The 72,089-nt window shown below is 39.2% G+C and overlaps 1 long non-coding RNA gene across 2 annotated transcripts; it reads right to left on the bottom strand.

The window, feature by feature from the left end:
• Positions 1-31,189: 31,189 nt before the first annotated feature.
• Positions 31,190-34,719, bottom strand: LOC132618520 (uncharacterized). 2 transcript variants are annotated; one of them, XR_009574156.1, is made up of 5 exons: positions 34,390-34,719; positions 34,164-34,298; positions 32,868-32,920; positions 32,251-32,312; positions 31,190-31,477 (listed from the first exon to the last, which is right to left on the bottom strand). It is a non-coding gene; the product is annotated as an uncharacterized LOC132618520 (long non-coding RNA). The 2 variants fall into 2 exon arrangements; XR_009574155.1 differs by lacking the exons at positions 34,164-34,298; positions 34,390-34,719 and having other exon boundaries at positions 32,868-34,157.
• Positions 34,720-72,089: the final 37,370 nt, after the last annotated feature.

A 72,089-nucleotide genomic window follows, 5' to 3' on the forward strand; every position in this document is an offset into this window, starting at 1 on the left:
AACGCCTGCTCCTTTCCATACCCCATATACATATAATACTTGAGTATATAACGCCTTCTGGTCACCAGTCAACATACATATATATATAAATGAATGTAATGCATGAAAAACTGTATACATAAAATTGGACCCATGAACAGAAGGAATAATCGTAAAGGGGGTACATGAACATCAGGGACTGAAATACTCATATACTTCTAAGAGTAGAGTAATATGAAATCTCGCTTACTCGCTTGTTGGATCACATCATAGGATCATGCCAAAAGAAGGTAAGGATAGCCTTAACATACCTTGACGTATCAAATCGACCAACTCCTACTTCTTGACTTGTAAATCTACAATTAAGACAACATAGACCTTCATTAGACTAGGTACTTCACTTGCTAACCTACTTTAGATGCATAGAGAGCTTAACGAATCATGAACAACATTTCTCTCATACGCTTAACAACTCTTCAACTTCTCGCTCACTTTAATACCAACCATAACAACAATAACAACACTTATATATAAAAATATATTCCAATCCATTCCCAATCATCTCTTAAAATAACCCTAAGTTACTATTTTGTCTTTCGTCACTTATCACTTTCACAACTACCCCCTCTTGACTTAGAATCACTAAAACTCTTGATACTCAACTTAAATACAAAGGTAGACATCATTTACATACCTTGAGGGGTCAAGAATCCCAAGAATCACTTCACTTTAATTCCCTAAGCTCCACAACTTGAAAAAACCCTAGAAGTAACCTTTCTTCTTCACCATCTCAGGTTTACGGGGTCCGGGTCTTGTCAAATCTTCACTAATGTGATGGGAAATATTGGGAGAGAATGTATTAGGGTTTTTCTAATTTTTGGAAGGAGGAAAATATGAAATGAAGTCGTGACCCACATATTTATACTTGGATAATTAACTGCTTCAGTGGTCCGATTCGACGAGCGGGTCGACAACCCGTCGATGTGTCGACGGTCCGTCGACGTGCTCGTCGACCTGCGCCTGCAGAAAGCAGGGCTACGGAACCCTGTCGACGCTGCACAACGACGGCCCGTCGACAGGTTCGACGAGCCATCGATCGTGATTGGTGTCTGCAGACTTTTCCAATTCAGTTCAGATCGCGTTGATTCGATTCGTTCAACTTCTAATCCTTTAAATCACCAGGAATACCTGCTGGTACCATTGCACACGGGGTAGGATACTTTCTATCTCCAAAACTTGGGCTCGGGTCTCAATTCCCAAGGCCTACCCAACTAGGAAATCATAAGTTCTACCACTACGAAAACGAGGGGTGTAACAATATACAAGTCTGAAAATATAATAATACATCAATCTGTATATGTCTCTGAAAGAAAAAGTAAGACATAACTAAGAAGAGTCTTCAAGGCAGCGGACATCTCGTGCTCACCCTGTAGACTCAAAGCAGTCCTTCTAGCGACTATCAGCCACGAGAGACGGAAGAAGATCCAACCTGGAACTCTACACTCATAAAAGAATGCAGCAAGTGCAGTTCAGTACAAAACCATAGTCCTGGTTGGTATCATAGGCTGACTAAGTATAGCTAACATAATTCAGACAATAAAGTAAGATAAGCAGATAAATCAAAAAGCATAAGTCAATCACAAGCCAGAAACAATACGCGTCACCGCCTAGATTCTAGTATCTAAACCCAAGTGTGCTAAGTCATAATATATCAAATCTGAATCCAATTAAAACAAGTAAATCATCATATCATCACAAAATACCCATAATTCAATGCAATGCAATAATGTATGAATGCAAATGCAATGATGTGTACACATGTACTCCGAACGAAAACCTCTACGTCTCCGTATCACAACCCAGGTTGACTTGCGAAGTCTAAGTGCTACTCGTCCCGAATATTTTCCCAATAGACAGATGAGACTCCAGATCTTTTCCCACGAAGGATTTGCATCAGCACCACCCAGGGGGACCCGTGGAGTCCATGCACTCACTCAATCCACGATTCCGGGACAAACATCGGATGTCGGACTCTCACGTCACTCTCATAAAAAATGAGCCCAGCTTATCACAGTGTTTCATCAAGTATCAACAATGTATCAACAGTATATCATGAAGGATAAGAATGCGTGCAATGTATATTTTTCAACATCAATAATCAAATCAATATCACAAGTACAAAACACAGGCACGCCAAAAATATCATGGAAGACTACACAAGCCAGATAGAACAATATCCTCGTGTCAAACATCAACAAGTAAGGTACTACAATATCATGATCAAGATATATCAATAGGCCCAATATCTACTATCACCACGCGGCATCAAGCTAACAACAATAGAATAATCAAGTCACCACATAATGGGGTGGCTAGCTCCAATCACACAACAAGGCCCAACCTAAGACAATATCCCACCCAACTTCATACTCAAAGGTTTACATGTTTTCTTCAACAATATCATCTAAATATATGCTTCGGTACACGAAGTATCACCAAGGGTAATCCATAACCTACCCGGATGGCCGAATAGCAATACACCGACAATCACTCCTTAGCCTTGCCCTTCCGCTAAGCCTCAAGATTAAGAAAGTCTAGGCATATTCGAAATCTAAATTAGAAATCGTGAAGATTGATACCTATATTGCTATTATTCAAATTAGGTCAAAAACCAACACTAGAATTTGGGGAAATGGGGCCCACAAGGTCAAAACAGGAAATTTGGGGGTAAAATATCCAATTAAACACTAGGTGATCAAAACCCATCAACCAATTTCTAAATTAACTCAAGGATTCAGCCAAATTCAAAATCCAAGCAAAACCCTAACTCTTTGATTCAAGGATTTAACACTTATAATGGAAGACATATGATTAACAACCTTAGATACATCATAATCTAGCATAAACCCAATCAATTTCACCATTTAAAAGCCTAGGTAGGATATCCATTAAACCCACTTTCAATCCTCCATTACAAATGAACTAACAATAAAAGAGGGATTCTAAGATGATTAGGAATAAGGAATTTAGCAAGGGGATTAGAAGGACTTACCACCAAGAATTTTCGCCAAGAATCCTCTAGAACAGTTCCCAAGAGCTCAATTTTTGTAATGGTAATAAATGATAGACTAAGGGCTTTTAATACACACTTAATGAAAATAACAAGCCCGATACCGTTACGACTGCATCGGGTCCTCCACGACGCTATCGCCCCGATGTCCACTCAGACAGTCGGTAAAGGTCAGGACAAAACAAGCTTGGCTGCCCCAGCGGCCATCCCACCACTACTGCGGTGCCGCTGGGACGGTACTGGTGCTACCCTGGCGGACACCAGGTACCAGAATTCCCAAATATTTTCCAAGTCTTAACCGAAATCCCGACCAACTCCCGAGGACATCTGCTCACAAACCACATACACAACCCCACGTAAAAACACACTACGAATGCACTTGTGGCCTCGAAATTCCCAACGGAGGTCTCGTTGATCGAGTCAACCCCGATACCTCAATTCTAACTTTTCAACCCAAGTCCCAAAATGCATCCGAGTGCATTGGGAACTGAACCAAATATACACACAACTTCTAAAAAACCATCCAGACATCTCGAAATTGACGAATTTTCAAAAAATGTCTGTTTACCCAAAAGTCAACTTTGAGTCAACTCTTTTTCGCTTTATGCCCAAATTTCATAAAAAGTCCACTCAGGTCAAAAGTGAGCTAACTAAGCTCAGAGAGGGGCAAAAGTATTGGAAAGATTATAATGACCAAATTGGTCGTTACATCAGATATCAATTAAACCATCGCTCGTCCTCGAGCGAAGATGGGAAAAGGGCGGGGAAGTACCTGAATCAGTGAACAACTGGGGATATCGGCTGCACATGTTGGACTTAGTCTCCAAAATAGCTTCCTCAACAGGACGGTGCTTCCATTGCACCTTCACAGAAGCAATCTCCTTCGACCTCAACTTTCGAACCTGCCTATCCAAGATCGGAATAGGCTCCTCATCATAGGTCAAATTCTCAACAAGTAATATCGAATACCAACGAACAATGTAAGCACCGTCGGCGTGGTACTTCTTTAGCATAGAAACATGGAAAACCGAATGAACTCCCGCCAAGCCTGGCAGCAAGGCCAACTCATAAGCTATATCACCCACACGGTCAACAATCTCAAATAGGCTAATATATCTAGGGCTCAACTTGCGCCTCTTCCTGAACCTCATAACACCCTTTATGGGTGAAATCTTCAATAGAACCTGGTTACCAACAGCAAATTCTAAATCTCGAACCTTACGGTTCGCACACATCTTCTGCTGACTCTGAACTGCCAAAAGCTTGGCCTGAATAAATATCACTCTATCAAAGGACTCTCTTAATAGATCCATACCCCAAGGTCGAACCTCGAACCCATCAAGCCAGCCAACCGGAGATCTACACCTCCTACCATATAAAGCCTCAAAAGGCGCCATGCCAATACTCGAATGATATATGTTGTTGTATGCAAACTCATCCAATGGTAAGTGTTGATCCTAATGACCGCTAAAGTTAATAACACAAGCTCTCAACATGTCCTCGAGCACCTGAATGGTCCGCTCGAATTGGCGATCGGTCTGGGGGTGAAAAGCTATACTGACATCCAATCGGGTACCCAACTCCTCATGAGAGGCCCTCCAGAATCGGGAAGTGAAGATAGTACCCCGATCAGATGCGACAGAAATAGGAACTCCATGCAACCTCATAATATCCCGAATGTATAACTTGGCTAATTTCTTTACGGTATAAGAAACCTAAACCGGAACAAAGTGATCGGACTTAGTCAACCGATCAACTATCACCCAAATAGAGTCAAACTTACCCAGGGTCTTCAGAAGACCCACAACAAAATCTATGGCAATCAACTCCCACTTTCACTCGGGAATGGGCTCCTCTGAAGTACACCGCCCGGTCGCTGGTGCTCATAATTTACCTACTGACAATTCCCACACTTAGCCATGAAATCCACTATGTCTCTCTGCATCTGACGACACCAATAGTGATATCTCAAATCACAGTACATCATAGTCGCCCCCAGATTAATGGAATAGCGAAAGCTATGAGCTTCAAACAAGATCAACTTAATCAAATCACCAACACGAGGAACGCACATGCGTCCTTTAATCCTCAAAGTTCCCTCAGGGCCAATCACGGCCACCTTGGCCTCACCCCTCAAAACCCTATCTCGAATCTTGCTTAATTGAGTATTCTCAAACTGATGAGTCCTGATCTGATCCAATAAAGATGAACTCGCCTCTACACAAGCCAAGATCCTACTCGGGGCTAAAATATCAAGGCGAACGAAACTATTGGCCAGAGTTTGAACCTCCATGGCCAACGGAGGCTCGACAACAATCAAACGAGCTAAACTCCCCATACTCACAGCCTTGCGACTCAAGGCATTAGCCACCACATTGACATTCCCGGGATGATAAAGGATAGAGATGTTATAGTCCTTCAAGAGCTCCATCTATTGGAGCTGCCTGGAATAAAGATCTCTCTGGGTAAACACATGCTGAAGGCTAAGGTTATTGGTGAAAACCTCACAATGGACACCGTAAAAATAGTGCCTCCAAATCTTTAAAGCAAAGACCACGGCCAACAACTCCAAATCATGAGTGGGGTAATTCTTCTCATGGATCTTCAACTAACGGGAAGCATAAGCTATCACTCTACCCTCTTGCATCAACACAGCACCCAAACCCATACGAGAGGCATCACAATAGACCACGAAATCCTTACCCTCCACGAGTAATGCTAAGATCAGGGCTGAAGTCAAACGAAGCTTGAGCTTTTGAAAGCTCTCCTCACAATCATCTGATCACTGGAAGGGAACATCCTTCTGAGTCAATCTGGTCAAAGATGAAGCAATAGCAGCAAAACCCTTCACAAAGCAACGATAGTAGCCGGCCAAACCCACAAAACTACAAACCTCAGTAACAGTAGTGGGCCTCGCCCAACCCCTCACAACCTCAATATTCTGTGGGTCAACCATAATCCTATCCTTAGACACAACATGGCCCAAGAATGCCCAGACTCCAACCAAAACTCACACTTCGAAAACATAGCACACAAGCTATGCTTCTTCAACAACCCAAGAACAGTATGAAGATGGCTCTCATGCTCCTCTCTACTCTTGGAATACACTAAGATATCATCAATAAACACAATCACGAAGGAGTCAAGGAATGGCCTAAAGATGCCATTCAACAAAGTCATAAATCCAGCCGGGGCATTTGTAAGCAAAAAAGACATCACCAGAAACTTATAGTGTCCGAAAGGCTGTCTTCGGAATATCCTCCGCCCTGATCCTCAATCGGTGGTATCCTGAACGCAAGTCAATCTTCGAAAATACTAAAGCACCCTGAAACTATCCAAATAGATCATCAATACGAAGCATAGGGCACTTGTTCCGAATAGTAACCTTGTTCAGATGGCGATAATTAATGTACATCCTCATGGTCCCATATTTCCTTTTCACAAATAATAGATGAGCACCCCCAAGGGGAGTTACTTGGTCTAATGAACCCCTTGCTCAACAAATCCTGCAACTGCTCCTTAAGCTATCTCAACTCCGCAGGTGCCATCCGATATGGCGGAATTGAAATAGGGCGAGTTCCCGGATCCAAATCAATACAGAATTCAATATGCGATCGGGTGGCATACCCGGCAGATCAGACGGAAATTCCTCTGCGAACTCACTCACAATAGGAATGGACTCAAGGGGTGGAGATGCAACCATCGCGTCATGTACATGAGCCAGATAAGCTAAACACCCCTTGTTGACTAACTTTTTCGCCTAAAAGAAGGAAATGATCTTCTTCGGAGCGGGACTAGGAGTACCCCTCCACTCGAGTCTAGAAATGTCCAGCATGTCTAAAGTAACTATCTTGGCGTGACAGTCCAATATTGCGTGATAAGGAGAAAGTCAAGTAATACCCAAGATAATTTCAAAGTTCACTATATCAAGAATTATCAAATCTACCCAAGTGTCATACCCCATAAAAGTAACCAAACAGGATCGGTAAAATCGAGCAACAACTACATAATCTCCAACCGGAGTAGACACATAAACAGGTATATCTATGCTATCACAAGGTAAATCCCAACCAACGGCATGATATGCAGACACATACGAATAAGTGGATCCAGGATCAAACAACACATATGTTGCTTTATGCCGAACAGAAATGGTACCTGAAATAACAGCAGCTGAGGCCTCTGCCTCGGGCCTACCCGAAAATGAGTAAAATAGGCCCCACCACGTCCAATCTAAAATCCCCCTCTCGAACTCTAGGACCCACCTCTAGCTACTTGGGATCCACCTCTAGAACCTTGAGAACCACCACGGCCTGACTGAGCACCGCCCCTCTGAGAAGCACCACCTCGATCACCAGATAATGTCAGAGTCCTCTGGAGCTGATAATCCCGTTTGGGTCGGGAACATTTCCTAGCAATATGTCTAGCCCCTCCACATGAAAAATGGATCAAAGGGGACGAAGGCTGATAAACTGAAGCTGAGGACCCCGATGAAACAACCCTGTCTACTGGTCGAGAAAACAAACTCTCAGGAGCTCCTTGTCTGGGTAGCTCCTGGAGGACGCCCGCAAAGCTGAGTGCATAGGGCAGACAGAATATGGCTGATACGGACTAGAAGACTGATCGGCGCCCCTCGAACTAGAACCACTATAACTCCCAGTCTGATGATGTCTCTTGTCGCCACTACCTCCAAATGCCCGAGCCTTAACGGCCTCAACCAAAGAAGCATGCTCAACGATGGACTGGAAAGAAGCCCCCATGGCCTCCATCTGAAGGCAAGGAAACTGAATAGGACCGACCAACCCACTAACAAAACTCCTAATCCTGTCAGGCTCAGTAGGAATCAAGGGGGGTGGAATAACGGGCCAGATACAGATAACGAGTCGCATAGGCCTCCACAGTCATACCCCTCTACTAAAGATGTAGAAACGCCTCCCTACGCGCCTCTCTCAAAAATCTAGACACATGCTTCTCAAGGAAGGCTCGGTAGAACTGAGTCCAAGTCAGGGGAGGAGAGCCCTCAGGTCTACCAGCCACATCTGGTTCTAGACAATTCTGCCATATGTGGTGCTCCTGGTACTTATTCATGGACATGGTCGCATCAAGGACCTGAGATATATTAACATGTTAGATAACATTATTTTTATAAGAGTAAAATTTCAGGAAAAAAAAAAAGTCTAAAACTTGTGAAATTGAGTTACCTGTTTAATTGAGATTCCATTGATATTCTGAAGCCTAGATAACTCATTAGGAGCAATTTTGCACATGACTAGTCTCATCCATGATAATTCTTAATTCATTTCTTCATTTTTTTTTTCCATTCAACTCAGTTCTCTCTTGATCTAATTTCTTTACAACGTCATTAGACAAATTCTCATCTACAACATATGCATATGTTTTGAAAACTGGTAAATTCAACAATATATCCATATTATTCAACATTTATTTATGATGATATAAATACTTTTTGGGATCTAGTAAAAGAAATGCTTCATGTCCTCTTAGCACTTCATAAAAATGATAAGCCTTAAGATTTTGTGTGGTCAAAGGCAAAAGATTAGTGGTTATTGTGTGCAATGCTCATGGGTCACAGAGAATGGATACTTTCAGAGTCACTGTGAATGAAAATATTATTATTCATGATTCCATATGAAAAGAAATCGAATTACTACTTCTTCCAATGGTAACATAAAGCAGACAAGACCACTATTTAAGCTCATTTAAGTTGCATCCTAAAAAGATTATCTGGAACTTGAACTCCACCAGTTTAGAAGATTCTGTTTTGTTATTTTGATAGTAAATAGTTGTGCTTATTGTTTATGCAGCCTCTTTTCCTATGTGAAGCAACTATCATTCAGATTACATTAAACATCTTATAAAGAAGAACCTGGTCAAGCTCAAAATGTCATTACAATCACACGAGTATTTATTTTATGTTGATTACCATTTTATTACTTGGCTCAACCTTCAAAAAGAGAGCATACAGTTGCAGCCAGGACAGATAAAGGCCTAAATGCTAGGGCCCCCAAATCGATCAAGTAGACATATACAATGAGAATAGGATGATCAACATATTTTAAAACCTCAACTACTTTTGAAATATATAACCAGCAATATTGCACTTCATTTAGCATAACAAAGTAACAATGTAGACAACCAAGACACCTCCTGCAAATAGAAAGCTATGAAGGAAAAAAATAATCTCATTTCAAGGCATTCTAATATTTTACTGCTCATCCGCATTCAAAGGGAGAAATTCTAATTTTCCATTCCACATCCATAAAGAGAAGACAAGATATTCAGAAAAAGAGATGCTAATCTAGCTTTGCTAGAACTCCGGAAGCAATGCCTTGATTAAGAATCCACTGAAGAACAATAATAAGAGCCAAAAAAAAGGTATATGTTCAGAAATATTATGGAATATCACCAAACATAGAATCATTCAATTTTTTACCTTGATAGGCATCCTTTATCCATGCACTGCTAGTAACATAGGATATCCTAAAAATTCATAGAAGACAATACTAGTGTTTGTGGTTCTTTTATTTTCTTTTATCCTTTTTTGTATTGAAGTGTTTGTAGTATTTTCACCAGCTGTTTAGACGCATATTTGTTATTCCTATAACACTGCAACTTATTACTGCGGAATAAGCCATATGTTTTTACAAAATGCGAATTGAAAAATAATATAACATCCATAAAGAGAAGACAAGATATTCAGAAAAAGAGATGCTAATCTAGCTTTGCTAGAACTCCGGAAGCAATGCCTTGATTAAGAATCCACTGAAGAACAATAATAAGAGCCAAAAAAAAGGTATATGTTCAGAAATATTATGGAATATCACCAAACATAGAATCATTCAATTTTTTACCTTGATAGGCATCCTTTATCCATGCACTGCTAGTAACATAGGATATCCTAAAAATTCATAGAAGACAATACTAGTGTTTGTGGTTCTTTTATTTTCTTTTATCCTTTTTTGTATTGAAGTGTTTGTAGTATTTTCACCAGCTGTTTAGACGCATATTTGTTATTCCTATAACACTGCAACTTATTACTGCGGAATAAGCCATATGTTTTTACAAAATGCGAATTGAAAAATAATATAACGTCACATTTCTATACCGAGATTGCAGGGCTACACACCACGAAACTTATTAAAACATCTCATATGCAATAGCGCTATAGAACTTGAATTAATCGATGGAGAAAGAACAAAAAACACAAACAAATCAAATGCATATACAACCAAAAAAAAAAGATTAAGAGCTTGATGAGGTAATCTGTGATCGTAATGAGCTTGAGCTCTAGTGGGTGGAGCGGCCATAAATTATAAAAAAAATGTCTGGCATAAATAATTTAATTTAAATTCCACTTCATTCTCCTTGATTGTGCACAATGACTACACAATCTTATTCATATACTTGGTAGATAAACAAACTTGTCAGTCACTTTATTCTGCTGACAAATAGAACGAACAAAGGAAAGCCAAAGTTCCTACAGTCATGATGTCCAACATGAATTAGAGCTCAAATAAAAAGATGCAAGCAATATCATATGAAACTTCGAAGTACAAATTATCTGCTGACACAGTTCAATTATCATTTGAAGTATCATGAGAAAAACTTTGTTCTCGGGTATTCTTTTTCTTGTGCAAAATCAAGCATGGTAGCATAATCATTGAAGTATGTTCCTTGGCATGTCAAGGTCCACTCAATAGAACAAATTTCTTCACCAAGACCATAGTGTCACTAGCTAATTAATTCCACCAGACAAAACAAGGATCTTGTTCTTCCTTTGCTCGGGCCAAGAAGTTAAAAGGTTCAATGCTTATTACATAAGAACCTATTACTCCTAAAGTTTGAGGGCCAAAAGAAAAAAATAACATAGGTCATAGGGATACTATTCATAAGATGATTAGGTACAACCTATGAAAAAATAGTAATTTTTTATGACATCAAGCTTGTAAGGAATTGTAAGTATGGTTTAGTTTACCAGACAAATATAAGCTTCAAAGATATTTTCTTTCACATGGACGGATTACATCTATCTTCACTTCATGATCCTTTCTTCAAAAGAAAATAGGAGGAGTCGCCCGCAAGGATGGCTCAGTTGGTTGAGCATGGGGCTTCCTTAATGTAGGTCTCATGTTCGAAACCCCCTGCCTAAGACAACAGGGGATTTGCCTTCTGCGTCGAGCCAAAGGATAGCGGCTGCGAGGTTCCTTGTCATAAAAAACAAATAGCAGGGGTCTAGTATTGAGAAAGATATAATGGTCAACTACTTCCTACCTTAATTGCTCTACCTTATTACACTAATATATGCAGAACAATTCAATACTCAATCAAACATTAGAAAGTTTCAGAGGAAGCAACCAAAAGGTCCTGAACTAGTAGGGATTGGCTATGTGAATCCCCAGTATCCACTCCATTTTTTGGAACCATTTCATTTCAATATTACTCCTAAAATTTGTTTAAAGCCAATTAGGGAAAACCATAATCATCAAATAAAATTCTTAAATTTCATTTCCAGCAAATTGAAGCACTACAAAATCAAGAGAAGCAAGAAACATAGGATCCAAAATTCAAATCAAAACAAAAATCAAGTAACCAAAAAGAATGCCAACGAGAGAAATGGAACATACCGCAGTGAAGAAAAGGCCAGTGTGTTCAAGAATGATCTGAACAAAAATAGCTGAATTGGACTCATTAGGCAAGACCCTTTATGGTGAAATAAAAGATCACAGTTCTGTTAAACTATCAAATAAATAAACAAAACACGCAATTTTAGGGAATACACAATCAAGCCATAAACAATTTTCCAAAGTCAAAATAGGAGAAAAATTACCTTAGGTACTGTGAGCCAGCGAGGAAAAAGAATCAAATTAGAATACAATTAACTGAAATTCATGTGTATATATACAAAGATTTATATATACATACACACATATAGCTACCAGATCGTAAAAGAGTAAAAGGAAAGAAACACACATATAATGCTTGAAATCTAATAAAGAAATGCAATCAGATAAAGGGAGAGTAGAAAGAGATGAGTTTCCTTGTTTGGGATTTGTGGCGAATGATGGTGAGACAAAATTTAGTTGTAGCAGCAATAGTAAGATGGATGAGTTGGGTTAGGTTGCAATGGTGGTGGTGAGAAAGATCTACCCTTTCTGAAGTATTTCCCTAAAATTTCAAACTTAATTATTAAGAGAAAAAAAAATCTGAGGGAATGGGTAATTGGTTGAAAATATGTTGGAGGGAAAGATAAACTAATTAGAATTGTCTTGAATTAGTTCTTTTTTGTAGCCGTACTTTTTTATTGCCAGTACAAGAGTACCAATTCCCAGCTAATATCTATTTTTCAGTAATATTTCACCGTAAAGAATACATTAGCAGCTATTAATTTATTGTCACTAAATAATTATCGGTAAAAGTCTTTTTTGTAGTAATGTGTAACAATTTAACAACCAAAAACAGAGTAAAACATCAAACTTAACCAAAAACCAAAATCATCAGACATAAACCAATAACAAAGAATACCACGAGTTTACTCATTTACCGTTTACCGCATTAAGTCTTTCACTTACGAATCTAAAATCATCAACAAGCCAACTTATAGATAACCAAAGATTTAATACATGCCAATTCGCGGGTGAACAATCATTCGATACACCAGGACTATTATCCCTCGGAGGCTAATCGTCCTCTGGACTAGCACAGTAATAGATGCACAGGGCTACATGCCTTGGAGATCAATTGTCCTCTAGACTGACATAATAATGCTCAAAAGCGATACGCTAGGATCCATAACGGCTAATCATCCTCTGAACTAGCACAACTTGCCCATACAGTCCCAAACACAAACAAATACATATCATGGCATATTAACCGAATCATCAATCATGACTCATAGTCGAATTTCCTTTTCCAAGTTATCTTCTCACAGTATAGGCATTTCAAATCATAATCAATTTAGAAACTGATGTCCAAATCATTCATTCACGTTCAAGAAAAACCCATTCAAGGAAAACATGTTTAGAGTTTCAACCTTTAGAAAAATAGGTCTAATAATCCTTATTAGGGCAGCACATGTTCATCATAATAGTATAATTCGTATAAGGTTTGATGCGGGCTTGACCCTACACGCGCATGACATTGTTCAATTGTCACTTATAGTTCGAAAACAAGTTCAATCAAAGAACAACCACCAAACTAGTGTTTTAAACTTGTACAAACAATCAAAGTAGGATTTTCAACCATCAATCATGCTTTCGTACTTCCAAAGATGATTTCAAAATATAGACATACATAAGAAAACGTTTTTAAAAGTAGACATACTTCAATTTCCCACTAAAATCTAGAAAATGGGTTTTTTCGAGGATCAACAATCACACTACAGTCGATTAGAATGAAAAAGATTAGAACTTCAATCCAATTCCACCCATCTCCCCCTTTTTGGAAAAATTAGGGTTTTTAAATTAATATCATGCTCTTTCATTCATATGATTCACCCATGGATTCTAAACTCTTGCAATATCCCACACTAGACTCAATCCATTCAATAAACACCATTAGAGGTCAAAGATGTTACCTTTTTTTAGATTCCCCCAAAAGTTCTCTTCAATTGTTCTTCCTTTGATTTTCAAGAATATACGGATTCAAATGATAATATAGTATTAATCCTTGTGATTTTGATATATTTTAATCGTAGTATGGTTAGAAACTCACCTTGTAAGGTTGGGAGAAGTTCTAGGTATATTCTCCTCAAAAAGTCGACCAAAAACGAAATTGAATGAATAATTTTTCAAAAATTCACCATCTTTTCATCAGTGCCCATGATTACATTGAAATATCCTCTAATGCACCATGGACCATCAACATTGGTACTAATAACAACAAGACTATCTCATACATCTTTCCTTTCAAAAGAAGTGCACTTGGCATAAACAGTTGTTATATAAACAAACCGGTCTCTAATGATTTGCTTGAATTTGAGAGTGATTTGTAGTTCATCATGAATATTGTCCACCACTTCTAGGTTTTTACTCCAAAAATACCAGAGCTTGCCATTCTCAATAGTGATACAGTTATCATATCCCAAATGTCTCTTATAACCTTCAATCTTGCTTTTGTTGGCTAATGGCTACAAAGTCACTATTGTTAATCTTGAAAAGATGAATAGCTTTTTTGGATCTAACACCTCTTATATTCCAAAATATTGCACTAATCATGAAATTCATAGAGATGAAAATCTATTTGGAACTCTTTTCCTTGCTAGAGGGAATAGTTTTTCTCTTACTTCCTTTGGTTTCTTGCTTTTTCCTCTATGTATGCTTCTCCCTCTTCTAACTGGAGAAAGTCCTTTTTCAACCACCTCCTTCAAATGATTTTCAACTGTCAAGTCTTGCTTCTCATTTAAATCTCCTTTTTCATTGTTAGTAACTTGGGCAAGGCCAAGAAGTTGAAATTAAACTTTCTTCCACTTCATCATCTGAGTTACCTTTCAAATCATCATTAGGATTGGTCCACTTCAAAGTTTAAATAAACCACTAGATTTAGCCCCCTCACAGTTTTTTATTCTGGAGCTTAGGCTAGTGGAGAAATCCTTAACTTCCTCTTTGCTATCTATCACTTTTCTTTCTTGTGATTCTTGAACCATCTTTTCATTATCTTCTTTGTATTCCATCACCTTGCTTTCTTGAGATAATTGGTCCCCATTGACATTTTTCTCTTCAGTATCCTGATTTCCTTCCATTTCTTCCTGCTTGTTTTGTTCACTATTGTTCTCTCTATTGTCTTCATTTCCACTTTTGCTCTGAGTTGGTATGTTATGTTCATAAATTTTCTTATTATCATCCTCCATATCCTTCACATGCTCACTGTTTTGATATTCCCCCTCTTTCTGTTGTTGCTCATCCTTTTCTATATCCTCATAATTGTTAGTAGTAAAATCATTTTTTCCATTGTGATCTCTTTTATTCCCCTTATCCTTTTTGTGAGATCTCCCAGTGATGTTTTTGAAATGCACCTTATTCTTTTTCATAGGAGGTTTCTTTTTGGTCCTATTTTTTCTTCTTTTTGGTCTTGATCCTTTCATTGATGGTAGGAATTTTTTCCACCTCCTTTGCATGTTTCCGTTTCCCAGTGGTCTCTTTCCTTTTGTCTTTGTTTTCCACATTTTCCTCCTGTTCAGTTTTCCATCATTCTCTTTCTTTTCATTTTCATTGTTGTTTTTGGGTTGATTTTGTTTCTCATTATCACTACCATCTTCTTTTTCATCATCCTCTTTTTCCTCTTTACCCTTTTGTTTTTCGTTAGCCTCTGCCTTCTTCTTCTCAGCATGTCAACATTGACTAATAGAATTGCCAAGTAATTTACAATCTATACAGAACTTCGGCACATTCTCATATTCAAATTTCTGTGTAAAACCTTTGAAAGGACTGTCATCATCTTCCACTCCAATCCAAACAGAGTTAATTTTTGGCTTAGTCAAATCAACTTCAACTCTGAGCTTAGCCATACTATTTTTGGCTTAGTAAAATCAACTTCAACTCTGACCTTAGCCATACTAGGCATAGTCCTATTTTCAGTGGTCATATCCATTGAAAGATGTGTACCAATGGCTCTAACAATTTGTTTAACATAATTCCATGAATCACAATGTATAGGTAAAGCTGGTAGAAGCACCCAAACCGGAACAATGGGAGAGCCACATCCGGCCTAAAATTAGGAGTCCACTTTTCGAGCCACATTACTTGGCCTTCAATTTCTATGGATCTTCTAAACCAAATGTTTTTGAAATCATCTTCATTACTAAAATCAACCATCACGGTTCTGAAATCGTAAACTCCTATTTTGAAATTACCTCTTACAATGACTTTTCTGCAAATTTGGATTGGATTCTCTCTATTTGAGGCCTTATCCTTAGGAATTTCCCAACTAAAGTCAGCCGATAATCTTTAGCCATCACACCATAAATATCAATGCCGGAATTGTATTATGGTTGGAATGTCGAGCTTTGACATAAGGGTTCCCATTTCGATTTGGGTTAGGGTTGGGATTTGGATTTGTCGGAGCTTTCACTACTAAAGGAGTAAGTCGAATTCAATAGATTCTTGTCATTAGCAGATGTTTTTTAGGGGGATGAGTGTTTTCTGGTTGAGTCACCGAAGGTGAGACCACCAGCGTCTCTATCAGAAAGAGAGAAAAATATTTTTAGAGAGAGAATTTTTTTACCTAATAGTTAATTGATAAAGGCAAACCACTCATTTAGTTATATAAATATAGTCTATAATATTAAGATAATATGTGAGTGTTGCCTTAACACTATACTAGCATGATAAGATGCACAAAGTAGTCATTGCTCAAAGAGATGGCATACTAAGCACAGATCACAACATCAACCTCTATCCCATATAGCATTTATAATCCTAGAATCCATACATACACTCATCACCTCTCATATACAGTACCCCATATACATAATATATTTAAGGCAATATCAATTTGGAAGAAATTTCCTAAGTCAAAGTCTTAACTTACCTCGGTCCGAACTAGCTTTAACCTTCTCGAACAACTTTTCCATGCTCCAAATCCACCACACAGGCTTGATCTATTCAAAAAGATACTCAACAATATTAACCAATCCAGTGGATCCAATTTCATATTTTAGACTAGGTTAAAGTCAACCCAAAGGATTAACCCCGAGCCCGTGGTCATATTTCGAAATAAATTAAGACTACTAATTCTACACCATTTCAATTTTCAATTCCCCAAAAATACCTGATTCTAATCCTAGGTTAAAATTCCCCAATTTCACCTCTTTAATCTATATTATAGGTGTAATAATCCATGAAAATCCAAGGTATAAATCAAATTAGGTGTCTAGAACACTCACCTAATGTTTGTAGATGAAAATTCCCTTTTTAATTGCCTCAAATCGAGCTCCCAACACTTAAAAATATTGAAATGAATTTTGTCCAATTTATAGTTGTATAAGCCTTCTTCACAATCACAACAAGGTCCTACGTGATCGCAAAGAGAAACCAGGTGAAACCTTGCGCGAACGAGACCGACCTCCTGCGATCACAAAGAGCACAGCAGGGCTCTAAGCCTGCTCGATCGCGAATCACTGCAACTATACCAAAAAAAAAAGTATGCAATGTTGAAATGTGATTTTTTTAGAAAAGACATCATTTGACCCCTGAACTTGGCACGAAAACTTAATTTAGCTACTAAACGTAAGTTGTATTTATTTACCCCCCCTTAACAACTTTCAAGTTAATTAAATACCCCCCCCCCCCCCCTTAGCGGATGACATGGTAAGAAAGTGTGATGACTTTCTGAAAAGCGCGTGGAAGGGGAAAAAAACACTAAAAATGATTCCAGTTGTACATATGTCCTCTTCTAATTGGATGACAATTTATTATACTTAATTATAATTTTTTAATATTTTTTTCCTTTTTTTTTCTTTTCTCTTTCTTATCCTCCACTACCACTACCAGACATTCCCCACCATAGCTGCTCTCATCTTCTGTTCTTTTTCTAAAAAAAAAATTCCTTACTTTTTCTATGGTTCAAATGATTTGGGTTGCCTGAAACTTTAATTTAACAGTGTTAAATTCTTCAACCTAGTAAATGTCACCGGAATTTCACCGGAAAACATCTTGGTCGACAAATCTAAGGATTTCAAGCTTTTTAGATTACCCAACGCATTTGTTAAAGACCCAGAAAGAGCAATTACTTGAAAAAGTAATGAATCTAATTGCTCAAGCTGTCCAATTTCCGATGGAATCCCACCGAAAAGTTCACAATTCGCCACATATAACCGGACAAGTTCCGATAATCTAGGCCACTAGACATGTTGTTGTTGTGATGGGTTAAAAAAAACTGCTACATTTTGAAATATTCGAACTGGGTTTTCATGATTTGGTCAGAAAATTTTTGGGTATTGAGAAAGATTGAATTTTTGAACTTGGTTATTGAAAAAGATGGAGTTTTTCCCACTTGGGTATTGAAAAAGATTGTTTTTTTATGACTGAGATGTGAAAATGACATTAAAAATGATAAAGGGGAAAAAATCAGCCATGAGTACAGCCATTAAGGGTGTTCATGGTTCGGTTTGGGTCGGTTATTGATTAAAATCATAACCAAACTAATTTAGTCAGTTTTTAAATGTCTAAAACCATAACCAAACCAAATAAAAAAATAACCACCGGTTTGGTTATTGTCGGTTTGGTTCAATTTTTCGGTTTATAACTAGCAGCCATGAGACTTATCAGTAAAACATTAAAAAGTTGAAAAAGACATGTCTTTTTTTTTTTTTTTGTTCAAACGATAACTTTTATTTATAGCTTAAGGTGGAACATACATCATAGAAACATTTTCACTATTAGTGATAATGTAGTACTCAAGTTACCCAAAGTTGCTAAACTATTACATATAGAGCTAAAAACCAACTTAGTAGTGGCTGCATAATTTTTGTCATCTTAATACACATACCTGGAAATAAAATAGAGCACACGAGCTTTTAGCTGTTATTACAAACATACATATTCATTAAACATAAAGACTGTCTAAAATCAAAATGAAAATATATGAAATAAAAAAACTTTTTGTAATGATCCCAAACTTTGGGGCAGTACTTGCATTTTACCCTCAATTCTCCCATTTTATTAAAAAAACTTTGTGTAATGATTCCAAACTTCAGATGTTTTTCTATCATTATCCCTAAGGTTAGGGTCTCGACTACAAGAAGATGTTCTTTTATGCTTTTTAGGAGGATTACCCACGGAAGAAGTATTAGGATATTACCATGTGTTTGAGTTGCAGCAAATGCTGATGTTATTGAAGTATCATCTATAGGAACATCCAAATCTACAACCTTTGTCCTTTTCATATGAAAAATATTACTTCTGTCCTTTTCATATGAAAAATATTAGAAATTTAGGACCCATTCAGACAGGAACAAACAAAGGTATAAATTCGAAAAAAAAAAAAAAAAACAATCTAAAATCAAATGACTGACAAAGAAAGGTTAAAAATTTAACTTAAAGACATTAGACTCTAACGTGAGCTTCTGTTAGTAGGTTTGCACTTAACACTTAAAAGAGTTAAAAGACTTAAAGACATGGGCTTGGACATATTCTTAAAAACATGGGTCTTAAACAATCATGTGAAATAAGTAGACAAAAAATTAAATTAATGATTAAAAGGTATAAAATATTTATAATTATTTATGAAAATAACTAATCGTGTAGGGGATTTTGGTTTATTATTAGGAATTTTAGGTTTTTATTGGATAACAGGGAGTTTAAAACTAATATTATACATATAAATAATTATAAATTTATCGGTTTGGTTCGGTTATTTATTCGGTTATTTTTTAATAGAACCATAACCAAACCAAATATTATCGGTTTTTAAAATTTAAAACCAAATCATACCAAACCAAACCAAATGTCGATTTTTTTATTCGGTTTAGTTAAATTTTTGGTTTGATTTTGATTTTAACCAAAATCGTGAACAGCCCTAATAGCCACCATGGATGGAAAGAAAAAGTAAGTAAGTAGGGAAGACGGAAGAAGAAGGGGAAAACTAAACTAAATAAAAATAAAAATGATTAAAAAATTAGTCTATTTTTTTTTTTTTTTTTTTTTGGTGAACTTGAAAGTTGAAACAATGGGGATTGGGGAAGAAGGAGAGGGATATGAGCGTGCGGAGGTGTGTGTGTGGGGGGGGGGGGGGGGTTAGGAGGAGGAGAACGGCTGAAAGGTATAGGGGATATGGGTCCATCTTTTTTTGTTTTAATTATTGTTTAATAAAATAGGGAAAGAATGAAGAAGAAAGAGAAAAACTAAATAAATAAAAATATTTAATGACGTGGACCAATCACCAGGCGAGTGGTGAATAACACCCAGATCTCAACTGGTCCAGGCCACGTAAGGTGGTATTTAATTAACTTGAAAGTTGTTAAGGGGGGTAAATAAATACAACTTAAGTTTAGTTGTTAAACTAAATTTTCGTGCCAAGTTCAGGGGTCAAATGATGTCCTTTCTCTTTTTAAAAATCTGAAACCCAAATCGAATCATACCAGCAAGTCCCAAAACACTATTTGAATCTGTGAAAAGTTTCAAATCTAGAAATGGGTTGTTAAAAGTCAAAACGAGGAGTTGAATTATCAAAAAAATTGCATTTATCTAGTTCATTTGCTTTTTAGACCGCCAAGATATCAAGTGTACAAGCATAAAGCTTTGGATGACATAAAGGAGAGAAAGAGAATAGTAGAATTCAAATACTATAAGGAACACAAATTCAAAACCTCCAGGTCCAATGGGAGATGGTGAACAAAATTTCTCATTTCCTTGTTACAAGTTTTTGTAATTCTAGTCGGGCAATTCGCAGAATTGCCCTTCTTTTGGGGTGGTCTTTAAATTTTGTCCCTCATATGTGTGATCTTTAAGTTTTTCCCTTCGCTTGGATACCTAAGGTTCTGGATTCGAACCCCTGCTCAGGTATAAAATAAAAAAATAATTTGGCAAGGCAGAGCTGGGGGAGTGTATGTCGGATCCGGCATACAGTCCTTAAGGAAAAACTAAAGTTATGTCGAAGGGTGCATAACTTTTCTTCAAGGCATAGTTTAGTTATGCCTTATGGGACAGAACTTTTCCTTAAGGAACTATGCCTTATGGGGCAAACTTTTAATTAAGGCATAAACAAAAGTATGCCCCATAAGACAGAACTTTTCCTTAAGGCATAAACTTTGCCTTATCCATAAGACAAAACTTTTCCTTAAGGCATAAACTTTGCCTTATATATAAGGCAAAGTTTATGCCTTAAGGAAAAGTTCTGTCTTATGGAGCATACTTTTAGTTATGTCTTATGGGGCACACTTTTAGTTAAGGCATAACTAAAAGTATGCCTCATAAGGCGGAACTTTTCCTTAAGGCATAACTATAAGTTTGTCTTGAAAAGTAAAAAAAATAAAACATAAAAAATATATAGCTCAAAGCAAAGTATGCCCCCTCCGGCATAACTTTAGTTTTTCTTTAAGGATTGTATGCCGGATCGGGCATACACTCTCCCCAACACTGCCTTGTGATTTTATTTTTTTACGCCTGAGCGGGGGTTCGAATCCAGAACCTCAGGTATCCAAGCGAAGGGCAAAATTTAAAGACCACAAATATTAGGGGCAAAATTTAAAGACCACCCTAAAAGAAGGGCAATCCGCTTTAAAAAAAAATGATTCTGGTCCCCACAATTTGGCATTGCCAGCAGTGAGAAGTGGTGAAGATCTCTTCTTCTTTTATGCTAAATATGAGCACATTTTGCTTGATTCGTAAAATCAATTCTGCCTTTCACGACCGCAAAGCACATATAAATTAAGTGATAATATAAAAACTTTTTTTTTTTTATATATACAAATAATATCTCACTTCTACAATTAATTTATATTCTGCAAAATTTATTAATTATACGTATGTCATTCTGATTAGAAAAGAAAAGAATTTATAACGACAAATGACGCCTTAAAGTGAACACAAGAATACTCTCATTCGCTTCATGAATTTTTTATTTATATATTTGCTTTTTGTTACACAAAAACACGTTCAATAATCGCATGAGAATATTCAAAATTTATGCTTAAATAACTCAGAATACACGTGCAATACACTACTAATATTGACAAAAATAAAATGAACCAGGAACAAAACCTATAAACACCATATGATACTATTTTGCTAATCAGTTTGGCGAGTTATAGCTATTTAATGATTTTCTATGTTATCTAATCAAGATTATTGTATAAAATAATATTTTCAATGTTATCTAACCAAGATTATCATATAAAATTACATCATCTTACTCCCTCCGGTCTAATTTATTTGTCATATTTTTCTTATTGCACGTGTCTTAAAAAAATATAAATTAAAAGAGTGATTTGACTAAATTATCCCTATTTATTAATGGATCTCAATTTAATTCTACTTTCTTTTTCACCACATTAACCTCTCCATGTCTATATATATATATATATATATATATATTAATATTATAAAGCTAGACATAGACAAGGTGATGTGGCATCTCTCTATGACCACCATTCCTATTTATCTATTTTCTCAATTTTTTGAATTTTTTCCTTATTTTATGCTTAAAATATATTAAGAAAATTACGTGCTCTTAATTGTTTTCTTTCCTCATTATTGGTACTACTATTTATTTCTTTTCCTAGACACCCTTCTTTTGCATTCATTGTCTTCCGTTTTTCTTTTTAATCTTTTGTTATAGATTCATCTATTCTTCTTTCTGAGAGGAAGACTAAACATGTGCTTTCAATTAATGTAGAGTTGAAACGTTTTCTTTCAATGTAATCACTATGAGCTCTATTTGGACCACTACAAAAGAAACGAATAGAAACTTTTAACTATAATTATAAACTCATTAACCATTTAGCAGGGGTTATAGAAATAAAGAGTTAGATTTGTGAGGTACGGAGGCAGACTATATAATGGCTTGTGAGAAAAGGAGAGAAGACAAGCATATGGAACACAAACTTTTTTTGAACGGAGTTATTGCAGTTTTATGAAGTATCTCGTCATTGCTTCCTCAGGTTGTCCATATTCCTCTCCTAATTTCATATATTTTGTTTTTGCAAATTATGTAGTGTTCAATTTGGCTGCAATAGCATCATAGTAGGTTGTGAGTCTGTTATGAAGATGGTATTGATTTACATACAACTTTATGAGTTTTGCAGCTAATTATAAGTGATGAACATGACGACTTTTTATTTTATTTTATAGGATAAATATAAAATAAATCTTACAATAATTTTCTTTTAGGTACAGTCAAACCTCTCTATAACAGCATTTGCATATAATAACACCTCGCTATAACAGCTAAGATTTTTCGGAACCAATTTTTTATGTTATATTTTACTTCTATAACAACATTTTACTTATAACAGCAATAGCCAACTTTATAACAGTACGTTGTTTGTAAAATTACCCCCGATATAATAGTTATCTGCTTTTTTTGGTAATATAATAATTAACCATCTTTATAAAAATAGAACAAGAGAATATGGAAGCCGAAGACGACAATGACAATGCGGATGAAGAACCTCAACCTATTGTTACTTGGACTAAGTTAGAAGATTCAATTATTCAACTCTTAGATTCTCTTCAAGGGAAAGCAATTGGATACCCGTTTGCTGAAAGTTTGGACGCAAATCTTCGTAAATTCAACCATTATATCACACTAAAAGATTGGATTCTACGAAACAAGCTACAATTATGAATTTCTTCCATCAATCTTGAAAGAATTTAATTTTCAAGTACTGTAGATTTAAAATGTGTGTCAATGTCACACCTCCAAAATTTTCGCGTCGTTTGCATCGTGAGTAAACTAACGTAAGCTCGAAGAGGTCATGGAACCCTTATAAGGTTAAAGAATACTCTTAACAAGTGTTAAGCAAGTGTTTAAAGGTTCCGAGATCAAGCAAATCAAAGAAAAATAAGTTTGTCAAAAATTTGGAAAAAATGGCAGAATTTTTGACAGAATTTTGGGTCAACTTCAGAGAGGTATATCTCCTGGTATATAAGGAGTTTTGAGGTGTTTCAAGAGCCTAAAATGAAGTTCGTCGAGTCTAGTTTCCAACACAATAAACCGTTCGTCGATACGACATCGTCGTAGGGAGTTATGGGCATTTTAAAACAGACGGCCAGGAGATTACGAACCTGTGCGAAAATCCGAGAAGCTCACTTATGTGGTGACCCGGCCCAACTTGAGCTTGGCACCTTTAAAAGAGCCTCTACACTTCAGTTTATTCATTTCCTCAACTCCACAACCATCTAGAAATCTCCTAACATCTCCACACCTCTCTAGAACATCCCACAACATTTATCTAATATCCAAACTTCCCTAAACATATCCCAAATCCTCTAGAACATTCCTCCAACTTCCACAATATGCACATGTATTCCTACATGTCTATATGACAATTTTGGTCATTTTTACAAAACCCTAGTCCTAGAAAGCCCTAGAAACCTCTCCAAACATATTTCCAAGCTTAAACCAAAGATCCAAGTGAAGATTAAAGTGGTTAAGGTTTCCAAGTGAGGTCTACACTTGTCTCCTCTTCTTGAAGATGTTTGGGTGAGTATTTTTAAGGTGGAGTAACCATGGAATTGAAGCGTTCTTGAATTTTGAGGTAAGATTTCATCTTAGTTTCATGTTAATGAGTTTGTTTGGTAATTATGTTAAGATTTGAGGAGAAGAAAATTGGAGGAAAAGTCCAAATATACATTTGATGATATTTTGAGTTGTAAATTAACTTGAGTTATAATTATTAGTATGTTTTGAGCATAATCTTGTTATGATGGATAATAATGATGTTAAGGAATTGTCGTATACGAGGGTATAAGGGGTTGTATGAAGTTGTGGTTATGGTTTGATTATGAAAAGAAGTTTTGGGATTAAATTGAGTATAGTTTGAATGTAATCTTTTGATTATGGGACTGTTGATGTTTTATTGTGCTCTGGGAGTTGTTTTGAAGATTGGAGGGAGTAGAGGATATAAGGGAGATACTGCCCAAATTTCGGCAGATTCTAAAAGGATTTAATTTGAAGCCTTAAGATAAGCATATGACGATAAGCCTAACAATAGTATGAATGGTTTTATATGTAGATTGCGAGACTGGAAGTTGGTTGGAAAGTCGAGAAGTGAACTTCCAGGTATGTTAAGGCTATTCCTTCTTTTCTTGGCATGATTCCATATATGGTAAGAGAGTGATAAACCCTTATGACTAGAGATTTTTCAAAGTAGAGCTTGTCATATTGTTGTCTAGTTTCCGAGTGTTATGTTATTCTTTCTGAGGGACCATATCCCCTCCCTTTATCCTGGAGTTCATAGAGAGACAAAAGAGACATGTTACAGAGTCGGTATTTTTCAGCACATGCATGATATACATATATTTACATTTATTTAGCCTGGCCACTTGGTCAGTGAGACAGAATGTCTGGCCTACGGGTCATGGAGTTGTTGTTTGGCCTACGGGTCATGGAATTGTTGCCTGGCCTATGGGTCATGGAGTTGTTGCCTGACCGACGGCTCATGGAGTTGCGCATACCTGACCTACAGGTCATGGAGTTGAATATACCTAGCCTATGAGTCATGGAGTTATCTATGCCTGACCCTCGAGTCACAGAGTTATATCTATAGAGTTATGTTATTTTGCCTTAGATGAAAGGCAACTTGGGTAGAGTACCTCCAGATGCTTTCTTACAATATCCGGAGTATAGCTTGTTATTTCATTTCAGTTTTTATCTTGCCTTAAATATTTAGTACATTATTCGTACTGACATCCCTTTGTCTGGAGGTGCTGCGTTCATGTTCGCAGGTTCAGGTAGCCAGACAGACGATCTGCTCAGTAGATCTTCCAATCAGTGGCAGTCAGAGCGCTCCCCTTGATTCGGAGCTGCAGTCCCTTTTGGTATGCTATTTTGACATACATACATATGGGCATGACGGGGCCTTGTCCTGTCCTTTCTACAGCTCGTGTTCCCTAGAGGTCTGTAAACAGTTGTATGTAGTTGGGATGTTATATATCCTTGTCGGCTCCCAGTTTTGTTGTTCAGCTTACATAGCAGCCTCGTCGACTTGCTCAATCGTGTATATATATTTTCGGGGTGTGTGCGCCCAGTTCAGATGAGTTAGTCAGCATATATATATATATATATATATATATCCAGATTACGGCTTCGCCGGCTCGTTGGTATTGTCTGTGTGCAGGTGGGCCTTAGCAGAGTTTCAGATTTAGAATGGTTCGCTCGGGCCTAGTTTGGCACCGAGTGCCAGTCATGCCGCTCCAAATTTGTGGCGTGACAGCCTTAGAACTTGAAACTTTATACATTCCGTTAGGGATTTATTGAAATTGTACTAACTTTCTTTAATGTTTAGTTAGTGAAGTATTCATATCTTTGAGATTTAAAATTTAAATAATTTGTTATTATTTACGAAATTAAAACTAAAAATAAATAGATTTTATGCATCTTTTTGCCTATAACAGCCGACTACTATTTTAATGACAAATGTTATTATAGGTGTATAACAGCCGAAAAATTTCGGACCCAACGATGCTGTTATAGGTAGGTTTGACTCTATTATTGTATAAGTGTTCATATTGAAGAGTCCAGTGTCCGTATTTGGATAAAAAAATTCATGTTGTTGAATCAATATGATCTACTTTTCGTATATCTTTACTACGGGCAAAACTCTTTCCATTGGCATGTTATGTATATTCCTCAAGTTAACTATTTGTAAATCTATAGTGTTAACACTTGTAGGAAAGTTATCATGACAATGTGTTCGGCCTTACAAATTGAAGATTCGATTAAGATGTACATAATTTGCTCTCAGACTAGATATTATTGCTACAGAAGCAAGTTCACGGTTTAAACAAGAAAAAACGAAGCTTTGGAAAGTTCAAAAACTATTCTGGGGGCAGAGATTTTTGAAAGTCTATAGCAAACGATGTCTGATAATTCTGTTTTCCGTTTCTAATGTTTCAATCTTTCTTCTATGCTTGTTTGTGTTATTTCAGCTTTATCATCTAATCATCAATATTTATTCCTCAAAAACATTATTTGTATAAAACTAGAAAAATGTAGGTAATGCATTATTTGAAATTATTGTTATATTTTATAAATGGATATCCTTTGTACATCAATTGAATTTATAAATGGATATGTATGGCCGCGTGAAGCGTGGACAAGTTAACTAGTTTTTTGAGTAAAGATAAAGATGAAAAAAGAATACTTAGTCATATCTTTGTTTTATAAAATGACAACTATTTTAGACCATCTAATTTTAGTAAAGACGACAAGTAAAATGAGCCGGAGGGAGTAATTTAAGGAGTTGTTTGGTTGGTGGGATATAATAGACAAGGATAAAATAATCTGAGACTAAATAATACGCATTATCAAACACATGATAAAGTAATCCCATGGAATATCCAGGATAATTATCTTTATCCCATTAACTAAACAATCCCTAGGGGTGATAGGCGGACTAAATTATTAGGGAATTATAATACTGGGATTATAGTTGGGAGACTCATTTACCATCTGAGAGGTGGGATAGATAATCCAAATTTAATGGAATAAAAACTTGCCTTATCCCGTGTAGTAAACCACTCTAAAGGGTCATTTGGTACGACGGATAAGGAAAATAGTCCTGGATAATAATTTAGTACCAATATATCCCTTGTTTGGTTACTAATCCTGTGATAAGTTATCCAGGATTAAAATAGTATTAGGATAAGTTATCCTTGGCAGAGGGTGGAATAACAATTACAAGACTAGTTATCCCAGGATAAAATAAAGAAAATGACAAAAGTAGCATTGAGGTCCCTCAAACCTTAAGGTGGAGGATATTTTTGTAAACAAACAACTTTTTCTTAAAAGTTAAGCAATGCATGTTAATTTTAATACAACAAACCAAATTCTTAATTAGCCATTATATTCTAACAGTGCTTTTGATTTGTATAACAGACTCTTTCTCATTCATTGACATTTAATTCTTTGGCCATTAATCTTTGACCTTCATTATGGTCATTGATATTCTGATAACGTTAGGCAACTCAATCTATTCTATCAGATGATTTCTTAGCAATATAAATTGATGTCCTATTCCTGTGGATGAGACATACAAAAAGAGAAATTCTTTTCCATATTATAGTGTGCTGGGAAGATTATTGGAAATCTTACAAAAAATACTTGATCACGAATCTTGCCAGAAAATACTTGAACACGAACCCTTGTAGAGAAACTCTTGATAGCTTGATGCATGTCAATTAAGACACTGTCCTTAATGATATTTCACCCGGTATGGGTGTATCCCCGAGGATTCAACAAGCTCTTCTAGTATAAAACTAGGAGCCAGAAACTAACAAAGATTTCACTAAGAAAAAAACCCAACAAAGTAAAAGAATATTTTCTCTATTCTGTGTCTAATACACAAAGCATAGACAGAGGAATATATATAAGGAATATATATAGTAGAAGTTATCTCTTAGTATTTTTCTCTTGTGCACAGAAAGCATATAAGAATACATATATATATATATATAGCTACTTTTGTATAATCTTTGTTAGATTCTGGCTTCTAATTTTGTAACGATCCGTTTGGTAGTTATTGCATTTTCGACACTTTTGACCCTTTCCCGAGCTTGGTGAGCTCACTTTTGACCCGAGGGGACCGTTGACACCCTTCTCGAGGTGTTTAGATTTGATTCGGCGACTTTTTGTGAAATTTTGGCTTAAAGCGAAAAAGAGTTGACTCAAATGTGACTTTTGGGTAAAAGGACCTTTTTCGAAAATCCGTCAATTCCGAGAGGTCCGAATGGTTGCTTATGACTTGTGTAGGTATCTGGTTCGGTTCCCAATGCACTCAGATGCATTTTGGAACTTCGTTTGGGAAATTGGAATCGAGGTATCGGGTGTTGACTCGGTCAACGAGAACTCCGTTGAGAATTTCGAGGCCAGGAGTGCGTTCGTAGCGTGTTTTTATGTGTGTCTGTGTATATGGTTTGTGAGCAGATGGCCTCGAGAGTTAGTTAGAAATTCGGGTTTAGTTTTGAAAATTGGAATAGTTTTCTGGTGTCTCGTGTCCGCTTTGGCGGCACTAGCACCGCGGCAGCGGTACCGCTATAACTGTCACCCTGCTGCTAAAGCGGCCCGTGCCATTTAGGCATGAATGCTATAGCGGTCAAGGGACCGCTGGGGCAGCGCCGCTGAAGTGGTCTGAGTGATCGCAGATGCGGTGATCGGACAGTGATTGGGGTAGTTAATGATATAAAACTCCAAGTCTTTTCATTCATTTATTATTCCGAAAGTGATTCATATTGGGAGCAATTCTAGAGGATTCTTGGAGAAGATTCTTGGTGGTAAGTCCTTCTAATCTCTTGCTATTCCATTATTCCTAATCATTTTAGAATTTCTTTTCCTTGTTAGTTCATTAGTAATGGAAGATTAAAGTGGGCTTAATGGATATTTTATCTAGGCTTCTAAATCCTGATTCGTTGGTTGGGTTAGTTTCAATAAGAATTGAATTGATGATTAGAATTCTTATTTCACAACTTCTTCCTAATTAGAGGCTAATTTGTGGATTTAGAAATTAGGGTTTATACCTAAATTTGAGGGTTTTGCCTAGAATCTGAATTAGAGTGAATTTTTTATTGTTCTAGCTTGCAAATGATGGGAATTGATCATCTAGAGGTTTCATTTCATGTTTGGACATTTAGATCCCTAATTTCACCCTTCTGGATCATAAACCCTATTCCATAGGTTGGAGATTTGAGTCTTGATAGAAGTAGGATTGGTTTTGATGTTCTTCTTGATTCTAATTTTTCCATGATTCGAATATGCTTAGACTTTCTTGAACTAGAGGCTCAGCGGAAAGGAAAGGCTAAGGAGTGATTGTTGGTGTTATTGTTGCTCAGCCTTCCAGGTAGGTTATGGCTTACCTATCGTGAGACTTCGTTTAGCGAAGCATATATTTAGATGATATTGTCGGAGAAAGCATGTAAACCTCCGGGTATGAAGTTGGGTTGGATATTATCTTAGGTTGGATCCTATTGTGTGATTAGGGCTAGCCACCCCGTTGTGTTGTGACTTGATTTGTTCTATTGTTGTTGGCTTGATGCCACGTGGTGATAGTAGCTTTGGGAGACTTTTGTTATACCTTTCCATGGTATTGTAGTATCTTACTTGTTGACGTTTGATATGAGGATAGAGTTCTATATGGCTTGTGTAGCCTTTTTATGATATTGTTGCCGTACCCATGCTTGATACTTGTGATATTGATTGGATTGTTGATGATGAGATCATGCAGTTGATTTATATAAGTCTTGATAGGGCTTATAGTGTTGTGGCTTTCATAGCATATTTGTTGGCATTATTGCATTGATTCAGCATTATGCATTCATACATTCATACATGATGGAAATGGTTTGGAACTAATTTATGAGAGACTTATGGTATCTATAAGAGAAAATTTATTTAATGCCCGATGGGAAATGGGTCCGGGTGATGTGATTTTATATGATATGATTTGATAAAGATCCTCCGTGGGCAAAGATCCGGAGACTCATTCATCCGTTGGGCAAAGATCCGGAACGAGTGGTACATGGACTCCGCGGGTCCCTCAAGGGTTGTACTGATGAAAATCCTCCGTGGGCAAAGATCCGGAGTTTCGTCTGTCTGTTGGGAAAAGATCCGGGATGAGTAGTACTTAGACTTCGCGAGTCACCCTGGGTTGTGCTTCCGAGACGTCGATACTTCCGTCCGGAGTACATGTGTACACAGCATTGCATTGCATTTGCATTAATACATTATTGCATTGCATTGCACTATGACTTATATTGTGATGATCTGCTGATTTACTTGTGTTATTTGGATTCGGTTTGGATATATTGAGACTTGGTACATTTGAGTTTAGATGCTACAACTTAGGTGACGACGTGTACTTGATTCAGGCTTGTGCCTTTAGTGGCAATAAAAAATGCCTTTAGCAGCAATAGATATTGCTGCCAAGACATTTACCGGCCATTAATCTTTGGCCGTTGATGTTGGCATCGCTAAAGCTTACAACAGCCATTCAGCGAAATGCTGGTAAAGGTATGCTTTATTACCGCTAAATGTCGAAGCATTTAGCGACAATTGTTTAGTGCCAATTATGATGGCTGCTAAATCCATTCCCACATTGGCACATCCCACCTTTTAGCGTCCAATTCAATTGCCGCTAAATCTAATTAAATTGCTACTAAAAATGACATTTTTTAATGACTATTGAGTAGCGGCAATTATAATGACCGCAAGATTCAATCTTAAAATTACCCTCCCACCTTTTAGCGTCCAATTCAATTGCCACTAAATCTAATTAAACTACCGCTAAATAAAAATATTTTAACGACTATTGTGTAGCAATTATAGTGGCTGTTAAATCCATTTAAAAATGGCTTAGTTTACTCTTTTAGCATCCATTTTTATTCCTAGTTAACCCAATTAAAAACGTCGGAAATATAAGTTTTTTTTGCGGAACATGAAAGATACAAAAGCAAATATTGTACATGTATCTACTTAGAGACAATTATAATGAAAAATGTTAAACATAATATATTTCATTGAATACAAACAAACAAAAGCAAGTACTAATTCATAATACTAATGTATCAATGAATTAAAAGATAATATTACATGTTTAAACTAAGCAGCTAATGTCATTGTTACTGCTAATGTCATTGTTACTGCTCCTACCGAATACCCGCAATAAAAAACGTCTAAATGCATAGCCTCAAACAATTCCCGCAACTCTTCATAGTATTGAAATCTCCCACATGCTATTTGAACATCATATTGTATGACCTGAAATAATAAAACGAACAAATGTCAAAAGATAAAATCTACGTAAAAACGTGATAATGGTCAAAAATACACCTCAAGTATAACATTTGTTTTTTGAGGATCCTACCTAAACTATCAGGTGTGAGATTTTCCCACCTAAACTATCACCAATTAGTTTGCAAAACACACCTCAACTAACAATTGTTCACTTTTCCTACCTGAACTATCATTTTTCCTACATGAACTATCACCAACTAGTTTGCAAAACACACCTCAACTATCAGTTGTTCACTTTTAATGAAGAGTGCTTTGCAAACTAGTTGGTGATAGTTCAGGTAGGAAAAGTGAACAACTGATAGTTGAGGTGTGTTTCGCAAACTAGTTGGTGATAGTTTAGGTAGAAAATAGTTCGGTAGGAAACTTAAAGAAATGTAATACTTGAGGTGTGTTTTTTACCCTGTTGTACATCTAAAATAATATGATATTTTTCACACCCAATTATTTACCAACTCTTCAACCCTTTTCAAGAAAAAGTGAAACTCAAATGACAATTTTAACAATAAAACAATCTCTGCTAGAACAACAATTTCTTCCGGGAACAATTATACATCTCATGATTCTTCTTAGGGACAATAGCTTAGTCACACTTTAGCTCAAAGAAATAACAAGGAATTGCAGTTATTCTTTCAAAACAATCTTCTTCATTTGATTTTGTAATAGAAAGATAGCTATAGATGAGACAACTCCATAAAAGCTTATATCATCATATAAAGTAGAAAAAGATGTGCAATTACCAAATGGAAGATCAAGCAGTCTAGTCGGTTCAGATCACACACAAGAAGCTCCCATCCGAATCCTATACATAGCAAAGAACAATGTGCACTAAGTCTAGTTCAAGCACTCACAATAGCTAAAAGGGTAGTTCTTGAAGAAATGTCATACAAAATTAAAGCCAACTTCCCATGAAGATCTCCATAAATTTACCTAAAGCGTAGATGTTGCCTCGGGCTCAAAAGACTACTATAATTAATATGCACGAATATACAAACTGATGTATTAAATTAACTAGAACATAAGGATTGCCCCAAGATGGATAAAGTACGAAGTATTTAGATCAGCTTAGCCTAGCAGACCTCATAGTTAGACTCAGAAGCTTAATCCAATGACTAGTGGAGAAAAAAATTAATGTTTCATCATGCTACTCGGCTAGTTGATTTAACTAGATATACTACTCCAACTTTTCAGCATAAATTAAGTAAAATAATAGCTAGATGTTCAATCCTGAGTAGCAAGTAGAAAGTAATTAAAGCAAATAGCAAGTAAAGGTAATGAAGCTAATAGACATGTAACTTTATTGATTAGAGTTTGTGTACATTACTGAAAGTAAAGAAAGAAGTTGTTCTCACAATACCTTCAATAACACGAACTCCATAGGAACTCAGCGTGCAAAAGCTCGTTGTCCATCTAACAACCACTCAGGCAGACCCCAGAGAAAGGTCGGAGTTTTTTCATATGCATGGAAAAAAAAATAGAAAAAAAGGGAGGTAGGGGGTAAGTGTGTGAGTCAGGACACATACAGAGTATAAGAGACAAGATGCAAACAACTACTTTGCAAAACAGCTATATATTCCGTAGATATGAATTCACGACTAGGAACAGAGAGTTAAAAGAAACATAAACTACTAGATCTTTTATTTCCTTAAATAAAAGAAACTTGGCCAAACACTATTACATTTACCATTTGCCAGCTTTAGAGAAACAAGAGACACACAAATTGAGAGATGGCAATACTAATCTAAACATGGGTTGTTTATTTACGCATGTTAACAAATCAATCACAAGGTTGCAAGCATACGATCATTATTATTACGATTATAATTTGTCTTGGCAATTAAGCCAATATAGAGAACAAGAAACTTTAATAGAAGTACAGTAAATCAGATTAAATAGTCTAAACAAAGAAAGGTAAACTAGAAAACAAACTCTACAGCCCCTGGCAATTGTTTATGAAGAGATTACCACCAATTTTACCCAAAATAAACAAATGAATAAGATAAAATACTCTACAACTATCAAAAGAAAAAATCATACTCTACTATAAGCTCCTCTAATTTTATGATTGAATAAGATAAATTACGCTACAACTATCAGAAGGAAAAAATCAGACTCTACTATAAGCTCCTATAAGTTTTCCGTTGTAAGCTTTCTGACCCAAACAACAAAGCAGTGACATACCAAGCATAAGAGCACCTCTTCTACGTACTCTACTGTATTCATCTGCTTATGCTCTATTTCTCCTGTCCCTGAGATTTTACTTTTAAAAGTTGTGAAACGACTCTAATCTAACCCAAGGACAATGAATTTAAAACTTCTCAACCTACGAATGTCCGGAAATGATAATTCATATTTCAAAGATTTTTTAAAACAGTTTGTAAAACACCACTCATTAATTATTATTATCCATGTAATATATCTCTATGTAACATTTTATCAAACAGTGAATAAGCTTCTTAAATTTGTCTTCTAAAGCAACCTCAAAAGTAATATTGTACATATAAATGAATCAAAATCAAATCTCATCACAGTTATAGTAAAAAAAACAAATGAATCAGAATTAAACCATTCTTCTATTATTATAATAGGGAAGTAAGTAACAAACACCAAACTTAAAAACGAAAACAAAATTAAGAACAGTTATTTCTTGTACCTTGCTATCTCTTCTTCACTGAGAAACAACCAATAAAACTACAAGCGGAATTCTATTGTGTGTATACGGCCTCACCTATGAGCCAAATTAGACCTTCCGTTACCATTGATGGCTCCCTTGTACCAGGTTTTATTCCTAAAAAAATGGAAAACATAAAGTAATCTATCTATATAAGAATAATGTGAATAGAAATGACGGACAAAATTACAGAAATTAGCGAAATTACCAGACAAGTAACCCACTGTGACGGAGATGCTGGTAATAGTGGTAAGGTAGAAGGTCTGTCTCGATATATGAACGGTTAATCGAGCTTCGCCAATAATGTCAAATTGTTCATCCTTTTTCTTCCCTCTTGATTGCCAATTTCTTCGTCAGGCGAGGGGATCCTAAGATGATTTAGACGAAAGAAAAGAGAGAACCAAAAAGAATGACAAGGGGGCGGGAGGAGTGAGTGAAGAGAGAGGGAAATGGAAAACATAGGGTTTACTCTTGGAGGGAAGATTAGAAAGAATAAAAGTTTGATCTTTTCCTGGCTATTTCCGTTTATTGTCGTAAAAGTGTAGCTTTTGCTAGCTAATATACATTTGCCATTAGTATTTCCGTTTCGTAAATAAATTACCGATAATTACCCTATTGACACTAAATACTTTGTCGCTAAAGCTCTTTTTGTAGTACTGTGTTTGATTTATACTTGTCGATTTATCCGCTTATCTTACTTTATTATCTGAATTATGTTAGCTAAACTTAATCGGCCTATGATAACTACTAATACTGTGGTTTTGTACTGAGCTGCACTTGCTGCGTTCTTTTATGAATGCAGAATTCCAGGTAGAATCTACTTTTGTTTCTCGTGGCAGATAGTCGCTCCGAGATTTGCTTAGAGTCTACAGGGTGAGCACGAGACGTCCGCTGCCTTGAAGATTCTTCTTTATTTATGTCTTATTTTCTATTCCAAGACATACTCAGACTTGATGTATTATTGATATTCAGACTTGTAGATTTTAGTTAGATGCTCTTGTATGGATTAGACCAGACTCAGGGTGTATTTTCCTTACTTCCGCATACTTTCTATATTATTATTGTCAGACTTACGTGATTTTATTTCTTCCGCTTATTTAAGTAATTCTTTGTGTTTTTTTTTTACTATTGTTGGGTTGAGGGTTCGCCTACCGAGGTAGGAAAGGTAGGTGCCCGCGCGACTTAGTTGAACTGGGTTGTGGCAAGTTTTGTACTAGAAGAGCTTGTTGAATCTTGGGGGATACACCAATACCGAGTGAAATATCCTTAAGGACAGTATCTTAATTGACATGCCTCAAGCTATGAGATTGTAGAAGAATTCCGTGCAATATTCGTGATCAAGTATTTTCCGTAAGATTTTCAAAAATCTTAAGGATATTTCTCGCTCTATTCTTATGGAAAATTAAAAGAAAATAACTTATTGCTATATGTCTAAGTTCCAGGTATGTGTTCTTGAAGTGGCTAAATATTATGTGTTGGATAAAATGTCTCATTGTATTAGCTGGGTTGTCACTTGAGGATAGGATTCCATCATTTACTTTTGAAAAAAGAATTACGAAGCGAAATATGTTTTCGGTTTCTACTTTGTTTAGAAACTTCAACTACTGTTTGTTTAAGTTGCTCTACTTATCAAAAGGAAGATTGTTGAAGTAGTTAACATTGAAGATTAGATTGTGGAAAGTGTTTCATGATTTTTGGGAACAATAATAATTATTTTGTATGTGACGAACTAAGCCGTCATATCCCTCAATGTAGAAGAAGATTCGGAGAAATGATAATCCTGCTAAGCAAAAGTAAATTTGACTAAGCGGATGATATAAATTACAGTGGTCATTTCTCAAGCGAATCTTATGGCTAATGTGAGAGATTAGGTGTTGGACTTTGGAACTACTAAGCATATTTATGCTAACAACTTATTTTTGTGTGCTACACCCAAGTTGAAGAAGAATGATTTATTTATGTTGATAATTCTAGAACTACTCAAGTTCTCAGAATGGAAAAGTTCTTCTTAAACACACATCTGAAAAATATTAGCCTGAGGTGGTACATTTTCCTAATATTTGAACTAATTGATTTCTGTGGGATTATTAGGAAAAGTGGGGTGAAAGTTTCATTTGAATTTGAAAAGTAGTGTGAAAATTTCATTTGAATTTGATAAAATTGTGTTAACCAAAACAACGTTTTTGTGGGAAATGAATATTATAAATATGATTCTGTAACGACCCGTTTCGTCGTTACTTTGACTTCCGGGAAATTCCTAGCCTTGGCCCCCTTAAAACACTTTCAGTTCGTTGAGCTCTTAAAAATCGCTAACTTGATCGGACCAGCCGTGCGGATTGTGTGAAAAATATCGGACCAGGTCACTGGGCCCAGTCATACCGTCATAGTGACAGTCCTGCCACCCCAACGCTGGCACAACAGCGGCAGGAAGCTCCGCTGAAACGGAGGTGTAGAGTCATTAAAGGACTGCCCCAGCGGTGCTGCCTCAACGACCGCTAGTGTCATGACCTAATTTAGCTAAGTCGTGCGGGAAATTACCCTTCCCACCTCAGTAAGCGAACCCTCAAACAAAAAATAGTAAAAACGTAATAAATAATCAAATAAGCGGAAGAGAATAAATCACGTAAGTCTGACGATAATAATATAGAAAAAGTGCGGAAATAAGGAAATGCACCCCAGAGTCTAGTTTAATCCATACAAGAGCATCTAACTAGAAATATACAAGTCTAGAATATAATAATACATCAAGTTTGAATATGTCTCAGAATGGAAAGTAAGATATAAATAAGAAGAGTCTTCAAGGCAGCAGACGTCTCGTGCTCACCTTGTAGACTTTAAGCAAATCTCAGAGCGACTATCAGCCACGAGAAACGGAGGTAGATTCTACCTGGAATTCTGCATTCATAAAAGAATGCAGCAAGTGCAGGTCAGTACAAAACCACAGTTGTCACGACCCAACCCCGTAGGCCGTGACTGGTGCCCGACCTGGACACCCGTATACATACCTATCAGATATAGTCAAACTGAAACTACGAACAATAGGGAACTTTACAAAAGAACTCTGAAGGTTCATAGCGTCATCATATATGTATATTCAGATACACTGTCTCCTGAGGAGTCACAACTGATCATATCATGAAATAATACACAAGCCGACAAGGCTGCCATCACATATCAATATCATATGCAAGCCGACAAGGCTGCCACTATAGACGAACATCATACCACAGCACATCGTATAGACACAGCTGAACAGAACCCATACACAACCCACACATATGTCTACAAACCTCTAAGAGTACCAACAGTAACATATGACGGGACAGGGCCCCGTCGTACCCCTGGACAAAACATATATACATATCAGGAAGTCTGTACCAAAATCTAGGCTCCGGAACGACGGAGCTCTCCAAGACAGTAGAAAGGGAATCCTAAGCTGGCGGATCACCAAAGTGAGTATCTGCACTTGCGGGCATGAAACGCTGCCCCCCCCCCCCCCCCGAAGAAAGGGGGGTCAGTACGGAATATGTACTGAGTATGTAAAGCATGAAATGCAGTAAAAGGATCATAACTGAAATAAGGAGTACAGGAACAAGTACAATGTTCAGAATACCAAAACACTTGCCTTTGAAACATAAATCATGCATGTCAATGCCATATATCATATACATATATACCGTACCCGGCCCTCTAGTGAGGGACTCGGTGAATAAAGTCATCATATGCCCTCCTGGCCGCCATAGCACGTTATCATATCATCATATCATATCATATATATATATATATATATATATATATATATATATATATATATATATATATATATACCGTACCCGGCCCTCTAGTGAGGGACTCGGTGAGCAATGCAGTGAAACTGTGCACGATAACATACCCGGCCCGGGACTCGGTGAAAGACATTTTGAGGCATGCACGAGCAGAGTAGTGAGAAACCATATGCAATTTAAATCATTATCAAGACTCAACAGAACAAGAAGAAATATTAACGCCTGAGTATCAATAGCGACAATCATATCAAGTATCCCTCGGATATCATTATAGAATATATCAAGAGGCTTAGGAATCATAGACATGTGTCAAGATCCTATGAAACAGTTTATCGAAGTCTAGACATTAGTTATTACAGAGTTCTTGAGAATAGGAGCTTATTTATCGACAGTTATCCAACATACAAAAACTGAAGAGGAAGGCTCAATCACTTGAGAATTGTAATATCAAGAAGTGAATAAAGATCATAAATATCACTCAAAGCTTATGAATGGAATTACCCCAAAGTGCATATCAGTCATCACTTAAGTCTAAGACATGCCAAAAGAAGGAAGGGACAGCTTTACATATCTTTAGTGCTTATCCGTGATACGACACGTATACGCTGCTCGAAGTGTCTCAACCTATATTAAGACGTCAAGAATTATGGTTAAGCTACGGGAAGGTTCAAAACGTGTCCCAACGTTAGTAGCTCACTTCTAGAAAATTAGACAGCGTTTCCTTTATATTCAACCAACTACACAATAACCAAGTCAATACCAACAACCACACGTTCAAGTACTATATTAAGACTAACTAAGACAGGGTCCAAGAATGTCCCGAGACAGCCCGCACAACATTTTCAAGTCAGCCCACATATTACAACATTCGATAGTAATCCACATACGACTATGACATATTCAAGCCATTTTTAATGAGCCATAGTCATAATATTTTCATTGAAACGACCTTATAACAGCCCAATCAATACAATAACATCATATATAACTTAACTATAATTAATTTTCCAACTCAACAAGAACAACCAAAATGCTACTTAAAATTAATTCACTAATTTCCACTAAAACAGCCCCTACACAGTTTCAATCATCAACATACATAATTCCTTATACCCAATTCACATCTACCAAATTATACAAGTCTAAACCACCTCCAAAACATGTATAAGAGAATTAAATCTTACCTTAACAAGATTGATTCCTCGAAATAAATTCCCAAATTGCGGCCAACGTTTTGGGTCTTCAAAGAATCCATAAATTGATCAATATTGCTGGCAACATTTCTCTTCTTCTCCTATGTAATTTCCCTTAAATTGAAATTGTTTACATGAATGAAATGAGATTGAAAAGGAAGAAGAGGGTGCTGGTACATTTTGCCCCTTCAACTTAGTCATCTTAACCTTTGTAATGGAGCAATTAATATTATACTCCTACTAGGCAGCACCTCAAGGTAGGAGTGCTATCCTTGTGCCACCTAAGTCTACTTACAACACCTACACATTTTATGGTTAGGCATATATATTTATAAAACGTTAATGTTACTAAATTGCACAGAGTTGATGACTTTAATAAAATGTATACTTCAGCAAGTTTATCTCCTACTATGGACACGTGTGGACACTTGTCCGAATAACCACCTCCCTCTTAATTAATTCTTACTCCCCACTTAATAATCTAATCACAATTAATTAATTCCTAATCTCCAATAATAATATTTTTATACTAAGTAAAATTTATAAACAATTTATGTTCTAATTAAAATTGAAAATTAAAGATTTCTATTTCGTGTCCGGAAATGACTCCGCCTTTATCTTGAGTCGACTTGCTTGCAAATAATTCGACGTATAATTATACGGGGTATAACATCAGTACTGGTAGGTATCAAAGGCCGACTAAGTTTAGCTAACATAATCCAAACAATAAAGTAAGATAAACAGATAAATCGACAAGTATAAGTCAAACACAAGTCAGAACCAGGTACACGTCATCACCTAGGTTGAAGCATCTAAACCCAAGTGTGCTAAGTCTAAATATATGCAATCTGAAATCAAACAACACAAGTAAATCACCATATCATCACAATACAAGCCATAATGCAATGTGATGCAATGATGTATGAATGCAAATGCAACACAATGCTGTGTACACATGTACTCCGGACGGAAGTATCGACGTCGCGGTAGCACAACCCAGGATGACTCGCGAAGTCTAAGAACTACTCATCCCGGATCTTTGCCCAATAGACAGACAAGACTCCGAATCTTTGTCCATGGAGAATTTCATCAGCACAAGCTATGGGAGACCTACGAAGTCCATGTACCTCACGGTCCGACAACAACCTCGGATACTGCTACCACTCAACCACGATTCCGGGACAACCATCGGATATCAGACCTCACGTCACTCTGATCCAAATCGAGCCCAGCTCATCACAATGTTTCCTCTAGTATCAATAATGTATCAACAGTATATCATGAAGTTTGAGAATGCATGCAATGTATGGGTCAACATCAATAATCAGATCAATATCACAAGTACCAAGCATGGGTACTCCAACAATATCAAGAAAGACTACACAAGCCATTAAGAACACTATCCTCGTATCAAATGTCAAAATGTAAGATACTATAATATCATGAACAAGATAGATCAATGGTCGCCAATATTACCATCACTACATGGCATCAAGCCAACAACAATATAACAAATCAAATCATAACATAACGGGGTGGCCAGCCCCAATCAGATGACAGGGCCCAACCTAAGACAATATCTAACCCAACTTCATACCCGAAGGTTTACATGCTTTTTCCGGTGATATCGTTTAAATATATGCTTCGCTAAACGCAGTCTCACCATAGGGTAAGCCATAACCTACCTGGATGGCCAAACAGCAATACACCAACAATCACTCCTTAGCCTTTCCTTTCTGCTGAGCCTCGAAATCAAGAAAGTCTAAGCATATTTGAAATCTAGATTAGAAATCATGAAGATCAATACCTATATTGCTATCATTCAAATTGGGTCAAAACCAACCCTAGAATTTGGGGGAATGGGGCCCACAAGGGCAAAACTGGATTCAGGGGTAAATTATCCAATTAAACACTAGATGATCAAAACCTATCAACTGATTGCTAAATTAACTCAAGGATTCATCCAATTTCGAAATCCAAGCAAAACCCCCAATTTTGGGTATGCACCCTAACTCTTAAATTCAAGAATTCAACATTAATAATGGAAGGTATATTATTAATAACCTTAGATACATCATAATCTAGCATAAACCCAATCAATTTCATCATATTAGAAACTAGGTAGAATATTCATTAAACCCACTTCAATCTTCATCACTTAATGAACTAATAAGGGAAAGGGATTCTAAGATTATTAGGAATAATGAAATAGCAAGGAGATTAGAAGGACTTACCACTAAGAATCTTCTGCAAGAATCCTCTAGAATTTCTCCCCAAAGCTCAATTTTTGAAATAATAATAAATGATAGACTAATGGCTTTTAATACACACTTAATGAATATAACAGGCCCGATACCGATATAGCGACATTAGGACCGCTACGACGGTACCGCCCTGACGTCCACTCAGACTGTCAGGCCACAAAAGAGCATGGCCGCCCCAGCGGCCCTCTGGGACGGTAGTGGTGCCTCCATGGCGGACACCAGCACCAGAATTCCCCCAAAATGATCTCAATCTTAACCGAAATCCTGACTAATACCCGAGACCATCTGCTCACGAATCACATACACATACACACATAAAAACACGCTACGAACGCACTCGTGGCCTCGGAATTCCCAACGGAAGTCTCGTTGACTGAGTAAACCCCCGACACCTCAATTCCAACTTCTCAACTCAAGTCCCAAAATGCATGCGAATGCATTGGGAATCGAACCAAATATACACACAAGTTCTAAAAGACCCTCCGGACCTCTTAGAATCGATGGATTTTCGACAAAGGTCCGTTTACCCGAAAGCCAACTTTGAGTCAATTCTTTTTCACTTTAAGCTCAAATTTCACAAAAAGTTGCCCGAATCAAATCTAATACCTCGGGAAGCATGTCAACGGTCCCCTCGGAGAAAAAGTGAGCTAACCAAGCTCGGGGAAGAGGCAAAAGTGCCGGAAGGACTATAACAACCAAGAGGGTCGTTACATCAGATACCAATTAAACCATCGCTCGTCCTCGAGCGAAGAAGGAAAAAGAGTGAGGAAGTACATGAATCAGCGAACAACTAGGGATATCGGCTACGAATGTTGGAATCAGTCTCCTAAGTAGCCTCCTTAACAGGACGATGCTTCCATTGTACCTTTACAGAAGTAATCTCCTTGGACTTCAACTTTCGAACCTGCCTATCTAAGATCGCGATAGGCTCCTCCTCATAGGTAAAATTCTCATCAAGCAATATCGAATCCCAACTAACAATGTAACTACTGTCAGCATGGTACTTCTTCAGCATAGAAACATGAAAAATCGGATGAATGGGTGAAATCTTCAATAGAACCTGGTCACCAACAGCAAACTCTAAATCTCGGACCTTCCGATCTGCATACATCATCTGCCGACTCTGAGCTGCCAAAAGCTTGGCCTGAATAACTCTCACTCTATCAAAGGACTCTCTGAACAGATCCGTACTCCAAGGTCGAACCTCGAACCCATCAAACCAGTTAACCGGAGATCTACACCTCCTACCATATAAAGCTTCAAAAGGTGCCATGCCAATACTCGAATGATAACTGTTGTTGTAAGAAAACTGTGCCAATGGTAAGTGTTGATCCCAATGACTGCCAAAATCAATAAAGCAGGATCTCAATATGTGCTAGAGCACCTGAATGGTCCTCTCGGACTGGCCATCGGTCTGGGGATGAAAAGCTGTACTGAGATCCAATCGGGTGCCCAACTCCTCACGAAAAGCCCTCCAGAATCGGGAAGTGAAGATACCCCGATTAGATATGATAGAAATGGGAACCCCATGAAACCTCATAATATCCGGAATGTATGACTTGCCTTACTTCTCCGCGGTATAAGAAATCTGAACCGAAATAAAATGAGCGGACTTAGTCAACCAATCAACTGTCGCCCAAATAGAATCAAACTTGTCCAGGGTCTTCGGAAGACCCACAACAAAATCAATAGAAATCATCTCCCACTTCCACTCGGGAATGGGCATCCTCTAAAGCACACCGCCGGGTCGCTGGTGCCCATACTTAACTTGCTGACAATTCCCACACTTAGCCACGAAATCCACTATATCTCTCTTCATCTGACGCCACCACTAGTGCTGCCTCAAATCACGATACATCTTAGCCGCCCCTGGATGAATGGAATATTGAGAGCTATGAGCCTCAGTCAAAATCAACTGAATCAAATCACCAACACGAGGAATGCACACGTGCCCCTTAATCCTCAAAATTCCCTCAGAATCAATCATGGCCTTCTTGGCCTCACCCCTCAAAACTCTATCTCGAATCATGTTCAGCTGAGCATCCTCAAACTGATGAGCCCTGATATGATCCAATAAAGATGACCTCGCCTCTACACAAGCAAAAACCTTGTCTGGGGATGAAATATCAAGGCGAACGAAACTGTTGGCTAGAGTCTGAACCTCCATGGCCAACAAACGCTCAGAAATGATCAAACGAGCTAAACTCCCCATACTCACTGCCTTGCGACTCAAGGCATCAACCACAACATTGGATTTCTGGGGATGATAAAGAATAGAGATGTCATAGTCCTTCAGGAGCTCCATCCATCGGCGCTGCCTGGAATTAAGATCTCTCTATGTAAACACATGTTGAAGGCTACGGTGATCGGTGGAAACCTCACAATGGACACCGTACAAATAATGCCTCCAAATCTTAAAAGCAAAGGCCACGGCCAACAAATCCAAATCATGGGTAGGGTAATTCTTCTCATAAATCTTCAACAGACGTGAAGCATAAGCTATCACTCTACCCTTCTGCATCATCACAACACCCAAACCCATACGGGATGCATCACAATAGACCGCGAAATCCTTACCCTCCACGGGTAATGCTAAGATAGAGGCTGAAGTCAAACGGATTTCGAGCTTTTAAAAGCTCTCCTCATAATCATCGGACCACTGGAAGGGAACATCCCTTTGAGTCAATGTGGTTAAGGATGAAGCAATGGCAGCAAAACCCTTCACAAAGCGGCGGTAGTAACTTGCCAAACCCACAAAACTACGAACCTCGATAACAGTAGTGGGTCTCGCCCAACCCTTCACAGCCTCAATCTTCTGTGGATCAACTATAATCCCATCCTTAGACACAACATGGCCTAAGAATGCCACAGACTCTAACCAAAACTCACACTTTGAAAACTTAGCAAACAAGTTACGCTTCTTCAACAACCCAAGAACCGTACGAAGATGACTCTCATGCTCTCTCTACTCTTGGAATACACCAAGATATCATCAATAAATACAATCACGAAGGAGTCAAAGAATAGCCTAAAGATGCTATTCATCAAAGTCATAAATGTAGCTGGGGCATTAGTAAGCCCAAATGACATCACCAAAAACTCATAGTGTCCATATCTCGTCCGAACGGCTGCCTTCGGAATATCATCAGCCCTGATCCTCAACTGATGGTAGCCTGAACTCAAGTCAATCTTCGAGAACACTAAAGCACCCTGAAGCTGGTTAAATAGATCATTAATACGAGGCATAGGGCACTTGTTCCGAATAGTAACCTTGTTCAACTGGCAATAATAAATGCACATCCTCATGGTTCCAGCTTCCTTCTTCACAAATAACAAAAAAGAACCCCAAGGGGAGACACTCGGTATAATGAAACCCTTGCTTAATAAATCTTGTAACAGCTCCTTAACCTCTCTCAACTCGACAGGTGCCATCCGATATGGTGGAATATAAATAGGGCGAGTGCCCGGATCTAAGTCAATACAGAAGTCAATGTCGCAATTGGGTGGCATACTAAGCAGATCAGATGGGAATACATCTACGAACTCGCTCACAATAGAAATGGACTCAAGGGGTGGAGATGAAAACTTCGCGTCACGCACATGAGCCAGATAAGCTAAACACCCCTTGTTGACTAACGTTTTCGCCTGAAGGAAGGAAATGATCTTCCTCAGAGCGAGACTAGGAGTACCCCTTCACTCGAGTCTAGGAGTAGTCGGCATGGCTACAATAACTGTCTTGGAGTGACAGTCCAATATTGTGTGATAAGGAGAAAGCCAGGTCATAACCAAGATAATATCAAAGTGCACCATATCAAGAATCATCAAATCTACCCAAGTGTCATACCCCATAAAAGTAACCAAACAGGACCGGTAAACTCGATCAACAACCACAGAATCTCCAACTGGAGTAGACACATGAACAGGTATATCTATGCTATCACAAGGAAAATCCCAACCAACGGCATGATATAAAGACACATACAAATAAGTAGATCCAGGATTAAACAACACAGATGTTGCTCTATGACGGACAGAAATGGTACCTGAAATAACAATATCTAAGGCCCCTGCCTTGAGCCTACCTAAAAACGAGTAAAATGGAACCCATCACGTCCAGTCTGAGATCCCTCTCTCGCACTCTAGGACCCACCTCTAGCTGCCTGAGATCCACCTCTAGAACCCTAAGAACCACCGCGGCCTGACTGAGCACCTGTAACATCCCGTAAACCTGAGTTAGGTGTGTATGTGTAAAAATTGGTATTCAGATGATACTATGGCTAGATTAATCCATTCGAGATGAATTTGGGTGATAAGCTGTCGTTTTGAAGTCAAACTAAATAGTGAAGTTCGTAAGAGTTCTCAAACTCGTCTAAATTACAGTAGGTCTTACTTCTAATTCAGTTTCACGAAAATATGTAGGGAATTTAGGAAAACATCATCGCTGAAAGTTGTAGGTCTTTGAAATACCTTTCTAACAATAGGTCTTATAGCTCCAACAAAGCTTTGTGCTAGGATTTATGCCCATTTTACTAAACATCATCAGTGCAGTGTAAAAGTTAGGCGTGCGCGACGCCCTGGGCGTTTCCTTGGGCGGGGACCCAGGCCAAATTCTCAGGAAACTCAAAATTTTGACACCATCAAAATAGATATACTATGCGCGTCGCCTTGGGCGACGCACCAGGCCATTTTATGCCTGAAGCGATTTTTTCTGAATTTTATAAAAGTCTAACTTCGTTATATTCATTCCCACTTCGTTTTGGCCGACGTTTTGAGAAAAAACAACCCTAGGGTTTCCCCAAAACATATAAGGTAAGTTATTGATCGATTCCCATAATTACTTTATCAATATAATATCAAATTAACCTTAGTTCATCTCTCCAAACCCTAGATTCTTGAAAACTCTAAAGAGGAGAGGAAGGGACGTGTAGAACTTCATCTAAAAGGCATGAACTTTGATTTCCCTGATTTAATTAATAACTTTTAGGCTACTATAGATTATAATACGCGATTGGAATCCACTAATGATTCACATGAGGTTTAAGAACACGTTTATAGGCTTAGAAAAGTCCTAGTTTTTTGAAACTAAAGAGAGTTCGTAGAAACGAATAATGCTTTAATCTTTCTCATCTAAATCCATTGTAGATTGATTGTTGAATCTTGGGTAGTACGTTTGAGCGGGATTTGAGGTATGTCTATATTTCCAAAAAAAAAAAATCTTTCTTGAAGTATGTCTATTTGTCAAAACCCTTTTTTTTAAGTATGTTATCTTGTTTGAAACGTGTGGATGATTGTTTGTGACTTGAAATCTTCCTGTAGAATATGAACAAGATTATAACTCTTGTTTGGTGGAAGTTGTTTTGGAATTAAAGAAGATTTCTTTTAGACAAGGTCATGCGTGTGTAGGGTCAAGCCCGCATCGAACCTTATACGAACTATACTACTTTGTGAAACTCGTTTTCCCATTATTGGATGATTGAACTCATTTTTCTAAAGGTTGGACCTTAAACTTGTTTTGTTGTTGAATGGGTTTCTTGAACTTGAAATTGAATAAGAGATTTGAATAAGATTTCTAAATCGGTTATGACTTGAAATGCCTCTATCTTGAGCTAATGACTTAAGTTATGACTTGAAATGCCTCTATCTTGAGCTAATGACTTAAGAAGTAAAATTCGACTCTAAGCCATGATTGCTGATTCAGTTAATATGCTATGATCTGTATTTTGTTTGTGTTTGGGCCTGTATCAAGCTGTGCTAGTCCAGAGGACGATTAGCCGTTATGGATCCTAACGTATCGATACAAGTATTGTTGTGTCAGTCAAGAGGATGATTGACCTCCGCTGCTTCCTAGCCCGGAGTATCTACTGTTGTGTCAGTCTAGAGGACGATTGACCTCTGAGGCATGTCGCCCGGTGCATCTGTTGCTGTGTTAGTCCAGAGGACGATTAGCCTCCGTGTCTTCTTAGCCGGAGTATTGAGTGATTGATATTTTGTTGCCTGTGAGTGGCTTATGGTGATATTGAATTCGTAAGTGAAATACTTGGTATGGTAAATTGTAAGGAGTTAAGTTAATGTGTTCTTTGTTGTTGGATTCTCTGATGACTCTTTAATGTTGCTGACTTACTTTATTCCTGGGTTTGAACTATTATTTTCATTGATATCAGTTTATCGATTTTATTCATCATATCTTGTTCTGTTAACTATTTCCCCTTAGACACTCACTGAGTACCCAGTACTCAGGCACACCATTGTTATTTTTGATGGTACGTTAGGTATCATTGAGGAGAAGGCTTGTGATACGCCTAAGACTTAAGAGAACTTGCTGCTTTTGAGACTATTCGGTGTGCCCACATGATTGTTCGTGGGGCATCATTCTATCTTTACTTTTCGTATTTTAGTTTCGGGCTGCATCCCGATGTTTTTAGACATTTTTTATTTTCTTAGAAGCTCCATAGATAGTTGTCAGATTGTGGGTAGTGTGTTGGAGCCTTGTGTGACCCGTTGGGAAGTTTTCCACGTTTATTACTAAGTTTCTAATTTGACTTCCGCTGGATTATCTCAAAGTATGATCATTCTTTTATCCAATTTACTAATGACTGGTTTTTTGGTTTATTAAAGATTATCAAAAGAGACTAGATGTTTATTGATTTTATAAGGTGCTTCTGGTGTTGTTCATAGCATCAGATGCCTGTTACGCCTAGGGTGGTTTTTGGGGCGTGATAGAACCTCCTCTCTGAGAAGCATCACCTCGACCACCACATAATGTCGGAGTCCTCAGTGACTGATTGTCACGACCCAGCTGGAGGGTCATGATGGGAATTCGGAGTTGGCCTACCGAGTACCTCTGAACATACACCTCATAATCATTTCTAGGTGGGCCATAAGCTAGATCATATGCATCATGCTTTGTAAGGACGCGTATCACAATATAGTGGCGCATTATTATGTAATAACCAACAACATGCCCATAATCATAAGTTGCTTGGACTGTCTAAATGATATACACCAATATGTACCGACGAAGCTGCGAAATATCTTGGTACATGCATCAATCTACGAGCCTCTATATACATAGAATACAAGAATCCATAAGGACGGGACAGGACTACGCTGTGCCCAAGTACATACACAAAAGGAAAGTACCAATAAGCTGCAGCTCCGGGACAACTGGAGCCTTTCTGGAACTCCGCTGATAAAGCTCTTAAGGGGCAAGTTCGTCTACCCGTCAACCTGCGGGCATGAACGCAGTGTCCACACGAAAGAACGTCAGTATGAATAATGTACTGAGTATGTAAGGCATGAACAACAACATCACAAGAATTATGGAACATAACATGAGATAAAGATATAACCTGTACATCTGATTGCCTCTTAAGGCGGATATCATGCATGCTAGCTTTAATTTCTTTCAAAGAACATTATAAAATCATACAAGTGAACTGCCCGACCATGTAGGTACGGTGTTATGCTGCCCGGTCATATAGGCACAGTGTTATCATCATTAGCCCGCGTCCGGGGCGTAAGTTGTCCACTGCAGTGGTGTGTCTGCCCCACCGCCTATTGGACGGCGCGGTGTTATACTGCCCGGTCATGTCGGCACGGTGTTATTAAATTACATACATAATTATAAAGCATGCATGAGAGCCCAAGAGTAAGCTACAACTTTATCGGAGTGACGTAAGGTCGGTAGCCTTCGATTTATATTATGGAATAATCATCATCGCTATATCTCACCTCGAAGGGATAGTTCATAAGGTGAGATCAACAACAATGAGCAACTCTGGAAAATCATGAAATAAACTCGATAATCTCATAATAGCATTAAAATCATAATCTTTGGAACTTCTAGACATAGAGTTATCATCATCATCGTTAACTTCATAAAGCATTCTCATCCTTAGCATCATAAGAAACTCTTGGAATCATCAATCTCTAACTTTTGAGGATAAGGACATTATGGAAAACATCTTATCCTTAGTATCACAGGAAGCTTTTAAAAATCATGAACTTCTAACTTTTGAAAGTAAGAAGGTGATTGAAACATATATGGAATCATAACATAGGATTCATGCCTTTTGGAAGAAAGGGACTAGCCTTAACATACCTGATTGATCTCCTACTTATTAACGCTTATTCTTCCGAACTTGTAAATTTACATTCAAGAGAAGTTATACTATCGTTAGACTTATCGCCATATTCCTATCTCAAGTCTTTAAATCAAACTCCTTTAGAATCTGCCAAAATTCGGGCAGCATCTCCCTTGTTTATATCCCTAACCCGAAATCATAATTTCAGCAACCAACAATACCACAACAACAACAACACCAATAACATCATCCTCAATACCAAAATATTCCATAAATATCCCACACGATGTTTATCCAATTTTTCAACCAACAAATTCACTATACGACCATTAAATAACTTTATCTCTATAATTAAACCTAAATCAATACCATAAAAGGAAGATTCATACCTTACTCCCGCTAAAACTGCGATATCTTCAATATCCACCTTGAATTCCATCCAAGATTCACCGCAATACGATATTATAAACACAACTATGCGTCGTCGGAACCTAAATCCGGAGATTAAACTTGATTCGTGTAAACATTTGAGGTTTGGAACTTGGGAGAAATTTCCAGAGAGTTTGAAAGGTTTTGGAAAATTTTTGGATAAGAAATGAGGGGGTGATCCCCCTTATATAATGTTCCAGATTCTGTCCAAACCAACTTAAAAATTACTCAGTGTGTTCGCGCCACCTTAGGGCGCATTCGTGCTGAGTTGTCCCCTGGCTCCTTTGCGCGTTCGCGCCACCCCCAGGCGCGTTCGCGCAGAGTTAATCCCTACTTTGGCAGCCTATCTTAGAATGATCATAACGCTTGATCTCGATGTCCATTCGATGCACAGCTTATTGCATTGGAAACTAGACTTCCTGAACTTCATTTTAGGCTTTTACTTTGCTCCAAAACTCCTCATATACTAAAGGATATCCTTTCTCTAAGTTAGGCCAAAATTGCCACATATGATCTCATATATCTTTGGAGGTAACTCCAATGTCCACGATGGAACAACTAACGCCTAGCGAATCTCAATGTACAAACTTACGAGGTGTAATATTCCTCCCCCCTTAGGAACATTCGTCCTCGAATGTTAAGCTCTTAGGGATTTCTACGAAGATTTCGCCAGAGTTTCCCCCGTAATGGTACCACTACCACCCTGTCACAACAACCCAAAACATATAATGTCTCATAGGGCTACAACATCAATACCCATATTGGCCACACACGACCAAAACTCATTCAAAGAAGCATTACATACCTGAAGGTGCTGGTGTCTCTGTCTGGAACTCTTCTGGAGGTGGAAATAGATGCGAATATCTAAGCTTCATATCTTTCTCCGTTTCCCAAGTCATTTCCTCTCTGTTATTATTTCTCCACAGGACTTTAACCGAAGCTATGTCATTGGTTTTAAGTCTCCGAACTTGCCTATCTAAAATGGCAATGGGTACCTCTTCATAGGACAGTTTCTCGGTAACTTGGACATCGTCTATAGGCACAATTCTAGAAGGGTCTCCCGCACACATCCGAAGCATCGATATGTGAAACACTGGGTGCACTGCCTCCAAGTCCGAAGGTAGATCTAACTTGTAACCCGCTTGGCCTACTTTGCGCACAATCTTGTAAGGACCGATATATCGAGGACCAAGCTTGGCATTCTTGCCAAATCTCATTACGCCTTTCATCGGTGACACTTTCAAAAATACCCAATCGTTAACTTTGAATTCCAAATTCCGCTGATGATTGTCCACATAGGAATTCTGACGACTTTGGGCTGTTAGCAACCGATCTTGGATAAGCTTGACCTTCTCTACTGCTTGCTGGATTAGGTCTGGGCCTACTAACTTTGTCTCTCCTACTTCGAACCATCCAATAGGTGATCTACATTTTCTACCGTATAGAGCTTCATCTGGGGCCATATGGATACTGGAGTGGTAGCTATTGTTGTACGCAAATTCAATAAGCGGCAGATGATCATCCCAGTTTCCTCCAAAATCTAGCACTTATGCCCTCAACATATCCTCAAGGGTCTGGATAGTGCGCTCCGCCTGCCCGTCAGTCTGTGGATGGAATGATGTACTAAGCTTCACTTGTGTTCCCAAACCTTCTTGGAAGGATCTCTAAAAATTAGCTGTAAATTATGCTCTTCTATCAGTAATAATGCATACCGAAACACCGTGAAGTCGCACTATCTCTTTGATATACAACTTTGCATAATCCTCTACTGAGTACGTAGTCCTGACTGGCAAGAAATGAGCTGATTTTGTGAGTCTGTCCACAGTCATCCATATGGAGTCATACTTACATCGGGAACGAATCAAGCCTGTAATGAAGTCCATATTAATCGCCTCCCATTTCCAAGTTGGAATCTCTATATCTTGCAGTAACCCTTTGGGCTTCTGATGCTCCCTCTTGACCTGTTGGCAATTAGGGCATTGGGCTACAAACTCTGCTATGTCTTTCTTCATTCCATCCCACCAATATATAGACTTAAGATCATGGTACATCTTTGTTGCTCCTGGATGGATGGAATAACGAGAATAATGGGCTTCTTCCAGAATCTGTCGTCGTAGTCCTGCAACATCAAGAACACATAACCTGCCTTGATATTTGAGGACTCCATCTGCAGAAACCTTCAATGGTGACTTCTCCTTCTGAGGATGCACATCTCTATAGTGAGCCAACACGGGGTCCTCGTATTGGTGCTTCTTCACCTCCTCTACTAAAGATAACACCGTTGGGTTCTGGATAGTAACTCCCGCACTGCTCGAGTCCATCATGCGAACTCCTAGACTGGCTAATTGTCAAAACTTGCGAATTAACTCCTTCTTTTCTAGTTGAACATCACTCAAGCTACCTATAGACTTGCGACTAAGAGCATCGACTACTACATTTGCCATTCCCGGATGATACAAGATACTCATATCATAATATTTTAATAGCTCCAACCACCGCCTTTGCCGTAAGTTCAATTTCTTCTGATTGAAAATATATTGGAGACTCTTATGATCTGTATAAATGTCCACATGGACACCATATAAATAATGTCTCCACATCTTTAATGCATGAATAATTGCAGCCAACTCTAGGTCATGAGTCGGGTAGGTTTTCTCATGTTTCCACAGTTGCCTTGAAGCATAAGCAATAACTTTACCATGTTGCATCAGCACACAGCCTAGCCCTACACCTGAAGTATCACAATAAATAACATAGCCCTCCGATCCCTCAGGAAGTGTTAGGACTGGGGCTGAAGTCAACCTATCCTTCAACTCCTGAAAAATTCGTTCGCACGCGTCTGTCTATTAAAATTTAGCTGATTTCTGAGTCAACTTCTTCAGTGGCGCAGAAATAGAAGAAAATCCTTCTACAAATCTCCTATAGTAACCGGCTAACCCCACGAAACTGCGGACCTCTGTATGCGTTGTAGGCCTCGGCCAATTCTTCCCGGCTTCAATCTTCTGAGTATCTACTCGAATACCGTCAGCTGAAATAATATGCCCCAGAAAAGTTACAGAATTTAGCCAAAATTCACATTTTGAGAACATGGCATATAACTCCCGAACCCAAAGAATTCCAAGGACAATACGTAGATGTTCTGCGTGCTCCGCCTCTGATCGGGAATATACCAAAATATCATCAATGAACGTAATCACGAACAAATCTAAGAAAGGCCTGAATACATTATTCATCAAATTCATGAATACCGTCGAAGCGTTAGTCAATCCAAATGACATCACCCGAAACTCATAATGACCATATCTAGTTCTGAAAGCTTTCTTTGGGACGTCCTCTTCCTTCACTATCACTTGATGATATCTCGATCTTAGATCTATTTTTGAATACCATTTAGCACCTTGCAGTTTATCAAATAAATCATTGATCCTTGGAAGTGGGTATTTATTCTATATCGTCACCTTGTTCAATTGTCTGTAATCGATACACGTCCGCAAGGAACCATCTTTATTCCTTACGAACAATACCGGCTCTCCCCATTGCGACGAACTAGGCCTCATAAAGCCTTTTTCAAGCAAATCTTTCAGTCGCGCCTTTAACTCATTTAATTCGGCAAGGGCCATTCGATAGGGAGGAATATATATGGGCTTAGTATCTGGCAACACATCAATGGTAAACTCAATCTCTTGTTCTGGAGAAAGACCTGGCAGCTCGTCCGGGAACACGTCTGGGAACTCATTCACTACCCGAACAGACTGGAGAGTGTGCGATTTTGCTTTCGTGTCTTGAACTCGAACTAAATGGTAAATATAGCCTTTAGCAATCATCTTCCTCGCTTTGAGATAGGAAATAAACGTACCTCTCAAGGAAGTTGTATGACCTTTCCATTCTAAGACTGGTTCTCCCGGAAACTGAAATCGGGCCATCTTTGTTCTACAATCGACATTAGCGTAACTGGAGGCTAGCTAATCCATACCCATAATAACATCAAAGTCTACCATTTTCAGCTCATGTAAATCAGCCATAGTATGGGGGTTGCAAACTACAACCACGCAACTCCTATATACCCGCTTAGCTACCACTGGTTCCCCTACCGGTGTAGATACCAAAAAAGGTTTGATTGGCTCAGGTTCCATTCCAAAACGGTGAGCAACATAAGGAGTAATATACGACAAAGTAGACCCCGGATCAATTAATGCATACACATCATGAGAAGATACTGACAATATACCTATGACAACGTCAGGGGAAGACTCAAGATCTTGTCGTACCGCTAGTGCATATATACGATTCTGAGAGCCTCTTGTACCGGATGCTCCTCCCTTGCCTCTATCGCGACCTATGGGTGCCTGCAAACCTTGCCCTATAGGGCGCACGGACGATGAAGAACCCACTACTGATCCTGTGGGTTGGGTCCTACCTCTGCTAGCCATCGATGGACAATCACGCATTATTTGCCCATTCTGACCGCAGGCATAGCAAGCATCCGAACCCAAGCGAAACTGTCCTAAATGCAACCTACTACACTGATTGCATCGTAGTAGGGGCGGCCTCATCTGACCGAATTCCCTATATACTAGGAGCCCGAATTCCTGGAGCTCTGACCCAGTCCCGAATAGATGGGGCAATCAAATCTCTTGCCCGCAAACCGAGAGGGTGCACTTGTCGCTGATTGGCCTGTATGCCTAAAATATTGCTGCCTTTGGCTCCCTCTGAACTCGCCTGTGGCACCAAAAGATCTGGCCCTCTTACTGTACCTCCTATCAGAATCACGCTCGCTCCTTTGCGGCTGCTGCTGCTCTTCCAAATTCTGAGCATGGGCCTGAATACGAGCAACATCCATCCCATCCTGGAGCGAAGCTGTCAAGCACTCCTTAACCAAATGCGGACCCAAACCACTCAAGAATCGGTGTACATGGTCTCCCATGTTAGCTACCATGTTTGGGGCATACCTAGCCAAAGAATTAAAGCGAAAATTGTATTCCCGAGCGCTTATATTCCCCTGCCTGAGATTCAAGAACTGTCGGCTCAGGCCTGTCGAACCTCCGGTGGAAGATAATGTCGGAGAAAGGTATCCATGAACTCCTGCCATATTGGGGGAGGTGCATTAGCCCTTCGCGAAGACATCCAAGTGTTGTACCAGTAGACGGCCACATCCCGCAGTCTATAAGAAGCCCGTTCAACTGACTCCGTATCAGAAGTATGTGTTATCCGTAGCTTTCTCAGCATCTCGTCTATAAAGCCCTGCGGGTCTTCATCCGGCTTTGACCCGTAAAATTTTAGAGGATTCAGGCTAATAAAATCACGGACTTGTGCACTAACCGCTCTATCACCTTGGCCCACACCTTGCCGCTGAGCCTAAGCGGCAACCAACTGGGTCAGTAACCGAATAGCCTCGGTCATCTGCTGGCCTGAGGCACCTAGCGGAGGGACTAGGGGTACTGGAGCTGGAGCTGAAGCCCCTTCCCGTTCCTCTGGTAGGGGTGGAGTAGGGGAGGTTCGATATGGAACCTTATTATGAGACTCACCCACTTCTATATCTGTCGGTGGCTCCCGTTCAGTCCTTCTCCCTGCCACCGTCTTGCCCTTTTGGGCCGCTGTAGCTTTCCTCTTCACAGGCATCGCTGAAATCATAACACACGATTAAGAAAAAGGGAATCCTAATAACATAGTTATATCGCACGATCTAAGATAAGAAAGAAGGTCAATTATTTCTAAAATGCCTTGCAGCCTCCTGTTTATAAGTGTGGCGCGCTTCACGCCCATAAACCGGACTCTACCGGACACGGCTCGTAGACACACCCTAGGATGAACTGCTCTGATACCACTTTTGTCATGACCCAGCTGGAGGGTTAGGACGGGTACTCGGAGTTGGCCTACCGAGTACCTCTGAACATACACCTCATAATCATTTCTAGGTGGGCCATAAGCTATCTCATATGCATCATACTTTGTAAGGACAAGTATCACAATATAGTGGCACATATTATGTAATCACCAACAACCATGCCTGTAATCATAAGCCGCCAGGGCTGTCTAAATGCTATACACAATATGTACTGACGAAGCTGCGAAATATCTAGGTACATGCATCGGTCTACGAGCCTCTATATATATAGAATACAAGAATCCATAAGGATGGGGCAAGACTACGCCGTGCCCAAGAACATACACAAAAGAAAATTACCAATAAGTTGCAGCTCCGGGACAACTGGAGCCTTTCTATAACTCCACTGATAAAGCTCATAAGGGGCAGGATCGTCTACCCGTCCACCGGCTGGCATGAACACAACATCTAGAAGAAAGGACGTCAGTACGAATAATGTACTGAGTATGTAACCCATGAATAACAACATAAAAAGAAATATGGAACATAACATGAGATAAAGAAATAACCTGTACATCTGATTGCCTCTTAAGGTGGATATCATGTATGCTAGCTTTAATTTATTTTAAAAAACATTATAAAATCATACAAGTGAACTGCCCGACCATGTAGGTACGGTGTTATGCTTCTTGGCCATATAGGCACGGTGTTATCATCATTAGCCCGCGTCCAGGGCGTAAGCTGCCCACTACAGTGGTGTGTCTGCCCAGCCGCCTATTGGGCGGCACGGTGTTATACTGCCCGGCCATGTAGGCACGGTGTTATTAAATTACATACATAATTATAAAGCATGCATGAGAGCCCAAGTGAAAGCTAAAACTCTACCGGAGTGACGTAAGGTCGATAGCCTCCGATTTATATTATGGAATAATCATCATCGCTATATCTAACCTCGAAGGGACAATTCATAAGGTGAGATCAACAACAATGAGCAACTCAGGAAAATCATGAAATAAACTCGATTATCTCATAATAGCATTAAAATCATAAGCTTTAGAACTTCTAGAAATAGAGTCATCATCATCATCGTTATCTTCATAAAGCATTCTCATCCTTAGCGTCATAAGAAACTCTTGGAATCATGAATCTCTAACTTTTGAGGATAAGGACATTATGCAAAAACATCTCATCTTTAGTATCACACGAATCTTTTAAAATCTTGAACTTCTAACTTTTGAAAGTAAGAAGGTAATGGAAACATATATGGAATCATAACATAGGATTCATGCCTTTTGAAAGAAAGAGGCCAGCCTTAACATACCTGATTAATCTCCTACGTATTAACGCTCATTCCTCTGAACTTGTAAATCTACATTCAAGAGAAATTATACTACCATTAGACTTATCGTCATATGCCTATCTCAAGTCTTTAAATCAAACTTCTTTTTGAATCTGCCTAAATTTGGGCAGCATCTCCCCTGTTTATATCCCTAGCCCAAAATCATAATTTCAGCAACCAACACAACCACAACAACAACAACAAAATAACATCATCCTCAATACCAAAATATTCCATAAACATCCCACACGATGTTTATCCAATTTTTCAACCAAAAAATTCGCTATACGACTATTAAATAACTTTATCTCCATAATTAAACCTAAATCACTACCACAAAAGGAAGATTCATACCTTACTCCCGCTAAAACTATGATATCTTCAATATCCACTTTGAATTCCAGCCAAGATTCACCGCAATACGATGTTCTAATCGCAACTATGCGCCGTCGGAACCTAAATCCGGAGATTAAACTTGATTCGTCCTATAATTTGAGGTTTGGAACTTGGGAGAAATTTCCAGAGAGTTTGAAAGGTTTTGGAAATGTTTTGGATAAAAAATGAGGGGGTGAGCCCCCTTATATAATGTTCCAGATTCTGTCCAAACCAACTTAAAAATTACTCAGCGCGTTCGCGCCACCATGGGGCACTTTCGCGCTGAGTCGTCCCCTGGCTCCTCTGCGTGTTCGCACCACCCCCAGGCATGTTCGCGCAGAGTTAATCCCTACTCTGGCAGCCTGTCTTAGAATGATCATAACGCTTGATCCCGATGTCCATTCGATGTACGGTTTATTGCGTTGGAAACTAGACTTCCTGAACTTCATTTTAGGCTTTTACTTTGCTCCAAAACTCCTCATATACTAAAATATATCCTTTCTCCAAGTTAGGCCAAAATTGCCTCTCCTAGTCATAAGTTAAGCACATATGATCTCATATATCTTTGGAGGTAACTCCAATGTCCACGATGGAATAACTAACACCTAGCGAATCTCAATGTACAAACATATGAGGTGTAACACTGATAATCCCGACTAGGTCGGGAGCATCTACTAGCAATATGCCCAATCTCTCTACATGCAAAACAGGTCATAGGGGGCGAAGACTGATAAATCGAAGCTGAGGACCCAGATGAAACAACCCTGTCTATCGGTCGAGAAATTAAACTCTCAGGAGCTCTCTGTCTGGGTGGCTCACTGGAGGAAGCCTGCAAAGCTAAGTGCACAGGGTGGCCGTAATATGGTAGATACGGCCTAGAAGACTGATTGGCACCCCTCGAACTAGAACCACCATATATCCCAATCTAACGCTGCCTTTTCTCACCACCACCTCTAAAAGCACGGGCCTTAGCGTCCTTAACCAAAGAAGCATGCTCAATGATGGACTGGAAGGAAGCCCCCATAGCCTTCATCTGAAGGTAAGGAATCTGAAGAGAACCGACTAGCCTACCAACAAAATGCCTAATCTTGTCAATCTCAGTAGGGATCAAGGGAGTGGAATAATGGGCCAGATACAGATAGCGGGTAACATAGGCCTCCACAGATATACCCTCTATTGAAGATGTAAAAACTCCTCCCTGCGCACTTTTCTCAAAGACCGGGGCACATACTTTTCAAGGAAGGCCCAGCAGAACTGAGTCCAAGTCAGGGGAGGAGAACCCTCAGGTTTGCAAGTAACAAAATACCTCAATCAAGTCTTCACGTCGCTGCGAAACTGGTAAGACACATAGTCAACTCCATAGGTCTCCACAATCCCCATCCCAGGTAGCAACTCATGCATAATCAAGATGAACTCATAAGCATCCTCTGCAGAAGTACCCGAAAACCTTGAAGGCTCCAACTTCCTAAACCTCCCAACAGGATCCTGATCAGACACGGTCATAACAGCGCCCGCCACGGGCCTAAGATCATCACCCGAGGCTGGCACTGTATCAATACGGAGAGCTATAGCTGCAGCGGGGTACGCTGCCCGAGTAGGTCTCTGCTCAGGGGTCTACGCCCCAACTTTGGTATGTGAACCTCTGCCAAGAGTAGTAACACCAGTGGCAGCCTGCTGGGCATCTAGATGGAGTATAACACAGGCTATAGTATCCTGTATAGTTTGATCAGAAGTAATCTCGGGCTGTGTCCATGCTAGGGCCACACCATCCTCGACGGCCTGGTCTCGATCCTGCTGAACCTTAGGCTCGGGAGATAGAGATCTCTTGTGCCACTGTCCTACCGCAGAAACCCCGCCCTTGGCTGGGGCAGCCTCGCAGCTTCTAGCTCTGCCACGTCCTCTAGCTGTCCCTCGCCCTCTGCTGCCAGCTGCAACTGCGGGCTCTAGCACCTGACCTCGAGCTATAGTAGCTCGAGTCCTTACCATCAGTGAGAGAAGTGATAAGAATCAGATACCAATTTGATTGTTCCAGATACCAATTAGAATAAAGTAGCACGAAAGAATGAAAGAAAGTGAGATTTCCTAAATACCCTATAACCTCTCGCAGATAAGTATAGAGCTCATCGTACCGATCCACGAGACTCTACTAGACACGCTCTTGTATTATAGACCGGGTAACCTACGGCTCTGATACCAACTTGTCACAACCCAATTTAGCTAAGTCATGCGGGCACTTACCCTTAACACCTCGATAAGCGAACCCTCAACCCAACGATAGTAAAAACGTAAATAAATAATCAAATAAGCGGGAGAGAATAAATCACGTAAGTCTGACGATAATAATATAGAAAGAGTGCGGAAATAAGGAAATACACCCCAGAGTCTAATCTAATCCATACAAGAGCATCTAACTAGAAATATACAAGTCTAGAATATAATAATACATCAAGTCAGATGTCTCAGAATGGAAAGTAAGACATAAATAAGAAGAGTCTTCAAGGCAGTGGACGTCTCGTGCTCACCCTGTAGACTCTAAGAAAACCTCGGAGCGACTATCAGCCACGAGAAAGAGAAGTAGATTCTACCTGAAATTCTGCATTCATAAAAGAATGCAGCAAGTGCAGGTTAGTACAAAACCACAGTACTGGTAGGTATCATAGGCCGACTAAGTTTAGCTAACATAATCCAGACAATAAAGTAAGATAAACAGATAAATCGACAAGTATAAGTCAAACACAAGTTAGAACCAGGTACACGTCATTGCCTAGGTTGAAGCACCTGAACGTAAGTGTGCCAAGTATCAATATATCTAATCCTAAACCAAACAATATAAGTAAATCACCTGATCATCACAATATAAGCCATAATGCAATGATGTATGAATGCAAATGTAATGCAATGATGTATGAATGCAAATGTAATGCAATGCTGTGTACACATGTACTCTGGACGGAAGTATCGACATCTCAGTAGCAGAACCCAGGGTAACTCGCGAAGTCTAAGTACTACTCGTCCTGGATCTTTGCCCAACAGACAGACGAGACTCCGAATCTTTACCCACAGAGGATTTTCATCAGCACAACCCATGGGGGGCCCGCGGAGTCCATGTACCTCACAGTCCGACAACAACCTCTGATACCGCTACCACTCAACTATGATTTCGGGACAACCATCGGATATTGGACCTCACATCACTCTCATCCTAATCAAGCCCAACTCATCACAGTGTTTCCTCAAGTATCAACAAAGTATATCATGAAGGATGAGAATGTGTGAAATGTCTGATTCAACATCAATAATCATATCAATATCACAAGTACCGAGCATGGGTACGCCAACAATATCAAGAAAGACTACACAAGTCATATAGAACACTATCCTCTTATCAAATGTCAACAAGTAAGATACTACAATATCATGAACAACATAGATCAACAGTCTCCAATATTGCCATCACTACGTGGCATCAAGCCAACAATAATAGAACAAATCAAATCACAACATAACGAGGTGGCTAGCCCCAATCACATGACAGGGCCCAACCTAAGACAATATCCAACCCAGCTTCATGCCCGAAGGTTTACACGCTTTTTTCGGTGATATCGTTTAAATATATGCTTTGCTAAACGCAGTCTCACCATAGGGTAAGCCACAACCGACGTGGATGGCCGAACAACAATACACCAACAATCACTCCTTAGCCTTTCCTTCTGTTGAGCCTCGATATCAAGAAAGTCTAAGCATATTTGAAATCGAGATTAGAAATTATAAAAATCAATACCTATATTGCTATCATTCAAATTGGGTCAAAAACCAACCGTAGAATTTGAGGGAACGGGGCCGACAAGGGCAAAACGGTAAATTCAGGGGTAAATTATCCAATTAACACTAGGTGATCAAAACCCATCAACTAATTGCTAATATAACTTAAGGATTCATCCAATTTTGAAATCCAACCAAAACCCCCAATTTTGGGTATAAACCCTAACTCTTAAATTCTATAATTCAACACTAATAATGGAAGGTACATAATTAACAACATTAGATACATCATAATCTAGCATAAACCCAATCAATTTCATCATATTAGAAACCTAGGTAGAATATTAATTAAACCCACTTTAATCTTCATCACTTAATGAACTAACAAGGGAAAGAGATTCTAGGATGATTAGGAATAATGAAATAGCAAAGAGATTAGAAGGACTTAAGAATCTTCTCCCCAAAGCTCAATTTTTGCAATAGTAATAAACGATAGACTAAGGGCTTTTAATACACACTTAATAAATATAACAGGCTCGATTCCGATACAGCGGCATCGGGACCACTACAATGGTACCGCCCCGACGTCCACCCAAACCGTCGAGACGGTCAGGCCACAAAAGAGCATGGCCGCCCCAGCGGCGCATCCCACCGCTATGGCGGTGCCGCTGTGATACGATCCGAAATGGCTCAAGTTCTCAATTTTATCCAAGAACTTTTGCTAGAAGCGGAGACAAGGACTTTCAAGCTTTAGAAGCCATGTTCATGGAGAATGAAGCTATAGAAGCACTTAAAGGGAGTCATTGGAGGGCCTTCAAGCTATGGAAGATAGCATGGAGGAAGAAGTCAAGAGTCCAAGGACCAAGGCTTGCCTTTTACAGCGGCTACAATTGCAAGCTTGGGTGATTCAAGGCCGGAAGATGGCTATTTGTGCAAAGGGCTATTTGTGCAAGTGACTACTTTGCGCAAAAAGGGTTATGCTTGCATGAAGGCCATGCATGCAAGGTTGATTAGAGGGCCATCTGTGCAAGGAAGGACGTGTTGGACATTGAACATCAATCCTTGAATTGAAGACTACACTAAGAAGACTAGCCAAACAAGGTCATTACCTCATTAATGGCATTTTTGTAATAACTTAGTTTTTTTTAGTCTAGGAGTATAAATACTAGACTTAGACATTTCATTTACTTAGATTATGATGAATTGAGAATACTCCTTTGGAGAGATAGATTGTTGAGCTAGGATTAGCTTTAGATTAGTGATAGTTAATGGTGGATTCCATTGTTGGTTTTAAACCGATTTCCATTGATTTCATGAAGGGTTGTTCATTTGTGGATTCAATTAAATTTCCTTTACCTTGATTTCAAATAGTATAGGTTCTTTGAATTGAATCAAATTGAGAGGGTCTAAGTTTCATATACTTAGGTTTGCTCATAGGTTCATTATTCATTGGGTCTTTGCTTCTCTCCCTCTTCTTCTCATCCCAAATTCTTCAGTTCTCATCCCTTGATTTCTTCGTTATACTTATTTTTTCGTATTTGTTGTTTGAATCCATGTCTTTCACAAGCCGGATCATATCATGTTGGTATCAGAGCATAGGCTAAGAGATTGTTCCTACAATTTCTAATCCTAGGCTCAAAATTTTGAAAATCCCAAAAAAAAATCAAAATCTGAAAATTCCAAAAAAAAAAAAATCAAAATTGGTGTTGTGTTGTTATTTTAGTGAAATTGAAGTTATATTTGAGTTTCTTGATATCAAATCTAGCTAGATCTGAAGTTTCGGAGCATTTGGAGGTACAACAACAACAACAACATACCCAGTTAATCCCACAACGTGGGGTCTGGGGAGGGTAGAGTGTACGCAGACCTTACCCCCACCTTAGGTAGGGAGGCTGTTTCCGGAAGACCCTCGGCTCAAGAGAAAGCATAAGAAAGGTCAGATACGGGCAAACACATCAAAGCAGTTATGAAAATGAAAACAGTGAAAGTAAATAAGCCATTATAAACCATTATAAACCAACAGATACTCGCAGAAATCAAGAGACAAGAAACTATAGAGCAACATAGCTACTCGTAAGAAAGGATAAATGCAACTACTTACTAGCCTTCTACCCTAATATGAGTCCTCCATACCCTCCTATCTAAGGTTATGTCCTCGGTAAGCAGGAAATGCGCCATGTCCTGTCTAATCACTTCCCCCCAATACTTCTTCGGCCTACCTCTACCTCTTCTAAAACCGTCACTGGCCAACCTCTCGCACCTCTGCACTGGGGCATTTGCATCTCTCCGCATCACATGCCCAAACCATCTCAGCCTCGCTACCCGCATCTTGTCTTCCACTGAGGCTACCCCAACCTTGTCTCAGATGACTTCATTCCTAATCCTATCGCTCCTAGTGTGCCCACACATCCATCGCAGCATTCTCATTTCCGCCACTTTCATCTTCTGAACATGAGATTTCTTGACTGGCCAACACTCCGCCCCATACAACATAGTCGGTCTAACCACCACTTTCTAGAACTTGCCTTTAAGTTTCGGTGGCACCTTCTTGTCACACAACACTCCAGAGGCAAGCCTCCATTTCATCCATCCTGCACCAATACGGTGTGTGACGTCATCATCAATCTCCCCATTTCCTTGTATAATAGACCCAAGATACTTGAAACTATCTTTCTTCTGTATGACCTGGGTGCCAAGCTTCACTTCCACATCAGCCTCATGCACTATCTCACTGAACTTGCACTCCAAGTACTCTGTCTTGGTCCTACTCAACTTGAACCCTCTAGACTGCAGAGTTTGTCTCCAAACCTCCAGCTTAGCGTTAACCCCGCTGCGAGACTCGTCAATCAGGACTATGTCATCCGCAAATAACATACACCATGGCACCTCACCTTGAATTTGCCGCGTCAACCCATCCATCACCAAGGAGAATAAAAATGGGCTAAGAGCTGATCCCTGGTGTAACCCCATCATCACTGGGAAGTGCTCTGAGTCTCCTCCCATAGCCCTTACCCTGGTCTTAGCCCTATCATACATGTCCTTGATTGCCCTAATGTACAGCACAGGTACACCTCTAGCCTCCAAGCATCTCCATAGAACCTCTCTCGACACTTTGTCGTATGCCTTTTCTAGGTTGATGAATACCATGTGTAGGTCCCTCTTCCTCTCCCTATACTGCTCCACCAGTCTCCGTACAAGATGAATAGCTTCTGTAGTTGAGCGCCCCGGCATGAATCCGAACTGGTTCTCTGAGATAGACACGCCTCTCCTCACCCTCATCTCCACCACCCTTTCCCACACTTTCATAGTGTGGCTTAGCAGCTTGATCCCTCTGTAGTTGTTGCAACTTTGAATGTCACCCTTGTTCTTGTACAATGGAATCATTGTACTGCATCGCCATTCTTCGGTCATCTTAGCCGTCTTAAAGATGACATTAAAGAGTCGGGTCAACCACTCTAAACCTGCCCTGCCTGCAGTCTTCCAAAATTCCCCAGGAATCTCATCAGGCCCGGTTGCTCGACCCCTACTCATCCTACGGACAGCACCCTTAACTTCCTCAACCTTTATACTCCTACAATATCCAAAATCACGACACCTCTCAGAGTACTCCAAATCTCCCAACACAATATCTCTGTCCCCACTATCGTTCAAGAGTTTGTGGAAGTATGACTGTCATCTCCGTCTAATGAGAGCGTCCTCCACTAGTACCCTTCCATCCTCATCCTTGATGCACTTTACCTGATCCAAGTCACGCGCCCTCCTGTCCTCGCCTTGGCTAGTCTGTACAACTTCTTATCCCCGCCTTTGTCCTCTAGTTCTGCATACAGGCGTTCAAAAGCTGCTGTCTTTGCCGCCGTAACTGCTAACTTTGCCTCCTTCCTCGCCCTCTTGTACAATTCCCTATTCATTCGCTTCTCCTCATCATCCTTGCTATCTACCAACTTCGTATACGCCACCTTTTTTGCTTCCACCTTCTCTTGAACTCCTCCATTCCTGTCACACCCGGACCTCGCTGGGGTGTGATGAGCACCCGACCCTTACTTAGGGCCGAGCGAACCCTCAGACTCTCGCTGCACATAAAATCACGTCAACCTTTTTTTCTTTAAAACAAATAATAAAGTACATAGCAAAACTTTTCTTTCAGAAATATTCTTTCTCGTGGCTTTCAAGCCGAACAAATTTGTGATCATACAAAATTCATTACGTACACAGACCGACAACCAATACCCACGACACTGTCTGCAAAGTCTCTAATAAGATCCCAAAAGCATAACATACAGAATCTGACTCAGCAGCACTCCGGGAACAAATGGAGCTTGCCATCTGCACTGGAACATCTTCCATCTGTCCTCAACTCAACTGGGAGTACCTGCGCGGCATGAAACGCAGCCCCCGAAGAACAGGGGGTCAGTACGGAAATGTACCGAGTATGTAAAGCGGAAATATAACAATATAAGCAAAACCGAGCCAGAAGTATAGAAATAGAACAGGTAGTATCGGATCCAAGTCCGAAACGGAAATACAGAGTGTGTGGCCAGGACCACGATATATATCATAAGCACGGGGTGTAGCCGTCTGAATCGTGATATGAAACAGAGGTACAAAGCCTAACTGGCAGGATCATCGTGCGGATCGGGGCACAGAGTGCGACTGACATACCCGCAACCGAAGCTAGGGGTGTAGAACTATAGCCGACTGAAGCATAGTCCGGCTCAATCATGCAGAAGCAACACCAACAGAATCATTCTCCGAATCCGCTGTCCAGAAATGTAACAGGCAGAACCATGCATGCAGAATCATAAACTTACACAAGCACAGGTAGTATACATTTACCTCAGGTTTCGGCCCTTTAGTGAGGGGCGCAATGGACAGTGCACGAATAACCAGGTCACCACAGGGTCGCCTCTAGTGCACAAGTCATACCCAAGAGGTTCCAGCAGGCAAATACGGCAGTTAGAATGTCAAAATGCTTTACTTTCTTTTGAAAAACATTTTTGTTTCACACATATAAAGGAATCAACACACAATTTCCGCGGCCATAAGTCCAGCGGTCGCTACCACGCATACCGCGGCCAAGTACCCAGCGGTCACTATCACACGTACCGCGGCCAAGGGTCCAGCGGTTATAATCACACATACCGCGACCAAAAGTCCAGCGGTTACAATCACACATTTGACATACCGCGGTCAAGGGTCCAGCGGTCTATGTCAGGCACAATCACAAGTGCGGTAGACGCGGTCAAGGGTCCAGCAGTCAATGCCACACGTCCGGCATGACGCGGTCAAGGGTCCAGCTGTCAATGTCGGACACGCCGCAGTCGAGGGTCCAGCAGCCGATATTACATATGCGCATATTCACATAACCGGCCCGGGACTCGGTAAAATAGAAAACAACCATACAGAATGCCAAATTATCACTTTCCCAACATAATCACACACGCCAGGATCATACATCACACAAGATTCAGGTATACCAAAATCGTATATCAGTAAGTACGGGAGGTAAGTAGTTTATCCAAAATATCAGGGTAATATTTTCAAAACGTTTTAGATGTCAAAAATAAATAAATTATAAAGCTCATAAAGGTGGTCATAGCACCTATCGTATAGTAAACAACATAATAACCAGGAGCTACCTGCGAGCTCCGGACACGAGTACATTGGTTAAAGCCATACAGAATTTATATCAGGGTTTCTGTCCCCGTAATTGTTTCCATGAACATTAAATCAATTCAGGTTCGTTAAAATAACTCCCGTTTAGTAGTCGGAACAATAGCCATAAGTTTTCTCGACTTATCGTATGGGAATAAGACAGACAGAACAATAAGAGAGGCATCGGGGAATAGCGGGCCCACCTCGGGCCAAGTCGAGGCGGCGGACAAGAATCACACCCATTAGACTCTACGGAGTCATCCAGGAAGGTTTCATAGTGATCGGGTTACATTTGTACAAGTTATGGAGGTTTAACCACTTTTCTAGCAAAATGCGCCTTTTGAAATTCAATTGAATTGAATGAATAGTACCAAAAATCAATCTCGAGTTTCTATGAGCAGAATCGCCCCCGAGGCTCCGATCTTGACCTAGTACATCTAGGACATGCCAAAGAACAAAGGGGAAGACTTTACATACCTCGATTGCGCCTTACGCTCGCTTGGCTTCAATTCCAATTTCGTCCAGAATCTACAAATGGTCATGTTTACCAATTGTCAATTTCAAGCTTTTCGAGAATCTAAGCTTAATCACATAATTGCCTACCGAAATTTCGGCAGCATTTCCCCTATATATATGACATCCCCGAGACTTAGCTCGGCTTAATATATCAACACAGCAACCCAACAACAACATCACTAACAACAACAAGCATTACAAAACACATAGTATGGCATAACTAGCCTTGTTTTCCACATGGTCCAACAACTTCCACTTCAACTTCACAAACCCAAACTAGTATCAACATTTCCATATTCATCATTAATCAAGACCATTACAATGTGATTTGGAAGTATTTCATATCATTTCTATACAATATTCACATGATATACAAGATATACAAATTTTCCACCAAACCATAATCCATCCAAAACTTCAAATCTTCAACATACATATTCATAACATATTTCCACCTTCCAATTTCATCAACCATAATCATAATTCACATCTTAACAACTTCATTTCCATAATATCATAAAATCATATTAAAATGACATAATCTTCTACAATCAATTTCAATGCCAACGGACGAATTTATATCGCTATTTTCCCGTTCTATTCCGTTGAAACTTTAAATAAACTTGTTGGCAATGAAAAAGAGCCTTAATCATACCTTAAGTGCACAGCTACCACGTCCACCCTCTTATTTTTAGTTGATTTTTAGCTCAAATCGAAGGCAACACGACGTAGAACACTTTTCTCTTCATGGGCTTCGGGATTCGGGGCTCAGATTTTGATCAAACTTTATTTATCTCTCTAAGTCTTTCCTCCCTCTCTCTCTATAGAATTTTCTGGATCTTTTCTGATCTGAAAATGTGGAGGAGGAGGCTGAAACCTCCCTTAAATAACAAGGAAATGGGCCTGACCCGGATTGGAATCGGGTTGGGCCCATTTCACTGCCCAGCTTGACCTTTCCGCCTTAAAATGTTCATATCTCCTTATCCCGATGTCACCTATAGTCCCACGACCTACCGTTGGAAAGCTATTTCAATTATCTACAACTTTTGATTTCTGGGCATTTTCCCAAATTCCAGACTTATAATGCCGTTTTTGCCCCTCCAAGTCAGGTCATCCGAAAACGTTTTCTTAAAAAATTCGTTTGGAGGGCTTCCACTTTGATTTGGCCCCAAGGCCCTTCACAAGTTGTGTTTTACTTTACATATTCGATTCATATGACTTGTCACGTGTCCCAAAAAAAATATTGACGTGTGGGCCCCACCTCAGTTAATAATCTGACGTTCAAAAATACGGGATATAACAATTCCACCACCAGTCCCCTCGGTGCCGACCACGGCTACCCTTCGAGACCCCCAGCACCTCTCTAGTTGTTTCCCTAATGCAACTGGCCGTCCTATCCCACATGTCGGTCGCCTCCCCACTACTCTCCCAGGCTCCCATAGCCCTCAACTTCTCCCCGATCTCCAGGGCACCCTTCATGGTCAAACTCCCCCATTTGATCCTGGGCCTGTCATCCACGACCCTCTTTCTCTTCCTCATCTTGATTTCTAAATCCATCACCAAGAGCTTATGTTGGGTCGTTGGATTCTCACTCGGAATCATCTTGCAGTCTTTACAGAGACCTTTATCTTCCTTCCTAAGGAGTAAAAAGTCTATCTGCGTCTTAGCCACCGAACTACGAAAGGTTACCAAGTGCTCCTCCTTCTTTGAGAAACTCGAATTGGCTACCACCAGCGCAAAGGCTTTTGTAAAATCCAACAGTGCAATTTCTCCTCTATTCCTGTCCCCGAAACCACAACCTCCATGCCCATCATCATAACCCCTTGAAATTGACCCAATGTGCCCATTGAAATCTCCTCCGATGAATAGCTTCTCAGTGGACGGTATACCTCCCATCACCTCGTCCAAATCCTCCCAAAAACGCCTTTTCACCTCCTCACCCAGGCCCGCTTGCGGCGCGTAAGCACTAATAATGTGCAAAATAAACCCTTCAAAGACTAGCTTAATGGTCATCAACCTATCACTAACCCTCTTAACCCCTACCACCTGTTCTCTTAAGTCATTATCTACTAAAATGCCTACCCCATTCCTATCCCTCGACCTACCTGAGAACCATAACTTATATTCATCCACATCTTTAGATTTAGAGCATTTGGAGGTGTTTTGGACAAATCACCATTGTTGGGTTTGAAGGTTTAAAGAACTTGAAGAACAAGAAATTTGGGTTTGTTGATTTGAGGTTTAATTGATTTCAATATGTATTGGGCTTTGTTCTCTATGTTGAGGAGGAGCCAGATTCGAAATTTGAAGTTAATTGGACTTGATTTGAAGAAATTGCAAATTGGAAGTTCATAGTGTTCTTGAACATCTTTATATCTTCATAGGTGTTCTTGAAAAGTTTAGAAACTAACAAAGTGGGTTTAGTGATTTGGAGTTTATTTGGAGCTAATTTCTATTGGGTTTGGTTCTCCTAGTCAAGAAGGACTTCGATCCGAAATTTGAGAAAAAAACAAGTTGATTTGGGCATAGAATAGGTTTTGGGTGTTCTTGGAGTTCATAAGCATCTTCATATCTTCATAGTGAAGAAGAAGACCAAAAAGAGTGTTTGATACAAAATTGTCAAGTCAAAAGGGTGAAAAGGCGTATGTGTGGGCCCAAGTCAAGTCTCTAAGTCACGACCCAAGCCGATGAGTCGTGACGAGTGTTTGACCTCTAGCGACCAAACACCCCAATAGTCATATCTGAATCTAACTGGACATCTAGTGCCCATAATTGACTTAAACTGATCTCATAAATAGGCGACATCATGAACTCTGAACAATCTGTATATACATAAACAGGCTGAAAGAACAGTGCAAACCAGCTAGGCTGCTACATATACTGTACACAAAAGAGTAGAAGCCGACAAGGCTACATCATCTGAGTAATACATACAACTGTCTACAGACCTCTACTGGAATAAAAGCCGTAGAAGGACGGGACAGGTCCCCGCCATACCCATCTGCATACATCTCAAAAGAATGGCATACCAAGATAGACTCCAACTCCGGATCAAATGGAGTGCACTAATCGCTGCTGGGTAAAAGTCCTACTAAGCCTGACCACCTGTCTGTCTACCTGTACCTGCGGGCATGAACGCAGCCCCCCGAGCAACGGGGAGTCAGTACGGATAATGTACTGAGTATGTAAGGCATAAGAACAACATATATATACAAGAATCATGAATAAGATCTGAACTCATAAGCTGAATAACTATCTGCATATACTTGTATGAACTAGTATCTGCATGTATCTGCATAAATCTGTGTAACTGACAATGCCACTGTGGGCGCATAATATGCATGCTCATGCCTACCAGTGAAGGTCATACATCAATATATATGTGCGCGTGTATAACGCCATATTATATATGCGTGTATAATGTCTGTTTCTCTTCTCATATCATATCGGCCTCTCTGCGGCCATCATCATATACATTGTTACGGTACGTACAGCCTGATTCTCATATCATCATCATGGTGGTAATGCGTGTATAGCGCCTATTTCTCTTCTCATACCCCACATATATCTAATATTCGCGTATATAAGGCCTTCTGGTTATGCGTCAATGTACATAAATATATAATGAATGTAATGCATGAGTAAACTGTATACATATAACTGACTACATAAGACTAGACCCATGAATAGAGGGAACACTCATAAACGAGGCACATGAACATCAAAGACTGAAGTACTTCTAATGCTTCTAAGAGTAGAGTAATATGGAAGCTCGCTTACTCGCTTGTTGGCTCATATCATATGATCATGCCAAAGGAAAGAAAGGATAGCCTTAACATACCTTGAAGTATATCTAGTCATCCAACTTCTACCTCTCGAACTTGCAAGTCTACAATTAAGATAACATAGGCCTTAATTAGACTATTTTCCTCACTTACTAATAATCTTTAAATACGTATAGAGCTTAACGAATTATGGGCAACATTCCCCGTGTAAGCTCAACAACCCCTCGACTTCCCATTCAATCTAACATCAACCACAATACCCGCAACACGACGACAACACATATTTATATATCAAAATATACTTAAATCCATTTCCAATCATCTCTTAAAATAGCCTCAAATCACTACCTTAACCTTCATCAACTTGCCACTTCCACAAATACCCCCTCTTCGCTTAAAACCACTAAAGCTCTCAGTAATCAACTTAAATATAAGGGTAGAAATCATTTACATATCAAGATTCCAAGAATCACTTCAACTCCAACTTCCTAAGCTTCACAACCTTGAAGAAACCTAGAAACAACCTTCTGCTTGACAAGCACGGGTTCACGGGGCTCGGATCTTACCAAATCTCCACTAATAATAATGGAAAATGTTGGGAGATAAAATACTAGGGTTTTTCTGATTTGGAATGGAGGAAAATGAGAAATAAAATCATGGGTCTTATATTTATACATGGAAATAAAAAAGCTACAGCGGTGCGGTTAGACGAGCGGGTCGACGACCCGTCGACGTGTCGACTGTCCATCGACTTGCTCCGTCGACCTGCGCCTGCAGATGCAAGGCTACAGAACCCTATTGATGTCATGCAATGACTGTCCGTCGACGTCTTGTCCGAAAGTCTCAGGCGAAAAGACAGCAACAAAGTAACAAGGTTCTGAAAAAAAGACAAGCCTTAAG

This window comes from Lycium barbarum, chromosome 11, assembly GCF_019175385.1.
Source record: "Lycium barbarum isolate Lr01 chromosome 11, ASM1917538v2, whole genome shotgun sequence".
Classification (NCBI taxonomy): domain Eukaryota; kingdom Viridiplantae; phylum Streptophyta; class Magnoliopsida; order Solanales; family Solanaceae; genus Lycium; species Lycium barbarum.